The 70,845-nt window shown below is 37.3% G+C and overlaps 7 protein-coding genes and 1 pseudogene across 9 annotated transcripts in view; 5 read left to right on the forward strand and 3 right to left on the reverse strand.

Moving 5' to 3' along the window:
• Window positions 1-1,808: 1,808 nt before the first annotated feature.
• Window positions 1,809-4,744, reverse strand: LOC110728937 (annotated as a pseudogene).
• LOC110728938 (magnesium transporter MRS2-I-like) lies at window positions 4,665-8,574 on the reverse strand. Of its 2 annotated transcripts, none has more exons than XM_021908607.1 (11): window positions 8,046-8,574; window positions 7,911-7,940; window positions 7,247-7,367; window positions 6,918-7,039; window positions 6,668-6,742; window positions 6,253-6,477; window positions 6,117-6,161; window positions 5,980-6,024; window positions 5,838-5,867; window positions 5,575-5,694; window positions 4,665-4,786 (listed from the first exon to the last, which is right to left on the reverse strand). In XM_021908607.1, the coding sequence occupies exons 1-11, from the start codon at window positions 8,247-8,249 to the stop codon at window positions 4,778-4,780; spliced, it is 1,026 nt and encodes a 341-aa protein (XP_021764299.1). In that variant the 5' UTR covers window positions 8,250-8,574; the 3' UTR covers window positions 4,665-4,777. The 2 variants fall into 2 exon arrangements, with proteins under 2 accessions (XP_021764299.1, XP_021764298.1); XM_021908606.1 differs by lacking the exon at window positions 4,665-4,786 and adding an exon at window positions 4,891-5,318 and having other exon boundaries at window positions 8,046-8,573.
• Window positions 8,575-15,203: 6,629 nt separating this feature from the next.
• Window positions 15,204-22,738, forward strand: LOC110728939 (probable galacturonosyltransferase 6). Of its 2 annotated transcripts, none has more exons than XM_021908609.1 (9): window positions 15,204-16,264; window positions 16,358-16,392; window positions 16,515-16,556; window positions 16,666-16,822; window positions 16,921-16,994; window positions 18,115-18,359; window positions 18,680-19,037; window positions 20,884-21,402; window positions 22,016-22,738. In XM_021908609.1, the coding sequence occupies exons 1-9, from the start codon at window positions 16,153-16,155 to the stop codon at window positions 22,289-22,291; spliced, it is 1,818 nt and encodes a 605-aa protein (XP_021764301.1). In that variant the 5' UTR covers window positions 15,204-16,152; the 3' UTR covers window positions 22,292-22,738. The 2 variants fall into 2 exon arrangements, with proteins under 2 accessions (XP_021764301.1, XP_021764300.1); XM_021908608.1 differs by having other exon boundaries at window positions 15,847-16,264; window positions 16,509-16,556.
• An 877-nt stretch (window positions 22,739-23,615) lies between these two features.
• Window positions 23,616-24,976, forward strand: LOC110728940 (photosystem II reaction center W protein, chloroplastic-like). The gene is made up of 2 exons (XM_021908610.1): window positions 23,616-23,841; window positions 24,487-24,976. The coding sequence occupies exons 1-2, from the start codon at window positions 23,745-23,747 to the stop codon at window positions 24,804-24,806; spliced, it is 417 nt and encodes a 138-aa protein (XP_021764302.1). The 5' UTR covers window positions 23,616-23,744; the 3' UTR covers window positions 24,807-24,976.
• Window positions 24,977-34,142: 9,166 nt separating this feature from the next.
• LOC110728942 (glutathione reductase, chloroplastic-like) lies at window positions 34,143-40,703 on the forward strand. The gene is made up of 11 exons (XM_021908611.1): window positions 34,143-34,666; window positions 35,507-35,732; window positions 35,832-36,110; window positions 36,206-36,382; window positions 36,540-36,593; window positions 36,672-36,820; window positions 38,673-38,736; window positions 38,811-38,981; window positions 39,066-39,200; window positions 39,485-39,574; window positions 40,283-40,703. Exons 1-10 carry the CDS (start codon window positions 34,242-34,244, stop codon window positions 39,524-39,526), a joined length of 1,722 nt encoding a protein of 573 aa, XP_021764303.1. The 5' UTR covers window positions 34,143-34,241; the 3' UTR covers window positions 39,527-39,574; window positions 40,283-40,703.
• Window positions 40,704-40,829: 126 nt separating this feature from the next.
• On the reverse strand, window positions 40,830-44,736 carry LOC110728943 (phospholipase A1-Igamma2, chloroplastic-like). Its single transcript, XM_021908612.1, has 2 exons — window positions 43,250-44,736; window positions 40,830-41,319 (listed from the first exon to the last, which is right to left on the reverse strand). The coding sequence occupies exons 1-2, from the start codon at window positions 44,566-44,568 to the stop codon at window positions 41,082-41,084; spliced, it is 1,557 nt and encodes a 518-aa protein (XP_021764304.1). The 5' UTR covers window positions 44,569-44,736; the 3' UTR covers window positions 40,830-41,081.
• A 3,934-nt stretch (window positions 44,737-48,670) lies between these two features.
• LOC110728944 (F-box/LRR-repeat protein 17-like) lies at window positions 48,671-54,681 on the forward strand. Its single transcript, XM_021908613.1, has 11 exons — window positions 48,671-49,917; window positions 51,164-51,265; window positions 51,899-52,043; window positions 52,151-52,335; window positions 52,475-52,579; window positions 52,700-52,797; window positions 52,913-53,127; window positions 53,216-53,282; window positions 53,385-53,470; window positions 53,758-53,850; window positions 54,351-54,681. The coding sequence occupies exons 1-11, from the start codon at window positions 49,322-49,324 to the stop codon at window positions 54,420-54,422; spliced, it is 1,764 nt and encodes a 587-aa protein (XP_021764305.1). The 5' UTR covers window positions 48,671-49,321; the 3' UTR covers window positions 54,423-54,681.
• Window positions 54,682-69,302: 14,621 nt separating this feature from the next.
• Window positions 69,303-70,845, forward strand: part of LOC110728946 (putative uridine kinase C227.14) — a 12,573-nt gene continuing 11,030 nt past the window's right edge. The window contains exons 1-2 of the mRNA XM_021908615.1: window positions 69,303-69,541; window positions 70,759-70,845. The exon at window positions 70,759-70,845 is cut by the window's right edge and continues 41 nt beyond it. Of these exons, the coding sequence (XP_021764307.1) occupies window positions 69,478-69,541; window positions 70,759-70,845 (151 nt within the window). The 5' untranslated portion in view covers window positions 69,303-69,477. The remainder of the gene's footprint in view (window positions 69,542-70,758) is intronic.

Below are 70,845 nucleotides of genomic sequence, written 5' to 3' on the forward strand. Positions count from 1 at the left end.
CAATATTTTTCGTAAATCGAGAAATTTGTTATTTTTTATTGAATAATATAGATCGTAAAATAAAAAAAAAAGGTGTTATGATTAATTTTAATGACTAACAGAGCTAATGGTCATTAGTTATTAATGGGATTTGGTGAAATTTTTTTCAATAATTCGATAACATTTGATGAATTTTGAAAAACTCGATGACATTCTTGTTGTACAAATTTTATTATAGGAAGGACAAATTAACATATGGAGTAATAAAATAAAAAAATCATTAGACTCCTTTTAAAATAAGTCAGTATGATAAAATCAATACGGAGTATTATTTTTTTTGCGCATAACAATCTAAAAAACCATAATTAGTCACATCTTAACAAGTTTTTATGAACACTCATTAGAAAAACCGACTACTTGATAAACTCAACTAATTACGCCTTGACAGAAGCCATCAACTGATCAGAGAGCTTATAATCAGCTTCAACATTAAAAAGGCCAGAAAAAACGGGAGGAGGAATACTAATTCCAGACGAACTAAGCGCAGAATTACAAGAATGAAGATTCGCATATATTACGTGGCGAATCGTTGATCTAGCATCTTTAAAATCTCTATGAGCAGCTTGATCTTGTACTGTGCCACCTTGAATTATAATAGCCTGAATCCATGGGTTGATATGTTGTAAGGTCTCTCTCGTCTTCGGATCCGTGCTTATATCGTCGAGTATTTTGTTCACGTCTTCTTCGAGTTGCGTAGCATCATCATCCCCGCATCCGAGCATCCCTTGGATGACATCTGCGTCGGTTTTAGCATCTTGGCCGTCGCCCTTTATGCAGCTGATGCATACGTTTGGCGCGTATGTTGCGCCGCACATTTGGTTTATTAGTGTATCGTTGTCAGCGCCATGTGTTAAAATGTTAAGGCAAAGGAGAGGAATTAATAGTGTCAATATTACGGAGTTTTGGTTGTAAGAGACCATTGTATTTTTTTTGTTCTTGAGCTAGGATTTGGTGTTCCTTCTAAAATGTATGTTTTGTATTGAAATTTTTGTGAGAGTTTTAAATGCATTATGCCTAACTATGTATTTATATTATTATTAGATAGGAAAATTTAAATAAATAAAATCATGTAATATATTGGAAGATAAAGATACAAATCATACAATACATTAGTATAATTTAGGTTCAGTATAATTACATTAACCATTAAGTCTCCCAAAAAAAAAATGGGTGTGCAAGAATCACGCACTTGTGATTACATTGTGAGATCTCAAATCTATTTTTTTTTCTGCTCCATTTTATGATTTAGTTAATCATATCTGATTTCTCTTTAATAAGTAATTATTCTCTCAAAAAAAAAAAAACTAATTATTCTATAGATATTCTTATGATATAGGATATTTAATCGATTTATTTTTTTTCAAAAAAAGTTGTATCATCCCTATGTTCGTCAAAAATTAGTTATCATAATTCACATACATATATACTATAATTGATTCAATTCTAGATGTTCGGAAAATATTGTCACATTTACTAATTTAAGAGTTGTATATGATGCGCCTAATTAGTTGCTTATGTTGTTACTTCTTGTATTTAAGAGATAGTTAATCATCAAGTTTGCTGAAATAGTCAAAGTTTGCTTAATTTGCTGATGTTTTGTTCACTGTGATGCTCGTATGAATGTTGAGATTTTTTTAACAGAAATATCAACTGATATATAAAGAACTGTTACGGTACATTTATTGAAAAAAAAAACATAATATTAGTGTTAATCTAACAAACTTTCAGGAATTTTCGAGCCTGGATTGTGAGGCTGTTGTACTTGGACATGGCTTGATTCGAGCAATTCGTTCTTTTGCGCTACCAAATTCAATATTTATTTAGGTGAAAACATCAACATTATTATATATGTGTCTTTTTTTAAAGGCTTAGGATGCTAAAGACACATAACAGGCATTACATTCAGCTACTTATATAGAATATAGTCTGCACTATATATAACAGTACTTTCACTCAAACTCCCCCTCTCATTCAGCTACTGAAATTATCTGCAGTCTCATTGCCAGTCTCACCGATGACCCTACTCCAAAATCGATGCACCTTCCATAACAGATCAATCTTCTCAAGGGGAACATTCTTAGTCTCGGGCAAGAACAAGTGTATAAAAGCAGTCATCAACACAATCCACCCCCCGAAGAAGAAGAAAATTCCAGCCTTCAAGTGGCATAATATAGACAAAAGTGTTTGTGCAACAAGAAAAGTGAATATAAAGCTGAAAGCCACAGTTATACCTTGAGCAGCAGAACGTATCTCGAGCTGAAATATTTCGCTTGGTACCAACCATCCAAGAGGACCCCAAGAGAAACTAAAACCAGCAATGTAAATGCACAAAAGGATCAAAACTATGTAGGAATATCCTTCACTTAAACTCCCATAATCTCCTAGCTTTGCTAAGAGTATACTTCCCACAACTATAAATGGAACTAACATTGCTACACCACCCCAGAAAAATAAACTTCTTCTCCCAAATTTGTCAACTGTTATTATTGAGAAAGCATCTGCAGCAATCGCTACAACCCCAATTACCACTGATGAGAGAAGGGATGCAGACTCACCAAACCCAATGGTGCGAAAGAGTACAGGAGCATAGAATCCCACCAGATTGATTCCTGTCATTTGTTGGAAGAACGGTATTGCTATTGCCATCACGAGCTGAGGTCTGTATTTTTGTCTGAAGAGTAAATCATTGAGGGGATGTTTGATAGATTTTGAGGTTGATGCTGCTTCTATGAGTTCATTCAATTCTTCTTGGACATTAGTTGTACCTCGTATTTTTTGTAAGATAAGCTTCGCCTTCTGGTGATCCCTTTGAATCAAGCTGTTCGGGGTTTCAGGGAGGAAAAATGAGCCTACAGTCACAACAATTGCTGGTAGAGCTGTCACAGCTATTGAGACTCTCCATCCCCAGCCGCCTTTTATCTTTGCAGTCCCATAATTGACCAAGGATGCTAAGAGTATGCCAACGGAAAGACTAAAATGGAAGCCATTATTGAATGCTCCCCTGTATTTTCTTGGTGCTATCTCTACCAGATACATTGGAATTACCTGCAGGAAAATTTGGACTAGATGACTACAGTACTATCTTTATAATAACCTTAGTCTTACTATATCATGACCAACTTACTTGCCTAATTTGTAAAGCCAACACCAATTCCAAGTAAGACGCAGCCTAATATGAGCATGTAAACATTAGAAGCTCCGCCACTTAGAAAGGAACCAGCAATTACTGCTGTACCTCCAACCAGGATAGATAGCTTACGTCCAAAAGTTTTGGTCATCGACGAGGCAAACAATGAAGCAAAAAGGCCAGCAAAGTATAGAGATGAGGTGAAAAAAGTTAATAGCTCACTCTCAAATTTACAATAATTGCTGATTTTTGTGTCTTCTTTCATCTTAATGTATACATGTGGGAAGAATTTTTTCAGAAATGGATCCATTGATGTAACTCCACCTTCACATTGACATAAAATACTTCATTAGCTTAATGTAAATTCTCTACTCTGGTTACATATTTACTACTTTCTGATTTCACAAAATTGACCCATAGCCAATACCCAACCTATACTCCGTGACCCAAACCCAAGATTCAATCAAAATACATAACCCAAAAAATAATGACAGTAATATTGATTGAATCAACATTAATAAGCTAATCTCCAATAGACCACATGATCTAAATAAACCCAATCCGAACAACCCATTAGCAACCTCACCTATGACGAGGAATGATTTCATGATGGTTTATTATCTACACTTCAGGCTTTGTTCTGCATAACATTAAAACACTACTTATCAAATTAAAGTGCTGCCTGGTTTTAGATTCTTCCCTCAGTTCTGTGAATTGTGCCAGACTGATATATATGACAAGACAAAATTTTCTGCAGAATAAAACTTTACAGTCAAGGTATAAAGGCTACATAAAACTTTGAGATATTATACATATACCTGATACACCAATGTCATAGCCAAAAATGGCTCCTCCAAGAGCAGCAATTATGCAGGAAAAGATAACAAAACAGGTTATTTTTCCATTGAACTGCACATAGGATCACTTGTTATAGGTATTCCTCCTGCCATTATCAATGAAAAACAGACTGACACTAAGAGTCTTAACACCCTAAACAAAATTGTTTTCATCCACTAAATTGTTTGGGTGTGTAGTTGTGTACCAGACTTTTCTACAGTCTACAGATATTGATAGTGGGGACCAAAGCGGATTGGGAAGTCCATGCCAGAAAAGTAGTGGTGGGACTATTGGGATTCAAGGACACCAGCCATTTTGAATGGACATGACTTTTAGTTAGTAGAAGCTAATGAAAATATATCATATGATAGATTAACAGGAGTAAAAGAGATAAGTAAAACCCAAAAAATAATAATGGGGGGAGGGGGGGAATTGATATTACAGAGATAGGCTAATTTGCTGAAATAGTCAGTTTTTGCTTAATTTGCTGATGTTTTGTTTCACTGTGATGCTCGTATGAGTGTTAAGATTTTATGTACAAAAGTTTTATTTTAGCAGAAATATCAACTTATATAAAAACAACTGCAACTAATAACTATACATAAAATAACATTAACCATTACATTAGTCTAAAAAATTATTACATTTTACCTTGAATTGCGATGTAACAAACTCGGGCTCAACTGATTTCTTTTGCTTAGGCCTGTTCATTTAGGAATTTCCGAGCCTGAATTGTGAGGCTATCGTACAAGGCTTGGTTCAACTAATTAGCTTTTAGTCCTCCTGCCATTACCATACAAAGAAAAAAAGACAGGTTGACCAACACTAGCACCCTAAACAGATTTTGGCCAGATGCTTAATTAATTATATACTTCACATATTCAGCATCAATGGAAGGGGCACATATTCTTAAGCTTTGCAACAAACCATTCTACAGGGAATAAAATTGGGGAGGTATGACTATCATTGAACATGATTGCATACATACATCTGTCAAGTTCTTCGTGAGGACAATGAAAACTCATTCACAGTGGGTATGAGAAGTATCAATTAGCAGAATACAGTACGACTTAAATATTCCACTGCATGATGCCGCTATTTAGATATCTCTATAGCTAGCAAATCACTGCGTTCCTTCAATTTGATAATGTGTAAATAACTAAATACTGTAATATTGCCCCCTATGATTTTCACAGCACCTCCTTTCTTCATGTCCCTTTTTTATCATTCAAATCCCAATAAGACCTTTATGGCCAGCATAAGTCATTATCCATATGAAGACGGATCCACTTGCCATTCCAGCGAGGATGACCACCTAAGTAAGTATTTCAATGAATCAATACCTTATATGCTTTCTCCTTGATTAGAGAAGAATATTAGCTTGGAGGTACTTCACCTTGTTACAAAGTTAAATTACAAGATATATAGACTTCCAAGCTTCTATATTTGAAGAAACTTGCATAATTTAAATTATGTTATTTAGGTGTGATTTATGTGGAGTGCCAAAGTACCTGAATTCATTAAAATTAAATTACAATTTGCTTACGTAGTAGATAAGAAAGAAATCATACCCATTTGAATAAATATTCGTGATTGTCCTTCCATGAGTATGGGATGTTCATGCCAAATACTGCAGCTACCAAGGAATACACAGACAAGGATAGGGTCCCAGAGATGAGACAAATCTCTAGCTGCATCAATTTGAAGGAGAAAAATTTAACACAGAAAAGATCAAAGGGGTGGCTCAATCTCCATAAAATTTACGAAACTAAGAAACTATGAGTACAGAACATACAGTATAAGTTTAGCATCAACGAAAAACTAAGATCTGTACCTGAATCAGCTGATTTCTGTGGTTATCAAGCTGCAGTATTAGAGTGAGTGAATAATCAGGTTACTCTGCAAGGAGCCTCTAAACAGAAATACACATATACATGCTCTTTCTTGAAATAAGGTTACATCTCCCATATTCTTACCTGAATGTTAATGTAGTCCTCGGTATCATCAATATATTCACGAAGCTGAAAAGAGAATGTTTCATGTAACAGTTATATCACACATGGAATCGAAAACACTGGGAAAAAATAACTAGGACAGCATGATAGGTACTTACAGTGGTCAGTTTGTTCATTGTGCTATCAATTTGCATAAAATAAGCCTGTAATGTGCCCCCAGAGAATCTTATCTTAAACTAAGTTCATCATTGCCAACAAAGAGACAAAGGCATATAGCAAGACTAATATCCTCACCTCTAGCAGCATCTCAAGTTCCTCAACATCGTTTTCCTCATGAGCCGATATCCCACTTGCTCGGCTTGTTCTGGACATCTTCGAACGGACAGCAGGTGAGGCAGGACACCAGTTTGGGGCACAAGAAATGCTGACAGGTGAAGAATTACGCGATAATTTTCTTGACAGGTAAAGATCTCCCATATCTTCATCATCATCTAGGAGTTGTTCTAGTTCGTCCCTGACCTAGCCTCCAATTATATTACAAGACAAATAAGACAAGTGCTGCGGAAATTTCCCAACAATATGCTTAACACAAATAATCTGTTATCAATTAACTTCAAAGAACTGAAATGAAGCATCATTTATGACCAAGCAAGGATTTACAAGGAAGTGTGGATTTCACAGTTCCAAAGAGTATAGTCAAGAATTACACCTTTTGAACCCGGTTAGTCAATCTTGTCATCGCGCTCTTCAATTTACGCACTCTATCCAAATTCCGGCTACTAATCTGTCATAATTCTTACAAAAGTCATCATTCTAAAGTCAGGCAAAAGCATCCAATTCATCATAATCCTAGGAATAAGAAAGTGGCTATGGTACCTCTTAAGATTCACGACTAAATTTATCAATGCACTCAATTATAAAATGCAGCATAAAAATATGGTAGAGACTAGGGAGCTTGCCTTAGAAGTAAGCTCGTCTAAAGCTGGATAGGCATCAGTTTCCAACTCTGTGGTACGAGCATCTAGGTAGCTACAAATTGCTTCTAGCATTACTTCTAGCGCCCGAAACTCAAATGGAAAATCTACATTTATTATTTTATTACTCATTAATAATAACCAATATTAAAGTGTGCCAAAGTTAGAGTAGTTTACACCATTCATCATATCTACTGGCATTACAATTTTCGTTTTTCAATCAATACCTCAATGTGATCCACTATAAAACAATTCTAGTACGAGTATTTTTAAAAACAGTTTTCAATCATATATACATCAACTAATCAAATTACCAGCAGCCTGCTCGTCTTCCTCTCCGAGCCCTTCGAAAAATGCTCCTCGGACAGCTAACCTTCTTTGCAACTCCTCAACCACGGGAATCACATTTTCATCTAGTGGATCCCGAAGCCATACCTAACCCAATCAACAAAAATACTTCCTTATAAATAAAAAAAAAATGTAACTTTCATATCATATAAACTTTGGTGCACCTATTAGGCGCGCCAGACATTATAGTTGATGATGTCTTGTACACCCACTTTAGTTGGTTTACGTCCCAATTCAAAGGTGCTATAATGGGTGTCATATGTGATACAGGCCAATTTCCAAAAAGTAAGGGCTAATCATTTATACAATGATTGAAGTCAAACAATTGAATTTCCTTTACTAGCTCTACTACGCATATGTACACAGGTTCGAATCCTACGAATCACAACTTCACAAGAAATAATTGGACTTTTTATTTAAGGTTAATGTTATATAAGCATTTAATACACTCTTGAAAATTGTATAAAATTAGGAATTCATCACAAAAACATGCGTAAATCAGTGTAATTAGTGTTTATATTTTCATGATTTCCTAACTTTACACAGTTTTCTAGTACATTTTTAATGTGTATATTTAGCCTAAGGGCTATGTATAACATTTTCCGGTATTTTAATAATTGAAAGCGTTACCTCCTCTGCTGTGATGATTGCTTTGATATGCTGAAATCACACCAAAAATACAAACAAAAATCAGAAATTAAGATCAGAAAAACAAATAAAATGACTGAAATAAACATAATTAAATGATTAAATAAATCAATTAACCTCCAAATTGACAATGATAGCTCTTTCTCTACCCAAAATAGTTGAAGGGTAAGACAACAGAGGATCCAAAATTCTCAAATCTCTAGCATGAATCCTCAAACGCCTAAGAATTGAATATTTATCCAAGTCCAAAAATCTGCTTTCTCCTTCTGAATTGAACAAAACCCAGCTGCTTGAAACCAAAGTAATGTTCTTCAATGCCATAATTTCTTCAAATAATATTCAAATTATCAAATGGGTATTCACAATTTCTTCAAATATAGCTCAAATTATCAAATGGGTACTGAAGAATTCTTCAATTATAGTTCAAATTCGCATGATTGAAGTGAATCAAACAGGTAGATTTGAAGAGGGTAGGGTTAAGAGAGAATAAAAATGAGAGGATAGGAAGAGAGAGAAAGATGGGTTAATGGTAATGAAGCACTGATTAAGAGTGATAACTGGTAAGAGAGTGTGAGCGCGATGTTTGGTGGTTATCATCAAATTTTGCATGGCATTTAGCGGCAGGTGGTGGGGGAGGGATGTGCTTGCTGTGTGACTCACAAACTCTTGATGTGTTTAAATTCGTGGGCGGGGGCATTCCGGGTATTACAACGTAAACTAATTTTCCGTGTAGGATTAGAGGTGACCATCAGATAATTTGGATTGGTTACAAACCATATTATTTCGGGTCGAGTTAGATTAGTCAGAATTTTGAGTTTTATTCATTTCTTCATAAATAAGGTAGTTTGGGAATTCAAGTCAGGTTGGTGTTAGGTCAGCAAATACATGCCCTTTGGGTTGGTAGGTTGGGCTTATTTCGAATTGAATGATGATAAGTCTAATCAACGTTTAGGACTTGAGGTGATTAGTGATCTAATAACAAATTCAATCTAGTAGTTAAACAATTAATTTGGAGAGGAAAAATTTTGTAACCGGAATGATTATTGACAAGGTAAATGAGCATTAACATCCATTTATCAATTTCAGCATTATTAACCTTACCAAGTCATTTAGACAGTTACAATTATTACTAGCCTTTTACTTCATTTTAGTAATTTAAGACATATTGTACAAGGTACAACTAATAATAGGCCTACCTTCAAGGCTTCAAAGTTCAAAGTACCAATTTACAATTGATAGAGAATATCCATAGAATATTCTCATCCTAGGTTTAGAATATATTTTGTATAAGATTATCTTTGATATCTGTACATATCTTATAGTTACCTAATATGATAAGGTTTCTCATTGTAACCCTATAAATATTGATCAATGGAAATCACTCTAATCAAGGAGTTTTACATTATCTGACATGGTATCACAGCTTAGGTTAGATCTTGGGATTATATACAAAAATTCTCACCCTGCCGGTGGGTTAGAAAATTAAACCCACCGGCGGGATATACAAAGTTATTTATGCTTACGCAAACACACATATAGATTTTTTTTTCTTTTCTCAAAGTTTTTTTTTAGAATCTTTATATAACCTTGCGCCTCCCACCAACAGTAGCAATCGCGAAAGCCTCCTCCATCATTGTTGGCAATCGCATACACTACCGCCTTCCACTACTGGCAGTAACCACATCTGCCAACCTACTCCATGTGCCGCACTCTATTTCCACCTCCCCATGACCAACAATGATTCTTACATTGCCTCGTTGGTTTTTTTAACACATAATCACATAGATTTTGTTTTGGTGGTGGTATATCACAATAAGGTCAACTTTTGCACATCTCTTTTGTTATCAAGTTAGCTCCTTTTATTGTTGCAGCACTTGGAATCTTTGTGGAGTATTACTTCTTGCTACTTGGTTTCTCTTTTGAGAATTGATTAATTTCAAGCGATGGGATTTAATCTTTTCTTGCGCAATTTTATTTGTTTTTCTTCAACTGTGATTTCACGTAGTAGTGTAGTGTCTTGTCCCCGATGATGGTTTGATCCCTTAACTTATTCTCTGGATCTGCAACTTGGCCCAAGTATATGCGTGACTCTTCTCCTTCGGCCTAAAAGCGCATATCTCTACTATACGTAGGTCGTGGTTGTTGCTTCTCATCGTCATCACCAACACATGTCTACTACTTCTCTTTTGATCATGGGTTACTATACTATCCTTACCGTTCGATGCATGATTCAGATCCAGTCTGAGCATCCGATTTTCTCCCGCTCTGACTGCGGGGTGTGATAGAGAATATCCATAGAATATTCTCATCCTAGGTTTAGGATATATTTTGTATAAGATTATCTTTGATATCTGTACATATCTTATAGTTACCTAATATGATTAGTTTTCTCATTGTAACCCTATAAATATTGATCAATGGAAATCACTCTAATCAAGGAGTTTTACATTATCTGACAACAATGACTCGATGACCGATGATTAACTAAATGTGACATATATCATCCAACTAATACCCTCTTTTATCATTTTCTCCCTCGATAATTTTAGTTTTATTTTTGTAAGCATACTACGGAGTAATAAATAATAATGTAGTATAGTGTAACTGTATATGTTTTTTATTTTATTTTATTTTATTTTTTTTACGAAAACGAAGTACTACGTATTATTATACTTCGTATCATTTTCATAAAACGATATAGAGAATTAAGTTTGGAAGTACCCAATGCAGCAATGGTTAATGGATGTGGGCCTTAGGATTGTCCAAGCCCAGCTAGTTATGCATTGGGCCTATTCGTAAATCATTTCTGTTTTCGAATTTGTGGTTTACCCACTTTCACAGCAATTGAATGTAGGCTAATTAGCAATCTAAGATTACCAAATTCTGGTATTGAATTATTTGCCTAGTTTTATTTTTAATTTTACTATTAATTTGTTGTTGGGGCCAAATCCATTGTCCTAAGTCCTACTTTCTCTCTCTAAAAAGTATACTCGCTGACTTAAGCATCGGAGGGGTTTTCCCGGGTCACACCCCCAAGGCAGCTAACCTTATTTATTATGCATGTCTAGCTCTCGGACATACTTGTACAAGGTGGACTTCTCAGACATTCCTTTGCTAGGCGGAGCCGAAAGACATTTAGACAACAGTCGAACATTAGCTTAAGAACATCTTGATATACCTTGTAATACGCTAACACGCTTATGAGGAGTCTGTTTGACAAGTGTTCTTTAATGATATCAGCATGTTTTGTTTTAGTAATAGTTAATACGTAGTAGATTTTATAAAACGATATAGAGAATTAAGTTTGGAAGTACCCAATGCAGCAATGGTTAATGGATGTGGGCCTTAGGATTGTCCAAGCCCAGTTAGTTATGCATTGGGCCTATTTGTAAATCATTTCTGTTTTCCGGTTTGTGGTTTACCCACTTTCACGGTAATTGAATGTAGGCTAATTAGCGATCTAAGATTACCAAATTCTGGTATTGAATTATTTGCCTATTTTTATTTTTAATTTTACTACGTAGTATAAATTTGTTGTTGGGGCCAAATCCATTGTCCTAAGACCTACTTTCTCTCTATAAAGTATACTCGTTAAGTATCGGAGGGGTTTTCCCAAGTCACATCCTTAGGGCAGCTAACCTTCTTTGTTTTGCATGCCTAGCTCTCAGACATACTTGTACAAGACGGTGTTCTCAGACATACCTTTGCTAGGCGGAGCTGAAAGACATTTGGACAACAGTCGAACATTAGCTTAAGAACATCTTGATATACCTTGTAATACCTTAACACGCTTATGACTTATGAGGAGTCTGTTTTCGAAAACAAATATGTTTTTTTTAATAATATACAAATCGTAGTGCAAAAAAGTTGAATTCATCAATAATTCAAACCAAGGAACCGAAATGACAAAGTAATGACTTATAAGTTATTTATTTCAATAACTTTTTTCTTTTTTCTCAACATACTCATCATGTCATCACAAGGAATATGCACATACATGGTACATGCGCATAAACACATAAGGTCAATATTGATGACGATGATGGCACAATTTAAGTTATAATGTCCCAATCATATCATCATACTCATATAATATTTGCTACGAGTACCCATTATATTTATTGTGTACAAAATTTTATACTCCCTCCGTTTTTAAATACTTGATTCACTTTTCTTTTTCGGACGTTTTTAAATATTTGCTTCATTTTATTATTTGGAAAGTTTGTACAATATTTAACTAATTTCTCTCACATAGTGGACCCACCACATATTTTCTCTCCTCCAATCCTCTCCACTACTTTTGTTTTTTATAATTTTTTATTCTTCCACTTACCCCACCACCTCCATATATTATTATTTTCTCCAATTTCTCCTAAAACTTCGCGCATGGTCGGCATGGAGAAATGGAACAAATATTTAAAAACGGGGGGAGTAATATGAATATTGCATAAGAAACTTTATTTTATAGATTTAATGATCGTGAGTCAAACTATATACAAGTATACATATGTATGCATCCCACTGAAAGTCTAGTCTGAGTAGCATCATTTAAGGTTGTCTGCCAGGTTTTACTCATAGTAGTAGTACTCTCCATGTGGGCTATGAGTTGCCCAATGAAAAAAAATAAATTAATAAATTAAATTAATGGATTTTTATTAAAAAAAATAATAATAAAAAACTCGCATTAATTTAGCATTTCAAATGTTATATCAAAATAATATTATCAAATGAGGTGTGTTTAATCACCTGATTTTTCTTATATGAATTTATCCTTATTAAAACCAATTTTTTTTTTCTGAACTATAGTTTTAGTAACCTAAACTTTATCAAACTTATAAGGTTTTTTTTTTTTTTTTTTTTTTTTTTGGGAAAGAGAACTTATAAAACCTTAAATAAGTGAAAATAAGGTAAACCAAACAATATTAAAATTAGAACTAACCTTTTAGTTCATGGTTGTTGGTATTAAACTACGAGCATTAATTACTTAATTAGTGTTGATGAACCAATAAACGTTATAATGATTATTTCACTTTTATATAGACCTTATATTGTGTCAAAAAAAAATATAGACCTTATAAAAATCAATGTGGATATTCACTTTGCTTACAAAATACTTTCTCCGTTTTTTTAGTTGACACCGTTTGACTTTTAGTCTTTTACACTATTCACACACTACACTTTAATTCGTTGTTGTAATTACAGTAGTATTACTCCGTATTGTCAAAAAGTGTTACTCCGTATGCCATCTATTATCACCGGGTATTTGGACAGGCCATTAAAGCTTAAAACTTAAAGCTACATGTCACAAACTCACAACTTTTATACTCTAAATTTGCGTAAAAATCTTTATTCTGTGATTCTATCATGTGTCACATTAATGACAAATTGAACTTTTTTAACTGGTTCGTATAAAAATGCTGACATTTGGTCTAGAAATTGAATGGTTTAATACTTTAATGTGGCCTAAAAGAGGAAAAGGAATGAGAGACTCATAAAGCCTTTTAGCACTTTTTGGGGTAATACAGTTACAATCCTATTCTTAAAGCAAAGAACCATTTATGGACCTTCAGGTTAAAGGGTGTTTATTTGTTTAGGGAAAAAGTATGCCTTTTATACTACTATAATGGCTCACACATTCAATGCCATAACGATAACATTGTGACCATTTTGTTAACGGCTTATAAATAAACTAACAAACAAACAAGAGGTGGGTCATGTACTATGAGATAAAAGGCAAATTTTCATGCTCAAAACTAATGGAAAATGATTTCTGATTACAGAAATTTGTTTGAGATGGCTGTCGTATTTAACTTTGTTTCATTGCATTTGATACTCGTAGCATTTAATTAAGTATGATACGGAGTACTTAGACATATGTACAATAAATTGATAATAATACTGTGTATCTTAGTGTTATACACTCGGTAAAAGTTGGGGCATTATTTACATTTTCTGCTATAACACACTATATAATATATAGCGCTATATAAATCAAGTTCATCAAACATGAGTAGGGTCTGTTCACTTCAGCTTGATTTTATTTCAGTTCAGTTTAGTTTTCAATTTCCTTCTCTCATAAACAATTCAACTCAGTTCAGTTCAATTTAGCTCCAATATAAGTTCAGTTCAGTAAATCAGAATAAACCTAAATAACTGTAAAATCCATTATGTAGACAATTGATACCTTGAGAAATAAATTTGTTGTAAGAAAATAATAATAACCAAAAAGTAAGAACTTGTAATAGCTTAATGTTTGTTTGAAATAAAACTTTTTCTTATATTTACCTTGAGAAATAAATTTGTTGTAAGAAAATAATATTAACCAAAAAGTAAGAACTTGTAATAGCTTAATATTTGTTTGAAATAAAACTTTTTCTTATATTTGGCTAATTACTTTAGCATATCACTAATGTGCCAAAAAAAAAAGTTACAATTTGATCAAAAACTTCAATGATGCATTATTATAAATTCATCATGCATGTACCATGTATGTACACATCGCTATGTAAGAATTGAGATTTTATGGAAATTTCTAATTCCTACATCCAACCAAACAAGGCCTTATTATTATTCAATTCGACTCATCATTCACCAATTACCATTTAACCATCCTCTTGAAACATGAAGTGAATGCATATTAATGTTTACGCTATCTTTCATTCTTGCCTACCTAGCATCATCTCTCCAATGGACTTAAAGTGTCACCATTGCAGCATAAGATCGCACTAGCTACATGTACTTCACTAATTACCCGTCACTCCTTAATTAGTCCTTGCTATTCTACCAAACTATAATTATAAATATCATCCTTGCTATTAATAGTACTATTTGTCTGAACAACCTACTCGTACATCTCAAAATGAATTAATGATCATCTCATAATGATAAGTGCATGTAATTAGAGTCTAATGATAAGTCTATTCAATTTAAATTAGAAAAGAGAAAAAAAAAAAAAGTTCATAAATAGGTTACTCTGTAATAAGTTTATATGGCTAGTCTTTCAAAAAAAAAATGTGTATATGTTAGAAAGTAGACAATAATATTTGGGAAAAAAAATGTTGATATACCAATGTTCACCTTCGAAATTATGTTTAAATAAATCTAGTTAGAAACAAAATAAGTGGAAATTAGGTGAAAATAATGCAATTTTTTTAGTTATATAATCAAGGGTTAAGGCATTGTTTTGTACACCTATTTTTTCACTTGGCTTTGCCTAAAATTTACTCCACAAGTATTTTTTTTTTTCTTAGCAAACATAAGTTGAATTATAATTCAGGAAGGTAATACTAAAAGTTACATTTAAACTTTGACAGTGAAACATAGCTCAAGTATAAATTATTTAATTTATAAAATTGAAAATCTTGTACAATAAAGGGAGGAAGAAGGGGAAGGGGTGGTTGGTTGGTGGTTTTTTTTTTTTTTTTCTATGCATAATTAAATCTAAGTATCAAGTAATTGGGTGGGTTAGAGGTTAATAAAAAAAATAGAGGAAAATTGAAGTCTAATTAAGTTGATAATTAAGGAAATGTGTTTCATCTAGTAAAAAATGAACGTAGTGGTTTTTTTATTTGCAAAATGGTGTATTTAAAAGGTTTTTTTTTTTACAAATTTTCCTTTTTAGTTTTTTAATTATTAAGTCAGCTCAGCTCAGCTCCATAGGATCGAACCTGTAACCTGAATGTCGGCGGTGCAAACCAAACCAAGCGTAGGGCCGTAGCACCGTATATGCGGCTTCTATTCTAAACATAGTGGGTAGTCCCGGGAAACTGTTGAAAAAAGTGACAAACTAATCAGCATCACAGGGTTGTCACTCATGGCGTGTGGGTTCCACTTAATGACTAGAAAGTAAACACTTCTCCGCACTTAATTACCCATCATAATTAATTAATTAAATAATTTACTCCCTAATTAAAACCACTCGCTTTAATAATAAGATACCTTACCTTACATACATTCATTACAGCGCTAACATGGAAGAACCTCTCTCTCTCCTCCTCTTCTTTCTCTCTCTTTAACTTCTTCTACAATCAATTTCCATTTTTATTTTTTTTTTCGATTTCAAATCCCTATTTTTTCGGAAACCCTAGAAATTCAATCACAACTGTTGATCTCTCTCCTCTAAATTTGTTTATTCTTTCTACACATTTTTGTTCATTCGATTCATTTGTTTGATCGTCTTAATCGATTTATATTTTTGTTCGATTAATTTGATTTGATATTATTGATGAAGCGGTTTCGAAGATGGCAGAGGATCTTCATCCTCTTTTTTCTCTCTCTTTCTGTATTTGCTCCTCTTGTTCTAGTCTCCATTCGACTGAAAACTCTTACTTCTGAAGGTGATTTTTATGTTTATTGATCTCCATTTCTTTTTTAATTTTTAATGATAATTTTATGTTTCTGATTGAATTTGTGTGTGAATATTTTTCCAGGAAGTAGCAATTTCGTTGAAGATTTACCTAGTATTGTATGTATTTTCTCTCTTCGTTCTTATTTAATTTCTTTCCATTTTTGTATATAAATTAATGCGGAGTATATGATTAAGTCAAAGAAATTGATTATAATTTTTTTTTTTTTTTGAAGATGCAGCAGTATAAGTCAGATGCGTTACAACTAAATGCAGTTGAACAGGTATATAACCGCAATTAATGTAGTGTGTATTTTTGAATAATTATGATGATTTTAGTTGAGCTTGATTTAGTGATAATATTTTGATTTTTCAATATTTTAACTAAATTAGGAAGCAAAGGAGGGTGTGAAAGAGCCTAAACAAGAAGTTTATAGAGATCAGAATTACTCAGTAGTTAATTTTGATCAGAATCAGGGTGGGGATTCAACGGTGCAGGGTTCGAGGGCGAGTGACGGCAAGGTGGTGGAGTCTGGATCACAACGTCGGGGTTAGTATACTTGACTGTATTTTGCTCGATGATTCTTAGCTTAGCTATACGATGATGATGAGAGTATTGATAATGTTGTTATTGATTTGGCATTTTAGGAACTCAGCAACTTGTTGGGGAAGAAGTCAAGCCAATTCAACTTAGGGAAGAACTCGTAACGAAAACTAATGAGGTACTTGTTACAGGAAATAAGTTTTAATAACAAGTGATTATAGAACTTCATATGTTGATCATGAATCATCATATCAGAATGTTGTTATTGTAGTAGTTGAAGAGAAAACTTAGGATTACATTTTAGCTTTTAATGCTTGTTTGATCGCCGCAGTTATGGATTTTGAGGACAATACTCGGCTGTAGTTTTGATGGTTGTCCAAATCGTACTGTTCAATTGTCCGATGATAGAATCACTTTACCAACTATAGGCTATCACAAGTAGTTAGTAGGGCTCAGCTATCTGGGCCTGTATTGTCAAATATACAACGTTGTGACCCAGTTTTGGAGATGTTTTGTTTCTTATTCCTGTCACATCTTTCTGTTTGTCCCAGACTGAAAATGTCAATTTGACCACTTATCCACTAAATAAATTATGCTCAATAGTGATTTATAGCGTTTTATAAATAAAAATTCTGTGTGGCAATCTACACATTGTCAATTGCTGGCTGCTGACATGACACCAATGAGTGATTTGAGTTATCTTGACAACTAATGGTACGCCTTATGACTAATAAAGCTAAAGCTACCTTGTTAACGGTGATAAATCCTGTCATCAATATAGACATGGATGAGGGTGAAGCTCCATTCTATATATTGATACCATTTAGGTGTCTAGCTCACAGCAGCTGCTGATGACTTTCACTTTTGATACTAATTGACTAGCATAACTCCTTTCTTTGAACAATTTGAGCTGGTAGTAATAGGTAGATTGGGGCATGTTTGAATCGAGGTTTTCCTATCGTTTTTCTTTACCTGAAGGTTGAGATTTATCCTCTATGGGGATCAAGTATCATGACCACTTCTGTTGTGAGAATTTACAGGATACATCATGCTGAGTGCTTCATAGCTCAAAATGATAGAGGACCAAAATTTTGCTCCAACACACATTAAAATTGTTCAGTCGGCATCTGAGATAGTCATCCTTTAGTGTTCTAATTTATTATCATGCTTTCCTTTCCAAGAATACCCTTGATTCTGATGTGAAGAGCTGAGACTTGCAGAAAACATCATAGATAATGTGCAGTTGTCAACTATTGTCCTTGCATGACTCATATTTACATCTCCTCTTGGTGTATCAGGCTCACTCAAATCAAATGTCTAGTCAACATGACCATGGAGTTCGGGCCCCTCCACGTCCTGATACGCGGAGAGCTACAGATGAGAAGGTGAAGCAAATGAAAGATCAGGTGATTAGGGCCAGGGCATACTTGAGTTTTGCTACGGCTGCAAGCAATACTCATTTAGTGAAAGAGTTGAAGTTACGTATAAAAGAAGTTGAACGGGCAATGGGGGAAGCCAGAAAAGATTCAGAATTATCGAGAAGGTAATATGTCAAACTGTACAAGGATTTATGTGTCGTGACCTGTATCTTGAAAAGAATTTCTTTTCGGAGCTCTTTTACTTTGTTATCAACAGAGTAGATAGGGATGACTATATGAGTAGTGAAAACTGTGGGCAAGTGATCAACATAAATAGTTTCTTCACGGTAGCTAATTGCTATAATTTTCTTATGTCAAACGTGATATATTCTTGTTTCCTCGTGAGACTTTTAGTACTGTATCTCCCTAAATTTGGTCATCATAAAGTTATGGCCTATGGGAAGTATTCTAATTTCTGTTGTACTATTTTTTTCTGTTTTTGCAGCCGTCTGCAGAAAATTAAATCTATGGAGAACACCTTGTCAAAAGCAAATCATGTATTTCCAGATTGCTCAAACATGGTTAATAAGCTCCGTGCAATGACACACAGTGCTGAAGAGCAAGTCCAGTCGCAGAGGAAGCAGACAACATTTCTTACCGAGCTTGCGGGAAGAACAACTCCAAAAGGCCTGCATTGTCTTTCTATGCGACTCACTACAGATTACTTTATGTTGCAGTCTGAAAAACAGAAGCTTCCCAAGCAACAGAATGTTTACAACCCTGATCTTCATCATTATGTTACCTTCTCTGACAATGTCTTGGCTGCTGCAGTGGTTGTGAACTCCACAGTGTCCAATGCCATGGTAATTGCCTAACTTTCACTTAATTCTGTTGGTTAGGTTCCATCATAAGTGATTGTGAACTCCACAGTGTTCAATGCCATTTGCTCTATTTTTTCTATGGTTCTACACTCTACTTTACTTCTATTCATTTTCCTTTAATCAATATCTGAAAATCTTTATGTGTCTGGGAAAAACCCCTTCACTATGTGTTGATTATGGTGTTTACTCATGATTGTCTCTTGCATGCATGTCCCCTCTCTATCTAAATTTTATTTTCTGAGTAGACATCTGCTTTTTGAAACTTATAAACAAGGGTTTTCTACAGGAGTACCTCTTAGGTTTTCCTTTGGACGAACTCTATCAGGCCGCTTAGTTTTTACTCCGTAACTGCTTAGTGTTTTGATGGATTGTTTGTGTGACTTGGAGTGCTGATCTCTTATGGATATCAGTGAAATGCACTGCATAATTGCATATCATATCTTTTAGGACTATACATTTTGAACTGTTTAAACCATGTTAATGGATGGGACGTGCAAAATTGGGATTTGTTAACGTAGCTTTGGGAGTTTCAGATCAAAACATTAAATGCAATTTTACAACAGTCAGATGATCAGGAATTCAGGATAGAGATGTTTGCAAAGGTTGTGGTCTTTCCTTTTATGTAAAATCAGTGTATTAATTTTATCATTATATATTTATATCTTGACTAGAAGCAGAAAGTTGGCTTGGCAGATCATCTGACTGTTGTAGAAATGGTCTTTATCCGAACGTATCATTGCCTTAATCTCACTAAGTTTAGGATTATTACTCCTCCCCTTTTAATTGTCTTCTTCATTATTAGTGGCAAAAGTTTTTTTGTTTTTTGTTTTTTTTGTTTTTTGTTTTTTTTTTTTTTTTTGTTTTTTTGGTGAAAATAAGCCAAAAGAGTGTGAGGCTTTAGCAATATAGTTTCAGCAAACTAATTCCATTTAATAATGTCTTACTTCCAGGATGGACTCTAGTAGAAATCAATGTACTATTAAATATAATAGAGTATGATGGTCAGTATTGAAGGGGTTTTTTTTGTTTTTTTTTTTGTTGTTTTTTTTTTTTGTTTTTGCACGAAATAAAAGCATCTAATATTAAAGTCTTGGGCTGGTGAAAAGATCTGCTGGTTATCTTGACGGTTGACGAAGTCTGATATGTTGGGAGAAAATCATGAGTTGGTCCTATTTTGGAGAAGGTTACCAAAGTTATTGCTGTTGCAAAGTTGTACAGTACAACTTAATGAAATTTGGGTAAATTAATTTGAGAAATTGTAATAGACTAACATAAGGAGGGGCAATATTGGTAGTCTAGTAATATTAGCTAGGTTAGTAGTCTTAAGCTTAGTATAAATAGAGAGAGAGAGGGGAAGGATGAAGGTAGACAGAATTTTGGAGTGAAAGTCCTTTTGAGAGTTGTGACCTCAAGTCATTCATTAGAGTTATGACCAATATGAGCTTTGTAGGCTAAACCTACTATCTTTTGTAAGAAACCATTAATCTGTTAAATCAAATTTCCAAGCTTTCTCCTTTAAGTTTCCTCTTAATCAGTGAAGTATACAAATCAGATTACCAGTCTATAACAGAAATATAAGATTTATGTTTTTTACTGATGGGGACCTGTGAAGTACTAATGTATGATGATGCTCGTTATGGTGCTGATCAGAGAGTTAGGTTAAAGCTTAGGTTTACCTATTAGGGGCATTGAAGAACTGCCTGTTGTATTTCTGTTGAGTCTGCCATAATCTTTTGGCTATATGTTCCTACTCATTTTCGACATATATATTTATATTTACCCTCAGATTATCACTTTAAATTTGACATTACATTCGTGTTGCTTGCAGGAACCGGAGAGAGTTGTCTTTCATGTGGTGACAGATTCTCTGAATTTTCCTGCCTTCTCCATGTGGTTTTTGTTGAATCCTCCTGGAAAAGCCACTGTCCAGGTCCTAAATATGCAAGATTTTCAGTGGTGGCAGGAATATGAATCGTCACACGAGAAGCAAGGTGCCCGTGATCCAAGATATTCGTCTCTACTCAATCACCTACGCTTTTACCTTCCTGAAATTTTCCCTCAGCTAGATAAAATAGTATTTCTCGACCATGATGTGGTGGTTCAAAGAGATTTAAGTGGTCTCTGGACCATTGATATGAAGGGGAAAGTTAATGGTGCAGTAGAGACATGCCAAGAAGACAAGTCTTCGTTCAGGCGGATGGCAATGTTCATCAATTTTTCAGATCCTCTGGTGGCTAGGAAGTTTGATGCCAATGCATGTACATGGGCATTTGGGGTGAATTTGTTTGACCTCAGACAGTGGAGACACCATGATTTGACCTCAAGCTACCGTAGATTCCTTCAAGAGGTAAATTGAATTATTTGTTTCCTTATTCATTGTACCATATTGTCACTCTTGTTTTGTTCTTCTTCATTGGTCATGTTGCATCTGTTTTTTTTTTTTTTTTTTTTTATTTTTTATTTTTTTTATTTTTTAATTTTTTTATTTTATTTTATTTTTTTTTATTTTTGTGTGTGTTCATCCAACCTTTTTTCATCACCCCAACCCCCTTTCTCCTTTCCCTTCCCATTTTCCCAGTTTCCCAGTTTCTGTGTCTGTCTTTCCTTCATCTTGTTCTCAAAGATCAGGCTGTGTTCTGTACAATTCCTTGAATTACTCATGATTTTCAAAATGACTTATGCATTGATTCTTGTCGTGGTTACTAGTAAATTACGCTAGTAGAAAATGTCTCTTTGATATGAAACTGTTAAGACTAATACTTCGTTAACCCTTAGAGTTGACAACCCTCAAGAAAGATAAAATGAGTGTCATAGGTGCAGTATTTTTTTATGGCATTCCTTTGCTTGTCTCTACATCTTCCTCATGAGGGTGCCAATCCAAGGATTCTTAACATTTCTGCTATGACCTTAGTTATTATGTATCACCGTTGCATGACTTGCCTCATTGGATCTGGTTGCAGGGCAATGGAAGGCCTCTTTGGAAGGCAGGAAGTCTACCTTTAGGCTGGGTTACTTTCTATAATCAGACAGTGGCTTTGGACCAAAGATGGCATCTTTTGGGGCTAGGATTTGATTCGGTATTGAGGTTGGAAGACATTGAACAGGCAGCAGTTCTACATTATGATGGAATCATGAAACCTTGGTTGGATATTGGGATAAAGAAGTACAAAGGATACTGGAACAAGTTTGCGAATTATGATCATCCCTACATGCAACAATGTAATCTTCATGGGTAATATGATTTAGTTGAGACTGGAAATTGGCTCACACGCTCATCAAGACCCCATGAAGGAAGGCTCTTCATTCCTTGAATACAAGGATTGTCGGGGGGGCTTGCAATGACATCAAGGGTCGGGATTTCGACCAACAGCGGCAACTCACAGTATATTCTTTTGCCAATTTTGGCTTGTTAACTACTCTTCAAGTCATACAAACAGATACAAGAATAGTTCATTCTTTCATCTAATTAATTCATGTAAATTCAGCCGATTATTATTCTTTTCTTTTCCAGTACCCTGCTCAGAGTATTCTAGGGAGCTGATCTGAGCCAGCTTATAGCAATAGTGAGCAAAATGAGAAATTACTTGCAGAGTTTTTTTGTAATGACGGTTGCTTTACTTGTATATAACTCAATCAAGAGTTGTGGCAGCTTTTATGTACTGGTATATGATATTCTTTTTATTTGAATGGTATTTATTGCTTTCAGTTCGTCTCTAAGCTAAACTGCTAACGATCATTTAACATGAGTACTCAAGTCCGAGAAATATCGATGGTGTTGGCGTCTTGGTGAATCCTTAACTCTCGGTCTCTCACAGCAGGTTACTCCGTATCAAACTGTACCCGGAGATATACTAACTGCGTTGGAGCTGTAAATTAGTGATGATATCCTTGCTTTCTTAGAGCTAATTGTGTAAGGAGCTGGAGATATTTGTAATATAATCATATTCTGTTTCTTACAGCTAATTGCATGTGAGTCGGTCAATCATTGATAAATCTGCACATTTATGTTGTTTAAGCAATCCTAGAAGGAAATGTGAGCATGTGGACGTTAATTGGCAGAGAAATTGTTGTATTCATTTTAGGAGCTCAATTGACATAAATCAATACTCAATAATATGAGTATACATAATTCATTAATACCTAATCCACCCATGCTAATATTGTTCCGAAACTAACGAGAATTCCATACTCCGTATTATTTTTCACACCAACGCACATAAGGAATAAATTTAAGTTTAACATATATCATGAAAAGCTCTATCGTTTATAAAATAAGTTATGAAATTCGCTCTATTATTTGCCGTTTTGTCAATTTTGCTATCATCCCCCCTTGGCATTCTTAATTTCTTACCCCAAAATTGAAAATTATCTACTCATTTTGGACAACTTAAGGGTGAGAAAAACAACCAAATACATAGTGCCACATAGGATAAACTAAAATAGATGATACAACACGTGGAGCTGATCAATTGGTTGATAGAAGATAAAGGATATGAAATGAGGGCCGTCAATCTATCCACGCTAAGTGGTTCAATTGCCACTTATTTTTGCTCATCAAATATTAATTTGAAGTAGTTTCATTACTATCACAAACTTAGAAACTACACTTCTACACACTTTTCATCAAAAAAGTTGTGTTCTTTGCTAGCTTAGCAGTGGTCTAACACCGTAAATTAGAGAGAAAAAACAATGGCAACCATTACTGCTAGTTCTTCAGCTTCTTTGGTAGCCCGTGCTAGTCTTGTGCAGAGCAGAAGGGTTGGTGTTTCATCTTCTCCCGTTCTCGGTTCGTCTCCTTATGTTTCTTTTTTCTCTCATATTCATATTTTGATTTTCTATCTGTCATTGGTAGTTTTACAATATATCGATCCAAATTGGTTTGATTGGAGATGATTTTTTAAAATTGTTTTATAGACTTGTATTGGGGCAAAAGATCGTCTTTCAATTAAGAGGTTAAGAGTTTGATTCTCATCTCGTTATACCCTCAATTTGTTATTGATTAAATTTTATCGATCTCCCCCAATCTTAGGGGTTTTGTATGCTGTCCTAGGCATATAAATCGTTAAGTAGATCTTACTTTGTCTAGAAGGATAGGATCCTTAGGACCTAAAGCTATTACGAGTACAAACACACAACACAATGATATGATCTACATATAACTCGGCACAAACTCCAACAAGAATACATTTTAAAATGAGATCGATACATGTAATTCCCTATGTTAAATGTATGTTTTTTATTTGATATTTAGTATTTATAAACAATTCAAAAGCAACATATAACCAAACAGGAACACTTGACTTCTGAATTGTCACTAAACATGATATATAACTGAAAATTTCTTGATAGTTCATAGTGTATTATAGATCAATTTCATTAAACTTAGTCAATATCTCATGAAATAATGGTGAAAACTTTCATAATATTTCAGGATTGCCAGCAATCACAAAGAAGGGTGGCAAGGTAACATGTTCAATGGAAAACAACAAGGCATCAACCCAAGAAAGCACCACAAACAAGGGGATGATGGGTGCCTCAATGCTAGCCGCGGCTGCTGCCACCGCCATGTCGAGCCCAGCAATGGCTCTTGTTGATGAGAGAATGAGCACAGAAGGAACAGGACTTCCCTTTGGGTTGAGCAACAACCTTCTTGGGTGGATCCTATTGGGTGTGTTTGGTCTCATTTGGGCTCTTTACTTTGTCTATGTTTCAGGTCTTGAGGAGGATGAGGAGTCTGGATTGTCCCTCTAAATTAAATGACCATATTCTACTCAACCAAATGTATTTTGATGTGAATTTCATCTGATCGAATTTGGTAAACTTTTTTATATTTTGAATGTAGAAATGACAAGATATTATGGTTTATCAAGTTTGTTGTAAGATTTTACTACCTTCTAGCTTGTTGATATAATATTGTACTATTGTTGTTCTTACAAATTTACAATGAGTCAAATTTAAAAATGAGTGCACTAATAAAAAACATAGCCAAAAACGAATTAGTGTTGTGCGACAGCGGAAGCAAAGGTCGTAAACAAACAAGAAAACAATAAAGAAATTCAATGCAAACAATAAGAACAACACCAAGAATTTACGTGGTTCACTATCGATGTGATAGCTACGTCCACGGGCACCGAGATCGAATGATTTCACTATAAACTGCAAAGATTACAAAGATGATTCTTGTATTTCTCAAGAACGGCTCTCACTCTGTCTCTCTTAACCCTAATACTGATATTAGGGAGGTTTTATATTAATCCCTAATTAAAAGATACTTGGGCAAAAAAATAATAAAATAAGATAACCTAAAACCGCAAAATCCGCGTTCCGTATTTTTCCTTCTCCGCCCGGTCAGACCGGGCAAGGTCTGCCCGATCGGGCGCGAGAAGAAAACTCCATACGAATGCTTCAACGTATCCAACCCCCACCGCCCGGTCAGACCGGGCAAGGTCTGCCCGATCGGGCGAAGGCTCGCCCGGTCGGGCGAAGGCTCGCCCGGTCGGGCGCGAGAGCAGCTTCTTCAACGAATTTGCCAAGCACCTCTTCTTCTTCCGCCCGGTCAGACCGGGCAATGTCCGCCCGATCGGGCGGACAAAGCTACGAAGTACGAGTCACCTAATATACTTATCAACAATCTCCACCTTGACGAGAACTCGTAGTCAGCAAACGACCCCATCAAGACATAGTGAAAAAACATCTCAAGCCAAACCCGATGCAGGACTCATGCATAAGCCATACATCCCGATAAGTCTTCAACCAAGACCCATCACATACTCGTCTCCAAGTATAACAACTCATAATGCTCCACCTGCATCACAAGCCCCGGGCAAGCTCCACCTTAAGGCCAACACACCTACACCAGGAGCTCCCCAACTTCGCCCCTCAGGGCCTACTACATCACGTAGTAATCAATATTTAACAAGTCTAAGCAATGTTTAAACTTGCTAAACGGAACAGGCTTAGTGAAGAAATCAGCCGGGTTGTCAGCAGTCCCAATCTTCTTCACCTTAATCCTCTTGTCAGTACGTAAGAAATGATACCTGACATCAATGTGCTTCGTCCGATCATGGTGTACTTGATCTTTAGCTAAGCAAATCGCACTTAGACTATCACAATACACTGTAGCAAAATCCTGTGCAATACCCAGTTCACCTACTAGGCCTTTGAGCCAAATAGACTCCTTAGCTGCAGAAGTTAAAGCCATATACTCAGCTTCAGTAGTTGACAACGTAACTGATGACTGCAATGTAGACTTCCAACTAACCACAGAACCACCCAAAGTGAACACATAACCAGTCACAGACCTCCTGGTATCCACATCAGCTGCATAATCAGAATCACTGTACCCAGTGACCAAGCATTCCTTATCATTCCCGTACACAAGACCAATATCAGCTGTCCCTCTCAGGTAGCGAAAAATCCTTTTCACCCCTTGCCAGTGTTCCCTCCCAGGTCGAGCCATAAACCTGCTTACAACACTAACGGCATGCGCAATATCCGGCCTAGTACAGACCATAGCATACATCAAACAACCAACCGCATTTGCATATGGAACTCTAGACATATAAGACAACTCCTCCTCTGATTGAGGTGACATAGACAAAGACAACTTACAACTAACAGTAGTTGGCGTACTTATAGGCTTCGATTTTTCCATCCCAAAACGAGACAAAATCTTTTCAATGTAGCTTTTCTGAGTCAAGAAAAGCTTACCTCTAGCCCGATCCCTGTAGATCTCCATACCCAAAATCTTCCTAGCTGCACCCAAGTCTTTCATGTCAAACTCCGAGTTAAGCATCTCCTTTAATCTAGCAATATCAGATTTATTCTTTGTGGCAACCAACATGTCATCAACATATAACAAAAGATAAATCATGGAACCATTATCCAGCTTACTATGATACACACAGCAATCATATGAATTCCTGTCAAAACCTTGTGAAACCATAAAAGAATCAAACCTTTTGTACCACTGTCGGGGGGATTGCTTAAGTCCATACAATGACTTTAGCAATCTGCAGGCATAGTGTTCCTTTCCAGGAACTTCGAATCCTTCGGGCTGCTTCATCAGAATCTCCTCCTCCAAATCGCCATGAAGGAAAGCCGTTTTAACATCCAACTGCTCCAGCTCAAGATCAAAATGTGCTACAATTGACAATAACACACGGATAGAAGTATGTCGAACCACAGGTGAGAATATCTCAACAAAATCAACCCCTTCTACCTGACTGAACCCCTTAGCAACTAGCCTAGCCTTAAAACGTATTTGCTCAGTTTCCGACAACCCTTCTTTCTTCTTGTAAATCCATTTACAACCCACAAGCTTCCTCCCTTCCGGTACCTTTACCAGTTCCCACACTCTGTTCTTGTAAAGAGACTGCATCTCTTCACCCATTGCGGCAAGCCATTGCGCAGACTCACTACAACTAATTGCTTGTTTATATGTGGCAGGTTCAAATGACTCTACATCATCAGCTACACTCAATGCATAACCTGTCATCGCATCAACACAGCAATTTCTTCCCTCCATCTCTTCAATCAATCTAACAGGCTTCTTGATAACTCGTTTAGGCATCTCAAGAATGGTGTCAGGTTGACTAGATGACCCCTGATTAGATTGCTCCACCTCATCCCCAGAGTTAGAATGAGTAGGAGTAATCTCAGGTTCAGGAGTACCCGGCACTGGAACATCAGCATCATCATCAATATATTGTACCCGAGGTAAATCAGCAATGGTAGACTGATGTACCTCAAGTACCCCATCTGTCTGTAATAAATTGTCTCCTTCCCTTCTCAAATCTGAAATCTCTGCATTTTTAATTGAATACATGGTGTTTTCATCGAAAGTAACATCCCTACTAAGAATGACCCGACCCTCCGAAGGTGAAAAAATTCTAAACCCCTTCACACCATCCCCGTACCCAACAAAACACCCCTTCTTGGCTCGTGGATCCAGCTTACCCTCAATAACATGATAATAAGCAACACAACCAAAAATCTTCAAATTCGAAAAATTAGGCAACTTACCACTCCAGATCTCAAACGGAATTTTGGAATCAATTCCAGAATGAGGACCCCTATTAATGACATAACAAGCTGTTAACACAGCTTCACTCCAGTACCTCCTCCCAAGCCCTGCATTAGAGAGCATGCATCGGACTCTCTCTAGCAGTGTCTGATTAACCCGTTCTGCTACACCGTTCTGCTGTGGTGTCTTCCTGACAGTATGATGCCGACCTATACCCTCATCTGCACAGAACTGATTAAACTCGTCTTTGCAAAACTCTAGCCCATTGTCCGTTCGTAGCTTCTTGATCTTCCTTCCTTGTCGATTTTCCACCAAAGCTTTCCATTGCTTGAAAACTTTGAAGGCCTCATCCTTTGACTTAAGCAACCTAAGCCATGTGTATCGGGACTTGTCATCAACAAATGACACAAAATAGTGGTAACCTCCCATACCTTCAACTCTAGATGGACCCCAGCAATCTGAATGGATATAATCGAGCACTGCATCAGTAATGTGAGCACCCTTGCTGAACTTTGACCTGTGTTTCTTACCAAACACACAATGCTCACAAAATTCAAGGTTGGCAACCTTGACCCCGGATAGAAGACCCCTCTTGGACAATAGCTGCATCCCCTTCTCCCCCATATGACCAAGCCTCATGTGCCAAATCTTAGTCATCTCCTGGTGAGATACAGATGCGCAAACCGCAGAACTAGGCAGTGTAACACCCTCAAAAACATAGAGGGTGTTCCTTTTGATACCCTTAAGTACCAACTCAGAACCTCTGAAAATACACAACTCCCCATCTGAAAACACACCATTGTACCCCAAGTCATCCAGGGTACCCAATGAAATCAGATTCTTTCCTAAAGCAGGAACATGCCGTACATTAGTCAAAGTTAACCTCCGCCCATCAACAGTCCTCAACCTCATGGAACCAATACCTGTGACCTTACATGGAGCATTGTTACCGACTATAACCATACCCCCATTGCGAGGTTCATATGTATCAAACCAATCTCGACGTGGACACATATGGAACGAACACCCCGAATCTAGAACCCAGTTATCAGATAAATCATCAGACCTAGCAGAACTGACTAATGCTAAATCTTCCTCTGAATTATAGCTCTCATTCGGTTTCTCTTCAACTACAGCAGCCTGGGACTTGTTTTTCCTCACCGGACAATTATTCCTAAAGTGACCCGGTTCTTTACAGTAATAACATGTTTTAGTAGTAGTTTTACTAGATCCATCCTTGCCGTTTCCAGCACCCGACCCAGCATTGTTCCCCTTGTTAAACCCCTTATTCTTTTTAGACTTTCCGGACTTAACAAATAACCCACTACCATTATCCCCATTATCACTCGTAGCTTTCATTCTGAGTTCCCTAGTATGAAGTGCTGCCTTCACTTCTTCTAAGGTTATAGAATCCTTACCAACAACAAAAGACTCTACAAAATTCTCAAAGCTAGACGGTAGAGATACAAGTAAAATCAACGCAGCATCCTCATCATCAATTTTAACATCTAAATTACGTAAATCAAGCAAAATAGAGTTAAGTTTTTCTAGATGTTCCCGTAAGGAAGTACCTGACTGCATCCGGAGGCTAAACAACCGCTGTTTCAGTAATAATTTGTTGGTCAACGACTTAGTCATATACAATGACTCCAGCTTCAGCCACAATCCAGCCGCCGTTTCCTGATCAGCCACCTCCGTGATGATTTGATCATCAAGACTAAGTAATATGGTAGAGTGTGCCTTCTCTTCCATAACTTCTAACTGCGAGTCAGTCGGTCCGTCTCCTGACTCCGAAGTAGTACTCTTTGGAGCCAACGGACGCCATATCTGCTGTTGTTTTAACAGAGCCTTCATCTTAATTTGCCATAGCCCGAAACTATTTTTCCCGGTAAACTTCTCAATTCTTATTGTTGAATCTCCTGCCATTGTTATCTTCAAGAAACTCTCCAAGGATTGAACCTGAGCTCTTGATACCAATTGTTGTGCGACAGCGGAAGCAAAGGTCGTAAACAAACAAGAAAACAATAAAGAAATTCAATGCAAACAATAAGAACAACACCAAGAATTTACGTGGTTCACTATCGATGTGATAGCTACGTCCACGGGCACCGAGATCGAATGATTTCACTATAAACTGCAAAGATTACAAAGATGATTCTTGTATTTCTCAAGAACGGCTCTCACTCTGTCTCTCTTAACCCTAATACTGATATTAGGGAGGTTTTATATTAATCCCTAATTAAAAGATACTTGGGCAAAAAAATAATAAAATAAGATAACCTAAAACCGCAAAATCCGCGTTCCGTATTTTTCCTTCTCCGCCCGGTCAGACCGGGCAAGGTCTGCCCGATCGGGCGCGAGAAGAAAACTCCATACGAATGCTTCAACGTATCCAACCCCCACCGCCCGGTCAGACCGGGCAAGGTCTGCCCGATCGGGCGAAGGCTCGCCCGGTCGGGCGAAGGCTCGCCCGGTCGGGCGCGAGAGCAGCTTCTTCAACGAATTTGCCAGGCACCTCTTCTTCTTCTGCCCGGTCAGACCGGGCAATGTCCGCCCGATCGGGCGGACAAAGCTACGAAGTACGAGTCACCTAATATACTTATCAACAATTAGATTAACTCTCAAATTAAGTAGAGCTAAATAAGAAGTCTTAACTCTCACAATTAGGCTAATTTCATCCCAACAAGCTATTTAGTATAAGTAACCCCTTTAATACTGACTAAGTAATCCCTATTACACTAACGAAGTAACCCCTATAATGGTTGGTCACACCGCGTGGCCAGCCACATATAAGACTTGTGTTGCGAGTAATATTTAACGAGTTTTGGTACTTATAGTGTTATAAAGTAATAACCGATGATGAATATTAGTGACTTGAGCCTCACTAAAGGTCTGCCTCTGAATGTGAATGTAAAATGACAACTTTTGGAGAAAGGATGGAGACAATGATACTTCACTATCAAAATAAATATTGATAATATCAAACAGTTTTCAATTAAACATTTTATAACTATCACTCTAATTCATATCAACAAAGTAAAACATTTGATTAAAAATGAAATTATAATTAGTATTTAATTAAAATTATGTATATCAAGTATCAACACACTAAAGTCAACAACCAAATGATCGGCACATATCAATTTACTATGTATAAATCTTTGCACTACAAATCAAATAGAGTAAGCAAATACTCATTCTCATATATATATATATATATATATATATATATATATATATATATATATATATATATATATATATAACTTTATACTAAAGGCGAAACCAGGAATGACACTTGTCATCTCCTGGTTAAATTTTTTCCCTCCAAAAGTTTTTTCTTTTTTATTTTTTTGGCCAAAGCTTCTTAGAAAAGTTTTTAATACAAATATATGCAATAATATTTCATTTCCTATTTGATAAGTATATTCTATTTGTACACATTCAAACAAAGATATTATTTTTTTATACAATAATATGCAATAATAGTTTGCTATCTATAACTTTGTAATGTAATTCATAGTTATTTTTATTAGTCGTGCATATATTATTCTCTCTGTTTTCTTTAGTGTGATAAATTTTTTTAAAAAAATTATAATTACAGAACTTTCATCCTATTTTGCAATTAGGTATAATTTTTTATAATTAAAATAATAGTGTTAAACTAATGATAAATATTAAGTATTAAAAATTACCGTGCATGGCAAGGGACTTAACCTAGTATATATATATTGGAGCAGCTTTGTGATAATGGAACCAACCGGCAAAAAGCATTAATGCTGCAAAGACCAATGCGCCAATTGCGGTACAATAAAGTTGTAATTCACTAGTTATTCCCGATGCTCGCCAAATCTGAAAAAACCCAGAGGTGATTTGTATTCCTCGGAAACCTCCCCCTACATCACCATTCAATATTTCTTGGCCCACTATTGGCCAAATTACTTGGGCACTATCATATAACTAATATATAAAGCTAAACTACGCCAAGTGTCACGCCACGTAGGATAGAGTTATATAGAATTCAATTTGTAGGATAAAAAAGTAAATTTAGAATTATATTTTCAATCAAATTTGGATAGATTTTAGGATAAAATTATTAATTTAGATTTTTATTTTCGATAAAGTATCAATATTTCATATGTACAAATTAAAATATAATTTTATTAAAAAAAATTATAACTCTCATAAATTATCATATAAATTTATTTTTTGTATTTTTTTGGAGCAAAGGAATTAGCTCAAAATGCACCACATCCATTATTTATAATACTACCTCCGGTCCAATTTACTCGCAACAAAGGGGTATTATTTGTGAGACATAAAATATTCCTTTGTTGCAAGTAAATTGGAGCGGAGGTAGTATATTCTAATAAATTAAAACAATATACTTTACAATCTAATATAATTTTATTACTATGTGTAGACCTGTCAATCGGGTCGGGTCACGAGTCATTTCGGACAGGGTTATTAATTCAGGTTACGGGTCAAAAAATGTTTTTCACCAATGTTATTATTATTAGTCATTACATGCCTACTATATAGTTTAAATCATTACAAAAACACATCAATCCCTAACTAATTTTGTATCAATGATATGTTTTAAAATTTGACATATAGATTAAAAATTTATCTTAAAATTCAATAAACAACCCGAACATCGCACGGGTACAAAACTAGTAATAATAATAATAACAACAACAACAACATTTCCTAGGGAATGTCACCAAATATTTGTTTAGGAATCAGAACCCTTTGCCCAACCAAACAAAGTAATTGAAAGGTTATCATTCATTTCCTCTCCTCCCTCTTTGAACTTCTTGCCTTTTCCCATTCTTGAATCAAATAGCCTATTATAAGAATGGAACAATTTTTCAAAATTGCTGGTACTCAACAAGGACGAGTCATACAAAATTTTGGAGTATTAAATCATAAATATCTTCCATTCATAGATACTATCCCGATGAAAATATTATAGAGGAGAGAAAAAGAAGGCTTCCAATAAGAAAATTTAAACAAAACCCCCTCAGTTCCAAAATATGAGCACTTCAAGATAATCTATACTAATATATTAAAAGGCGTTCCTAAAAATGTCGATGTGCCACGTAGTTTCTATTTTGTCGTGCCATGTCATCTTCCCACCATTTCCTCATGCCACATCATCACTCAAATAATCCCACATCACTCAAGCAACTAACATTAGTCCATATAAAAACATAAGGATAAGGAGGTTCACCATCTAAGCCAATATCAACTATTTTGTTTGTATGGAAAATAATTCATATAACTACAAACCATAAGGTTTAATAAATTTTTTTTTAAAAAAAACTACATTGAAAGAATAACTCAATTTTGGTTTGACAGTGACAATTGCAGTTTTAAAAAACCTTTAAAAAAAATTACCTATTGTACATCTACAATAATAGCAGTCCGGGGCAACGCCCGGAGTCACTCACTAGTATATATATATATATATATATATATATATATATATATATATATATATATATATATATATATATATATATATATATATATATATATATATATATATATATTGGGTGTGGAAAATGAAAAGAGCCACAAAGGCAAGTGTTGTAAGGTCGCAATTTTGATCTAACTCTTGAATATCGTCCTTTAAAACTTTAATCAATTAAACTCGTTTATCATCTACAATCTCCTTTCAATTTCGGACAATCCTCCCTAATTTAAAACTATCATTATTATAGAGTAGAAAATCTATTCCAAGATTTCCAGCTTATGACGTAGTGAAGTGGTGAATTTTTTGATTGTCGGATACTCGAATGTATTCAAATTATGCACAATTACGTCTCTTAAAAAATCCAATTTTTTTCCATCTATTTGTTATTTCTTTTTAATTGATTTTTTTTTTTTATTTATAGTATGAAATTGAAAACAACACACCACAAAAGCTCATCAAATTTTTTGTTCCATCTATTTTTTGATTCCTCATCCTTCTAAGTTCTTAATTGATTAACTTTTGTCCTTTTATATATATTTTTTTTCATCCTGTTGAGTTAATTAATTTCTTCCATTTTTTTTTTCTAATATTTTTTTTTAAAAAAATAGTTTAATTGAGAAGAGATAGTTAAATAAAATCCCAAAACATATAAAAACCCAGAAACACTATACTCCACATAAAAATGGCGACATGTTTGAGCAACACCACCCCAAAACTCACCACCACCTTCTCTTCATCTTCTTCCTCTAAAACCCTCCAATCTCTCTGCAAACGCTTTCCTCGCCCTAATTTCCTTTCTCTCTCCTCCTTCTCTTCCTCTCATTCTCTCTCTTCATCTTCTCGCGTTTCTCCCAAAACCCTACACTTTCTCTCTCCTCAACGCCACCTTCTTCTCCGCCGCAATTTCTCCGTTCGAGCTGAATCATCGTCAACTTCTTCTTCTTCCGATAATGACGCGCAATACGATTTTGACCTCTTTACCATTGGTGCTGGTAGCGGCGGCGTGAGAGCTTCGCGTTTTGCTTCGCAATTTGGTGCTTCGGTTGCTGTTTGTGAGCTTCCTTTTAGTACTATTTCGTCTGAGACTGCTGGTGGTGTTGGTGGAACGTAATTTCTTTATCTCTTGTTGATTAATTGAGGTTTAATTAATTAATTTATGATTTGATTTGTTATTGCTTTGTTTGTTCTGTTATAATATATATGATGATGATGATGATGATGTTGAATTCAGAATGCAGGAGAAAATATGCGTTAAAGTTTTTACTTTTAGCTCATATGATTGTGTTTTTACTATGGTGATTATTTTGGTGATTGTTGTCTTTTGTTTTTTCGGTTATGATATATGATAATGATATTTATTTCGGAATGCATGATAAAATCACGTGTCAAAGTTTCTAATTTTAGCTCTTGTAGGTAGATTGTTTGATGGATTTTAGTAGAATTTGTTATATACATCCGGATGCACAGTACACCCAACTAACTCAAAGTTAGTTTTTTGCTCCTTATTTGATGATTAAATGAAAGACAATAAAAATGAGTACAAAATATGTGTACAGTACACTCGGGTATATATAACTATCTAGCTGTGTTAGGTTTTAGTTGATGGCTATGTAGAAAGGAAGTGATGGTCTGGAGCCATTGAGAAGGATCATTATGCTAGGTTAGGCTCTCAAAAGGCTCAAAGAAAGAGGTGTGGCTGTGTGTTCGTGTGGGTAAGCATGACTTGAATTAGAAAAGCTCTAATCTGAGCTCGACTTTATCATAAGGGACCCTGAAACTTGAAATTCCAAATGAACTTGCAACTCTCAACTAGAATCATAGCTTCGGTTGAGTTTGAATTACTCAAATTGCTATATTGCTTTAGTTTGTAGCTAGGCTTGGAAACCATGCTTTTGTGGTTGTTTCAGAAACTTTTGTCTGATGTTTGTCTTTTGTAACTTTATGCAGCTGTGTACTTCGAGGATGTGTGCCAAAGAAGCTCCTTGTTTATTCTTCTAAATATTCTCATGAATTCGAGGAGAGTCATGGGTTCGGATGGAGTTATGATGCTGAACCCAAGCATGATTGGGCCACCTTGATTGCTAATAAGAATGCTGAACTTCAACGCCTCACAGGCATCTACAAGAATATCCTGAATAATTCAGGTGTCACGCTAATTGAAGGTCGTGGAAAGGTTTGATGATTATGCTATGACGGTAGTTTAAACTTACTTAGGTGCTTCTTTATATTGACGTCTCACTGCCATAACATCATGTTTTATCATTGAAAACAGATTGTTGATCCTCACACAGTTGATGTGGATGGAAAACGTTATTCAGCGAGACACATTTTGATTTCTGTTGGGGGCCGCCCATTTATTCCTGATATTCCTGGCAGCGAGTATGCTATTGATTCTGATACTGCTCTTGATCTCCCGGAAAAGCCCAAGAAAATCGCAATTATTGGAGGTGGATACATTAGTTTGGAGTTTGCTGGCATCTTTAATGGTTTGGGAAGCGATGTTCATGTTTTCATTCGTCAAAAGAAGATTCTGAGAGGCTTTGATGAGGAGGTGGTGTTACGCCTATGATGCACACGTTTTTTAGCTCTTGGCTACTTTCATATCAGATATGGGATTGTGTTTTAATTACGTATGTTGCTTTGCAGATCAGAGATTTTCTTGCTGACCAGATGGCCTTGAGAGAAATTGAGTTCCACACAGAAGAGTCTCCCCAAGCTATCACAAAGTCTGCAGATGGAACTTTGTCATTGAAAACCAACAAGGAAACTGTTGATGGTTTCTCCCACGTCATGTTTGCAACAGGGAGAAGACCAAATACTAAGGTCATCCTTTCTTCTCTTGTTGCATACAGTGCCTTTTACCCATTATATTAGTTTTTAATGTATGTTAGTCAAAGATTCACCAATTATTTTTAACTTTGTAATTGCCTGTGGAATGTGGATACTGCATTACTCATGTGAGCTCTTATGTAAACTGCAGAACTTGGGGTTGGAAGCTTTGGGGGTAAAGATGGATAAGAATGGTGCCATAGAGGTAACATCTTGAATGTCAATGGTGTTTCTAACCCTTAAACAATACTCTTGCGTGTTTCTAATTGTAGTGTTGCTGCAGGTCAACGAGTATTCTCAGTCATCAGTTCCTTCTATATGGGCAGTGGGTGATGTCACTGATAGAGTGAATTTGACTCCTGTTGCTTTGATGGAGGGAGGAGCATTAGCAAAGACTCTGTTTGCTAATGAGCCAACAAAACCTGATTACCGGTAATTTGTTATTCTGTAAACAGATGGTAGTAATGCAATTTTTATTCATATTGTGAACTCCTTTTTGCTGTTATTTATATGTATTCTATTGGTCTTAATTGTTATGTAATGGACTCAAAGAACATCAGTTTTTACTCAACAATTGCACAAAGAAAATAAGAGAAAGAGTCAAACTTTGATTAATATTGCTGAAAGGTTTCGTACGAAATCGGTAGTTTAGCCTATTACCACTCTCCACTAGTGACTACAGGTCACTACTCTCCTAGTAACTTGAGGTCACTATTCTCCTAAAAGTTCACTCACAAATCTGCTCTTCCTTTCCCCTTCCCCTCTATTTATAATCAAACTAAAGATTATTAACATAGTAATACTATACTATCCATTATACCCCTCCTTAGGTTAGTTTATTACATAATTATCTGCCTTCCAGCAAAAAGGAGATACTGTGAGGAAAAATCTTAGAAATAAGTTGGTCAGAGACAATGGGAAACCTCCTTTAATCATAGGATGCATTTTAAGCTGGTGACACTTGACCCATTTTATCTCCATATAAAGACTTTTCAACTATTCATATGCAATAGCTGACTTGTGAGGCTACTGTAGCTGACTGTGGTGAAGGAAAGATGGGAACCTCAACCAAATTCCGTACTAACTTAGGCCATTCTCATGTTCCCAAGCTCTTCCATGTTGCTGGAGCCTAGTTGGGCCATTATAAAATGCATAAAAAAGGATCACTCTCACCTTTGGAAGTACAACTTAAATTATGAATACTTTGCAAGACCTAGACCACTAAAATTCAGATAGAAGCCCCTTACACTTAACTACTTAAGGTTGTGAAATGGCCTGTGCTACTTTTGGAAGACTATTAGAGTTGATCACGTCTGGAAGACCTCTGTAGATACTTTTGAATAAGAAACGAGGCTATAGATGCAAACAAGCAGTCATATGAAAATTGTATGATATATCCTTTTGATAGGGCAATTTTAGTGGGAGAGCTGGCACTGTAGTTTTGGCCTACCAAAATGGATGTTGTCCATGCCAATGAGTCCACTCTAGTTGCTGAAATCTAGATAATAAGTAGCAGTACTAGGAAAGCTCACACCCGCCAATTCATTATCAATTAGTGGCAAACTTTTTACAATTGGAAGGAGATTTGTATTATACGTAATTGATTTTGTACCATACTGCCATGTATTTGTCTCGTCTAGTTTTATAAGCAATCCCATTCGTAAAGCACTGGCTCTGCCACGTAGATCATAAGGGTCTTACATGGCATAGCCAGTGCTTTATGAATAAGCTTGCTTACAAAAATTTGTAGACCATCTGTGACTTTAGCCCTTGATTGATTTATAGGCTACATCTTATATCCACTTTTGCATGAGAAAGCCCTCTCCAAGTCCTACCTGGTGAACTCTTTGGCAAATCTTGTCATAAATTAGATCATGATTCAAGCTGTCTCATGTTTTCTTGATCATAAATTATTTTATGTTTCCAATTGACACTTCAAGCTGTCAAATTTTTTTGGCCAATTTAGGAAAGTTAATTAATTGGTTGATGGCTTTAAGCATACAATAGATATCTAGTTGGCGAATGACAGTTAATGACCCTGAGTAAATCCTCTCATTTTTTAGATCGCTAATGACCCTGAGGAAAACCTCTCAACGTATCTGATATTATGACTGATCCTAAAAATCGAATTATGATTACTGATTTTCTTTCCTCTCCTTTTTCTATGTCTTTGAGCTGAGTGGTAGAGTAACTAATTATTATCTTCAATTTGTGGTTTTCACTTGTCACAAATTGTGAAATTTATAGCAACTTGTGACAGATGTTTCTGTTTACCTTTGTGCAGAGCTATACCATCTGCTGTGTTTTCTCAGCCACCCCTCGGCCAAGTTGGCCTCACAGAGGAGCAAGTGAGGACTTTACTTACCTCTAGACTGTTGGTAATTGTTGATTAGTTTACTTAAAAAAATGTTGGGTTTTACAGGCCATAGAAACATACGGTGATGTGGATGTGTACTCTGCAAATTTTAGGCCTTTAAAGGCCACATTATCTGGTCTTCCAGATCGTGTTTACATGAAACTTATAGTCTGCGCAAAGACTGACAAAGTCGTTGGGTTGCACATGTGTGGAGATGATGCACCAGAGATAGTTCAGGTTTATGCACAACTTGTCTTGAGGCTATGTTGTGATACAATTATGTAAGCAGCTGTTATTTGACTGAAATTTGTGAAATCTCAGGGGTTTGCAGTTGCAGTGAAAGCTGGCTTGACAAAGGCAGACTTTGATTCAACAATTGGAATTCATCCCACAGCAGCAGAAGAGTTTGTCACAATGAGGACGCCTACACGCCAAATTCGCAGTGAGCTGCCAAAGGTTAGAAACTTGATTTGCAATTATGGTAATTATTTACTGATAGAAGTCATAACATTGTATTATGCTATGAATATTCTGTTATACCATCAGGAGACTATTATCTTAAGACTCTTAGTTTGTTTTTTTTTTTTTTTGTTTTTTTTTTTCCAATACCATACCATGCGAGAATAATTAGTGCGATACTGTAAACCATGTGTATTGTACCGTTGTACGTAGTATATCTTGATTATAGATTAATTCTCTTTTCAAATAGAGCTCTGATACCCTCCCTGTTCAATGTTCAGGGTAAAAAGGATTCCGAGTCTAAAGCTGCTGCAGGAGTTTAGGCTTGTGCACAGGCTGCATTGGGAATCAGAATTAAAACACTTACCAAGGTACACCATACACAAACATCCATGTATTTTTTCATGCTTATTTCGTATACCCATGTTGCTTTGTGAAGAATGGAAATATAGAAATTAAGTATTCTAGTCCAACTCTATTGCAATATGATACCTCTTGTTATCTAGGCACGTCAGTTAATGCCTCCAATTTTCCAAATCAGAAACATTTTTTGCTTCCTTCAAAATAACATTTTTCTTCCAGTGATTTTGTTTAATGAACATTCAGTATTTTGGATTGTTTTATTTATACAGCTGAGTGAAAGAAGTTTTGTAACCTTAGCTAATGATCTGCATGTAAGTTTACCAAATTCTATGCATAGCATGCTTTGTGAGAAGCTATACATGCTAGCTGTTTTTGTTGTAAAGAAAATGCTGATTCTTTTGAAACATCTTGTTTGGACACTACGACCCCATTGCCAATGTGAACTTTAACAAAGTTGAAACTTGAAGAAGAATATATAATGTTATTTGTGTAATGGCTACTTTGCTTTGAATTTTTCTCTTTTGAGAAAAGATAACCTTTGAATGGAAGAACTTTAGACAATAATCCTGAACAAATGGACAAGAATTTTGTACCTGGGATAGAATGAACATATTGATGCATCTTCTTGTCATCTTCTTGCACCAACATTTTCTTTAAGTTTAACATTTGGTGTTCCCGTCGTTATAGTCCTGTAACATTTCATATCTTTGCAACAGTAACTAGATGCTTGCTGTGATGAATCTTCCATGTCAATTTTGCCTCCAGAGGGTGATTCATCCTCTTGATCATGAACAATGGAGCTTTTATGCTTACAAAAGCCGAAGACTTCAACCAGAACTTGAAAATCTTCATGGTACTGGAGTTTATTTTGTTGTAATTATGAATAATGTGCATATAACTGCAATTGTGCTTACTGAAGGCTGATTGTTCTGTTGTATACCTCAGTTGTCCCTTGTCCTTTACCGATTTGATACTGTACATTGTGATTTGTTGGGATCTTGATTGATTTTTGTTTTTGCACCATTTTCCTTGTTCTGTTATTTCGAAGTAGGACTGCATTTGTATTTCTTCATTCGGAAATATGTTACCAGATTTTGACAAAGCAATAATTCATGAGTTGTTTAGATTGTTTAGTGAGTTTCTTTCAGCCTTAATTGTCTTAATACAGTATTTTATCTTTCTGTCCCATTTTAGTTGTCAATTTCTTCTTTTTTGGATGTTTCAAATAAGTACTTGTTTGTCGATTATTTCCAATAAAAGGGATTATGACCAATACGTAGTACTCCATATTACAAGTATAAACTAACTACAACTACAAACATTATATATTGTACACACTTTGTACTTGGTTTACAAATAGAGATATAATGATTTTGAGATTTACAATGTGGAAATGGAGCTTTGGCTTATGCACACCTAGTACACGAGAGTATCTTTTGGAAGGGGTCTATGAAGTGTTATAGGGTTTGTGATGTAGACAAGATTCGATCCCAAATCAAGGTTATAGGAAGAATATTAGTGTGAAAGTCCGAGCTGTCTAAGGTGATGATGAGTATAATCAGGATGATCGTCTAGAACTGGACGCTCTTCCTGGATCCAACGGCCATCCTTACTCCTAACCATCCCTCGATTTTGATCCTGTCTCCAGCAAGGAGGGATCTGATAGTGATCCTTCAAAAAATCACATGATTTATTCACTAATGCTATGTCTCTTCCCATTGTTAGATGGAATCTTTTCCCTTTTCCATGATACCTGCGTTACAATATAGAATCATACAAAATCAAAATAGATTCAACATGGCAGTATTGTTTTATGGCATATATTGATTGACAGACTAAATTACTGATACTGAATATTTAATTCATGAAAATATTCTTCTTTTCCATATCCTTTCTTCCATTGCATTAAATAATATCCTTGAGAAAATGCTTCCCTGTTATTATATTTTTCTTTCCTTTAAATAAAAAATAAATTAATCATGATACACTTTGAAAATATATAGTTTATTTATGACGTAAGGAACTAGTATTATACATTTATACATTTATATGATTATTCATCCATGCATTGTAGGGGAATAATATACAAATAACACTACCTCCGTTAACTTATAGTTACAACTTTGTGGTATTATTTGTGAAATCTAATATATATATATATATATATATATATATAAATGGAGTTTTTCCCCGAATTTTTAGAGAGTCACATACAATTTAATTTTCTTAGCGCGCCATGTAGGATTATAAATTTAAGTTGTAGCCAATTAAATAAGAGATTATTAATTTCTTTTACAATTAAATAATTCAAATGCTACGTAAGCAAAATTGACGAATGAGATTTTAAAGTTTAAGTTAATTAAATACAAAATATATCTTTTGAGATAGGAATTTTATCTAATATTTTAAAACTAATACTCCCTCCGTTTTAAGTTACTCGCAACAAAGGAGGGGATTGCGGACTCCCAGGCAAAAAATCTTAAGCTTGATTATTGAAAAATTAGGGATACACTTAAGTACTAATCCAACCCAAAACCAACACCTAGCACCACCACCAACAGTCCACCTAAGCTACCACCAACAACTAGCACCACCACCAACAATCCACCTACCACCAACAGCTAGCACCACCACCAACACCTACCACCACCAGTCCACCACCAACACCTACCACCACCAGTCCACCACCGAGCACACCCGAAACCACCCAACACCACCATTTAGCACCACGAAACCACCCACCACCAAGAAACCAGCAAACACCAAACCCACTACAATCCACCACCACCCACAACCCTGAACTCAATCCACGAATCCGCCACCACCCACAAATCCATCGAACATCGAACACACTACAACTCACCACCACCCATTACAACCGACGAACCCTAGCTAAACTCATAATCCAAAATCCGCCACCACGAATCCACAACCCATCATCTTCACGAATCCACAACCCATCACGACCCACGAATTCGCCACCAACAACGAATCCATAACCCATCACCACCCACGAACTCAAATTTTCGAACCCCACCCACGAACTTAAATTTCGAACCCACCACCACCCCACGTACCTAGATTTTGAACCCAAAACCCAGATTTCGAACCCAAAACCCACAAGCGAGGGCAACCGACAGCGGCGTGATTTCCGGTGAGTTGTTGCGGTCGAATCGAGGGTAGATCGGTGAAGAAAGAGAGAGAATTTCTGGGTGTGGTGGTGGTGATGGTGGTAGTAGTGGTGATGGTAGTGGTGGTGGTTGGCAATTGAAAGTGATGATGAATTTAGTTGGGGGGGGGGGAAATGATTTTGGTGGAAATGATTAAATGTAGAGTTTAACCTAATGAGATAAAAACAATAGTTTAATTAAGGTGTTTAAAAATAAAAGTAAGGGTAATTTTGTAAAATCACCCTTAAAAACTTACTAAAAAAGGAAAAAAAATAACTTGTTGCGAGTAATGTGAAACAGTCATATTTAGTAATTGTTGCGTGTAATATGAAACGGATGAAGTATAATAACAATTTAATAATATGAAAAATATTTTTTTTAAAAAATTCTAATAAACCGTGCATCGCACGAGCTTCATCTAATATAAAATATTTCAAAGTTACAACTAAAAGTTAATGGAGAGAGTAAAAGAATATAAATGAAAAAAATCGAGAATATAATAAGATTACTAACCCGTCAAGTAGATGTAAGTGGGCCTCCAAATTGTGGGCACAAGCTGGGTCGTTGGTGTCCTTAAGAAATAGAGAATTCTTGTGATTCAAAGCAAGCTCAACCCCTACATGACAATAACTCCAAGGTGACCATTGCGCAAATTTTAAACACTCCGGATGTAAACTTTCATTGATTACTAATCCTGGTGCCTTAGGAACCATATCATGCACGTTCACCACCCTAAGTACTTTCACCCCTAGCCCCTCCAACCTCTGCTTAAACCTCAGGTTCCCGACACGTGGACCCGAGAATGAGAACACGGATATGGGTCTAGCCTGGTTGTTTGATCCAATGTGGATGCCTGTCTCGGCTATGTCGTATGCACTCAAAATAGCTAGGGCACTCCCTAAGCTATGACCTGTTATTGTTATACTCACTTCTTCATTGTGGTACAACTCTAATAGACGTTTCACCTCGGTTAATATTTGTTCACGGGCCGAGAACTTGCAATACTTGCAATCCGGGACCTTATCAGTGTATAGGTCCAAGAACCCGGACTCGGCCTTGACATTATGGTCTAGACATGGGATCTTCTCGTCGGAGACTGGCCTAAGGAAGTCCATTAGATCATGGACCCACTCACGCCGGGTCACGGTGCCCCTCCAATTAATACTGATATCCCTACGGCCCAATTTCTTGGACATCTCATCGTTGGATACCGCGATATACCCGATCCAATTAGCGTTCTTGGACCAAACCTTGGGCCATCTTGAGTGCCTAAATAAGTTTGGTAGGTTAATATTGGATGTAGCATACAAGTATCTTGTTACATCATACCCATAATCTTCCATTTCAAGACCCTTGAAGAACAAGTGTCTTGGATACCTACAACTTCCACAATACTTTGAGAATGGATCAAAATCAAAGCCATCATAGCAGGCTTGGGCCATCTCACCATATCGGATAAGCTCGGCCCGTAATAGAGAATCCATTGGATCAAGTAGCCCAACCCAATCATCCTCCCCATGGATCTCCTTCCAACGATCCACTAACTCATTTTCGGCCCTTTCCTTCATTGTAGGCCCATACTCATTCCATCCATACTCTACTCCTGTTTCTCTCCAAGGCTCTTCAATCACTCTAGATGATGTCAATGCATCACTTGATAAAACTTGTACTTCTGATGAGGTCGGTTTAATGGTAAGAGCTCCCACCTTCGAATTTTCAAAAAGGTGATTTCGCGTTGTAAATGTTATAGGAAATGGATTTTCGGATCTAAGGGAAAGATTATGGTTTGTGTTGAAGGGGAGAGCTTGCATATTTGAGAGAGAAATGGCCATTTTATTTTGATTTTTTAGAGGGAAGCTAAGAAATAGTCTAAGGAAGATGATATTGGTGATGATGCTACATATATAGGGATAATAAAGATGCTAGTGGGATACGTGAAGTCTTTACAATAATACAAAGCATGGGTCAACCCTACCCAATTATTAAAATAAAATACATCAAAGCATAGACTAATTAATTAACCATTCTAGCTAGCATATCTTCTCTGGACTTCCAATGATATGATATGATTTTTTGTTCACATTGCTATGAAAATATATCTACTTGCATATATACTATGTGCATTGTGCATCTCATTGTTTTTTGTTTTTGAAACAAATGTGCATCTCATTATAGTTATCCATGGATCGATCAATAATACAATAATCTAGTTTGACGTTTCAATGTACAATAAAAAAATGCGACTTTTTTATTACAGGAAAATGCGACTTTATTTAGAGCATCATGATGGTATACTGTCAATACTATATAGATTTTTGATAGTGTATAAGTATTTCATATGATTGTGATGTAATCATATTCGTTCTCATCGTGAAGAGAGTTTCCTAATATTTAATTTTTCTTACCTTTTTAATAATAAAAAAAAATAAAATAATAATATAGTCATACTCGTGGTGAATATTGAGATAGAAGTGATTAGACTTAAGGGACTCAAAATGATTAAGTTTAACAAATTTAGCCAATTTATCAAGTATCGTGATTCATGCAACTGGAACTTTACATTAAACTATATGCTATTGGAGTTTGAGTATAATATATTCTTGGGGGTGGGGCATATAATCATATACTAGTTGTTTGTATATTTCAAAGGACTAATTAATTAAAGTAGTTCTTTAATCTCCACTGTCCGTTAGTAGACAAGGCCACGTTAGCTAAATGAATTTAATTAAATAAAGGGTGTTTGGCTGTAATAGTACAAATGCACCATTTTCTTTTGTCCATATCTCATCTTAAATCCAATACTTTAACAAGGAAAAAATATCAATATTGTTCTACGTTTTTATAGATAAGATTAGAAAGTGTTATGTAATATGTAGTTGATGAATAAAAGAAATATACTACGTAATTGTTATTCTTAGCTAAGCTAAAAAGGATATGTTAAATTGCATATAAGATAGGGGTTAGAACTTAGAAGTACGGATGTGTGACATTGTTTAATTGATAGACTAAGTTAGCGTGAGATTGAACTTAGATGGACTATTAATGTGGACCGAGTTTAATATTTATGTATGTACGACGACTAGTGATGTACACCTTTGATTTTGTTGTGCTAGTTTTTCTCCTGTGATCTTGTTTCATTAATGGTATATATCAGTGTTGATCAACCAACGTAACACTCCTTTTGTGTTCGTGTGTGATGGACATAGCCACGAAAGTGACAACAATCTTTGTTTGCCTAGGTCTATGAATACAAATAGTAGAATTTATTTATGAGGATTAATGGCTATATATAAGGACATTCTAGAGATTTTCGTGGAATTGTGGATTAGTCCAAAGATGAATTGAAGATCAAGAAATTAGGTGATGAATCCAATTGATGTTGATATGCATGTTAAGGGAACTGAAAGTTAATTATTAAAAGAGAGAATAGTGGAGTAAGTACCTGGAGACAGTACGTATGTATAAATGCATGGAAATCGAAAAATACTCCCATGATTCATGCAAGTGGGAAATCGATTCACGTAAAATGTACAGCTTCAAAGTACAATAATTACCTTTATTTTTATTTTTTCTTTTAGTGTTTATTACAGAATATCAATTCGAGATAATAATGTAGCAATTGAAAATTTGAGGTACAATAGTATATGTGTGATGAGTTGGCTAGTAGCTAGCTAATTAGCTAAAATATTAAAATAAAGTTATATGTAACTAAATGACAAAACAAGATCATATATATTTTGTCCCAATACTTGATCTTGCAATATTGTTAAGATCTAAATGACAGATAATTGGATAATTAATGATAATTGTTTGCTGGTCTTTTGAGCAGCTACCAAATTTTGTTCTTCTTAAATCTTAATTTTGGTTTAAGAGATTTAATACTCCGTATTTAATTATTAAATACGAGCATATCGCATATAATTTTGAGCTTACAGATTTCTGTTTACGTGAAGGTATAATTATATAGTACGTGAGTATCAAATTTTTACAGCCCAAATCTATTTTATTTATTATTGTAATACTCATGTTGTAGTCATATTTTCGATTTGAATATATGTAATATAATTAAAAAATACGTGGAATGAAATAGGTGATGAATGACGTAAGCAAAATGTATATAAAGTACTTCATAAAGTGAAATGAAGTTTTTTTTTGTTTTTTTTTTCTTTGCACACAAAAATGAAGTAATTTTAAAAGGTAGATGAGTGTTTTTCAAAAAAAAAAAAAAAAGTAGATGAGTGTAGGATCACGTATTTATAAAAAAATAAGTTTTGTAAAAATTCAGATAATTTAGTTAAGTTAAAGATTAAAAAGGGTTTCACAATAAAGTTTATTTAATTTAATGAGCCTATATACTTCTATTATGATGTTCAAATTAATTGATTAATTAATATAAATCCAACTGAGTGAAATTTAATTAGGTGAACATATAATGAGTAAATAATGACCTTAGCCCTGGTATGCGTAGAACTCTCACCCAATTTTGTAGACAAAATTAATGTGAACAAGTGAAGTGACTATAATCGATCACTTTATATAAAGTAAATTATTATTATTTAATACCCCCGAGATGGAGTCTGACTTTGGTTTTTCACTAGTTTAAAATTTATGCATCATAAAAATTGTAGTATATATGTTGTCATCTAATGTTGAGGTCATCTTAACTTTGATCTTTAATTTATGACTTTGATAAAGTCTTTGAGATTCTTGAATTGGACGGTTGACAACTCAATTTGACTGGAAAATTGGTTGCCATTTTAGGCTTTCTGGTTATGTATGGTTTTTAAAATGTCTTTTCTAAAGACCTTTACCATTTCCACACACATTTACGGAGTAATTTCATTAGTAAAAAATTTACAACTGTCAATTTGTCAATTCATTAGGTACTACGTCTATTGTGGATTACTCCCACACAAATAATGATTTATAATGTGAGGATTGAACTAACTTTGGTCATGTTTGATCAACAGCCTATCAACTACATACGAGCTGAGTACTAAACATTATGGAGTGGAGTATAAAGTCATTTGACGAGTGTAAGTAATTTGGTATCGAGGAATAACATAATAATAAGTACGAGTGCTTCGACTGTCTTCGACTTGGAAAGAAAAAAGGTCATGATACATTCCATAAAGACAAATTTTGTTTACATTATCTACTTCCTCTTTTTTTTTTTTTTTTATTAAATGTATCACTTTTAATAAATGGAAGTTTCAATTTAAACGTATCACTTCCCTTTTCAATCATTAAATTCTTTCATTCTCTCATATAACATGAAACTTTTTTTTTAATCTCTCATACCAAATAAAGTACACATTAGCCCAATAACAATTAATTATTGAATCAAGTAGCCCAGCCCATATCTTCTCCACAAATCTCACACACAATTCCAGAAGCATCATTAGAAATTTGGACCGTAGAATAGAAACTCCTGGACCACAAAGCCCAATCCACTCTTCCTCTCCATGTATCTCTCCAACGTTGGCCCAAATACTTTTCTACCCCTTTTTACACTGATTCTGAGTTTCTCTCTCCAATGTTCAGTCACTTTACATGTCAACGCATAATTTGTTGTTCATGATGTTGTCTCATTGCGTTAGTGTTTAAGCAAGGTCAAGTCAAGGCAATCAATAATGTGTTTGTGTGGATTGGGAATTGATTTGTAATTAATTTTACCTTGAAAATTTCCCTAGTAAATCGTATATGTAGCTCAAATATAAAATCATTTTGATTTTAGTCACTGATATACATTGTGTAGTTATTGTTAAGTGTTGCAGAAAGACTAGATATATTGCACTAGAGTCATGTAGAACATTTTTGTCATCCAAACAATTTTATCATTCCATTGCCGTAAAAAAAATTCTAATGAATACTCGCATATCAGGTAGAAGATTACTATATGTAACACATTGCATAACTTTTCAAATTTTAAAGCTATGCATATGTACAACAACATATAGGGTAACATTTACAAGAAATAAATACGTAGTACAATTATTGATTAATTACCTAATCTCATTTAGTCTTTTTATTTTATTTTTTTTATAATAATTTCCACTTGAAATATCACCATCAAGACATCTAGCCAAATAATGTACACTCATCCTTCAATACCAATATACCATACCCAATGTGGCAATGTCCAAATTCCATGATCCATCTCTCCCCACCAAAAAACCCTATCAACACAAATTGGAATAAAATAACACAAATTAAAAAAACTCAATATTCCCATGATTCTCTCTCTTTCAAAACAAAAAACCAAACTTCAAACCAAATCCCACCCTCAAAATCCCCAAACTACCCTTCAACCTAAACCCACCTCCCTTCAAACAACACCCCCATTTTTCGTAATTTCACACACCCCAAACTTTCAAAAAAAAAAAAAAAGAATCTGCTCTTTAAAAACGCTGATTTTAATTTTCAATTTAAAAAATCTTGAAAAATAGGGCGCCAAAACCCTGTTTTTCCCTCCCGCGCCACCTTCATTTTCTATTAAAACCTCTCTTTTGTTCTCTCAAAAAAGCCCACCAAAATCCTCCATTTTTGTTTCTCTCTTTACTTTCTACTTTCTCTCTCTTCAAAATGCGCCACCACATCGCCGCCGCTTCCTCCGCCCCAACAACCCCAGTTACCCCTTACTTAGATCCCACCAAACGCGCCAAAAAACGCGGGAGTTACAACTGTGGTCGATGTGGCCTTCCCAAAAAAGGCCACGTGTGCGACGGCACCACCACTACCACCACCTCCTCCGCCGCCGTCTTTGATTCTCCGGCGACCCCCCGACCGCCGCCACCTCGTACCCAACGAGCGTTATCCTTTGACGATGTCGATGTTGATGTCGGGGATTCGTCCGATACCGAGGCGGCGGCTGTCGGATTAGGTCCGATTGATGAGGGGATAGACGACGACGATGCTGATGATTACTTTGATGTTGATGAGATTGTTTCAGGTGGGTTGCCGGCTGGTTGTGTGTGGGAGGTGATGAAGAGGTTGCCGCCTTCATCGGTGATGTTGGCTTCTGGGGTTTGTAAAGGGTGGAGAGATATAGCGGGTCGGGTTTGGAAATCGACGGAGGAGTTGCGGGTTCGGGTACCCGCTAATGGGTCTGTTGGGTTTGTCGGGTCGGTGTTGAAGAAGTGTTGTTCGTCTCTTATTAGGATCTCTCTTCGGATGGAGAGGTTTGTTTTTGTTTTTGATTTTTTGATTTTGTTGGGGTGGATTAGATCTAGGGTTTTGTGGGTTTGATCTGGATGAAATGGGGTGGTTTTATAAGATGATGATGTTTATGATTTTAATCGGTGTTAGATTATGAAATTAAATTAGGTATTTAAGAGTAAGTAAGAATCAAGGGTTTTATGGATGATAATTGGACTTACAATATTAGAATATGATTGGATTTTGGGTTAATTTAATTTGTTCAAGGGATTTATATGGTTGGATTTTGATGTTTATGTTATTTTTAGTATGTGTTGTTGATTGGAGTAAGATTTAGGGTTTTAAGTGATTTGATTTGAACTCAATCAAGAGAAGTTATGAGATCGTTGTTGTAGTTGTAAATCGGATTGGTTTGTGTTAAATGAGGGGAGTTTAATTTAAAATGGATTGTTGATTGTTGTAATGACATTAAATTGAGCTTCAATGACTTTACTAAAGTGTAAACAGAGGATAAAGAGTGAAGTTGAGCTAGCAAGGATTTCTTATGGATAGTAAGACCATGGTTTTGATTGAATTTATCTAAAATGGCATTGATTTGAATTAAAAAAAGACAAGTTCTTTTGGGTGATTAGATCTAGGGTTTTGACAAATGATTATAAAAAGGTATTGATGAACCATATAGGAACATCACTCCAATGCATGAGCCTTTTACACTCAGTAGTGTAAGGAGGATCGGATCACTCAGATGTACAACAATCTACCATTGTAACAATGGAGGTTATTGTTAAGTAATCCCTAATCCCATAAGTCATGATTTATGGTACTCAACCATTAATGGGATAGTTAGATTAACCAAGCGATTAAAATGTAGCTTGGAAGAATCTTAAATTTGTGTTTTGAGATATTCCATTGAACTTAAAATGGACAAGGTTATTATTACATTGTTATTGTGAGGATGGAATCTACATTGTTGTGATCATATATTTGGTACGGTAGATTGATGTGCTCTGAAATTGTTTTTCATCTGATGAAGCAGAAAAATGTAAAGCTATTTCAATACTGCTAAAGCTTAAATCAGTTCAATTATGTGCTTGTTGCTGTACCTGATCTGAAACTCAGGTGTCATAGAAGCAGCATTCCTGCGATTGTGAATTTCTGATGAAAAAGAAATGCTTGGTTTATTTTTGTGTTTTCTTTAGAATGTAATGTGTTTAATTTACTAATTATTTGTGTTGCGTTGTATTCATCAACTTTTGTGTTTTATTGCAGTGATATGGATGCAACAATGCTGGCTTGTATTGCGTTCTCTTGCCCCAATCTGGAAACCATGGAGATCTCTATGTCAGAGTCATCAATTAACCGTATATCTGGGTATATAAACTAAGCTCCTGTTTGATTTAGTCCAATTTGGTCTAAAAAAATTCTTGTATAGGAAACCATATTAGTTTAAATTTTAAGTTTGTGGCTCTGGTATGACTTGTTTGTGAAATGAGCTCCACATTTTGCTCTCTATATCTTTGTGGAGTTGTATGATTGAACATTAGAAGATGATTTTGAACACTTGACATCTTAATTTAGGGAAATTGTGCAAATATGTTTTTAAAAGGATAGATGGGTTCAGACTCTTCTAGTAGACAAGAAACTTATGTAATGCAGTGAGCTCTTTATGTGGCTCTCTATTTGAAATGACTTTGCAAGGTTGATTTTTGTTTGTGGTGGTCTGAGCTACGTAACTGGTTGCTGATAGCTTACTCTCAGGCAGACAAATAGCTGCTAACTCATTGTTTCAAGTGATGATCAGCATGTCAATTGCCAAATGAAAAACCTTATGACGAACTTTGGGGAGAGGAGGGTTTCATTTGCTTATATCTGAACATATGGGTTCATTGTTTTAGCGTTATCACTATATTGTATGTCCTGAAATTATTGAATGTAATTATTCCTAGCTATTTTTACCCTTCATGGTAATCACAAGCCATTAACATTGCTGTTTTTGAACTGTAGAGATGAGCTGGGTCGTTTTGTTGCTGATAGACGGTGTCTTACTAGTCTTAAGATGGAAGGATGCTCTAATCTAGGATCGGTCATTATTTCTTCTAGTAGTCTTTCTACACTCTGGCTTTCTGATCTTCATTCTCTATCAAAGACGGTGATTACTTCCTCCTTTTTATTCCTAATCTCAAATATCTAAGTTTTGCAATTATAAATCTATTTGCTGTCCCTTTTTTTGTGCTTACTTGGGTCTCATCACTGCAGATTATCAACTGCCCTAATTTGAGGGAGATTTCTTTGAATTTTTCTCGTCAAGATAATGATAGTACTGATGTCACAACCATGATGGACAACTTGGGAAAATTCTGCCCAAGGTTGCAGAACATTCATGTTGCATCGCCTAGATTATCTCATGATACTGTTCTTGCTCTCTCGGCAGCAAATTTGAGGTTGGTACAAATATACATACAAGTATTTATTTACTTGTTATTTATAAAGAGGAAGGCCTGTACACCTTCTGTTTTAGCATAAAAGTGAATATTATGCTGAGGCTTGACATTCTTTTGGTTGCTGTTTCTTTTTGTTCAGGGGACTGAAAATGCTCTCACTAGTGTTGGGATCTGGCATCACTGATGCTTCTGTTGCCGCTATTGCTTACAGCTTTTCAAAGCTAGAGCTGCTTGACTTGAGTGGGTAATGCCTCATCTCGTATTTCATTGCTTAGTCAAATTTGTCATTCACTAACAGGATTAAGCTTTGTTTCTAGCTTATTTGGTTTACCTTCAAGAATCTTAGATTGTTTTGTTGATGTAGGTCTAGCATCACTGATAGTGGCATCGGAATGATATGTAACGTGTTCTCCCAAACTTTAACAAGATTATTGCTGGCGCTTTGCCCTAATATTACTTCAAGTAAATTTTTATTCCTTGTTTGAATTTAATTATGCTACCTTGATTTTTTTTGTTGGTTTCAGTTGCACATTATCTGTTTGATTCTAAAACCACACTACTTTCTGCCTATGAACAGGTGGTATTCAATTTGCCACGGCTCAATTACCTCTTCTGGAGCTAATGGACTGTGGTATGTCAATCTGTGATCCTGACATGGATGATGTATCCGTTGATGAAAGCAATGGTAATAAACCACAGAAAAGTAGCAAGTTGCATCATATATACCAGAAGCTTATCATCAAGCATAATCGGATGAAGAAACTTAGCTTGTGGGGTTGTTCTGGCTTAGATGTGAGTCCCTGTGGCTGTATACCGACTGGTTACTTGTAATTTTTGCATCTGGTTTCATTTCTGATTTAGTGAATTAAACACAATGCAGGCTCTATACTTAAACTGTCCAGAGCTCAGTGACCTGAATCTTACCTCTTGTAGAAATTTGCATCCAGGTTAGTAATTTAGATGTTTAATTTTTGATGGATGGTTTTTGGTAAAAGCTGTTAATCTAAACAATTTTTAAGGTTTCTGATGATGTTTCTTGCTTTATTCAGAGAGGCTACTTCTTCAGTGTCCCAATTTAGAAAGCGTTCATGCAACTGATTGTGTAAAATCGCTGCATGAAGTTATTGAAACACAGGTATATCTTCTGACCATTCCTGTCTCTTGTCTCACTGTTATTTCATCTTGCTAGTTATGAAGCATGAAAAATTTCTTTAATTGGGTTCCTTTGAAATAATGTCCATTTAAAGTTTGCCTTAAGTTCAAGCTGCATGGTCAAGTGCTCTAGTAGCATTAGTATAGGGCTTTAGTGGACTTAACCGTATGAAGTTGAGACCATTTTTTGTAGCTCAACAATCCTAGGTGCTAGGATTGCATGAACTTTATTTAGTTATGGAGCTGACATCCATGCTGAAATTCTTGCAGATTGAAAATGCTCCATCAGAAAGCCATCTACTAAGCAAACGAATGGCTGATGGATCCAAGAGAGTTAGAGTTCCTCACATTCTCAGCCAGCAGGTAATTATTACACTATATAACTTACAGAAAATACAAAATTATTCATGGTTTTAATGCTTCTATTACTGGTGCTTAATTCTTTTCAAACCCAGTTAGGTCACTAAACTTTGAAGTGAGACCAAAACTTGCATATTTCCCTTGTCAGCCTGTCATGAACTTGAAATGTTCTCCAATTTAAATCTAGTCTTTGTTTTATGAACTATTCGCTTCTATCCAATAATCCATGTTTGATCTTCAACTGCCATAACTATGTTCCACCCCCCCCCCCCCCTCTTCCAAAAAAAAAGTCTGGTGCTGAGCATATGATCTTCCTCTTTTTATGATCCTTGCGAACTTTCCCCTGTGCTTTAAGCTATTGTTTGCTGTTGTGAGCTATCAATCCTGTTCCTGATGTTTAATTTAATGTATTAGCATGGCACATTGAACTATACCAGGGCCTTCTGTTACTATTTCCCTTCTCTTTCCCTGAAAGTATGCTAAATGTATCTTTCTTTTCTCAGTTTATGCAGCCTTCTGATGATATCAAGCAAGGCCAAGCTCGAAAGCGAAGATGTATTGTATTTATGGGATGACCCTCCCTGTGACTTGTGTACATCAATGTATTTTATTCTGGGGGTTGCAGTGAGTGTTAAACTAGGGAGTAATTGGCTCCATCCTTCGGTAATTTGGTTACATAACCCCATTTGTCTTTCTTTCGTTTAGATAACAGTGTAAAACTGTAAACAGAATATTGGATAAACAAAGTTGTTGAAGTTGCTTTGTAATTCATCAAAAATAAAATAGAAACTGTATTTTATAAACTGCTAAAGAAATTAAGTGTGTTCTTTCCCACATCTTGTATTTCGACTTTCTAAACTTCGATTTCTTCAAGACTCTTTGTCAATTACGAACTGTATATCCAAAGCTGCAGTGCTTTGCATATAGAAAAAGCTTTCTTTGCCTCTTCCCCTGTCAAAAATAAGTGATAAAATTGTCAAAAGAGTAGAGAAATGAAAGATTATAAGATGAAATGTTAATGTATTCACATGATTTGACAAAATTGATGTCTTGATGTTTGTGTGAAATAATGTGTGACGTCCCATTTGCCTTTGATTTGCTTCAAAGTTAATGTATTGTTTTAATTGATCCAGTTTACAAATATGATAAACATGAGTTAGACAGAAATGCACTTTATAGTCTTAATAACAAATTTACAGGGTTTTTTTATAAAGAGTTTGACAAATAAGTGAAAATTAGGTAATTATGATCTAATCGTACTAGTTGTATTTCTAATAACGGATACAATGTACCCAATACTGAGATCTTGTTACAAGTAAAACTATCAACTTGACTTTACTAATCTAAACTAACATAATTTATTAGTTGTGAGTCGACAATAATTCTTGGGTGGACCTGGTCCACAATAAACTTTATTGTGGACCAAAGGTCTCACGTGCCAAAGCAAGTTATATAAATTTGACCCCATTTACCTAGAGGTCACTATATACAAAAATAAGGTGATTATATCAAATTATATAAATTTTGACGACATTTACACAGAGGTCACTATATATAAAAATAAGATAACAATATCAATTTTGACGACGCTTGCACGTAGGTCACTATATATAAGAATAAGGTAACTTTATCAATTTTGATGACATTTACACAAAGGTCACTATATATAAAAATAAGGTAACAATATCAATTTTGACGACGCTTGCACTTAGGTCACTATATATAAAAATAAGGTAACTTTATCAATTTTGACGACTTTTACACAAAGGTCACTATATATAAAAATAAGGAAACTATATCATTGATAACTATATACAAATAGAGGTAACCATATCATTGATAACATGGTTGAACCTTGAATCTGCACATCCAATTCCTTCTGAATCAAGTCTTTCACCTCAGAGAAACCAAGGCACCAATGCTCCATACGGATCAATCTTCTGGCAAGTAATGTTCTGCATGACCATATTTTTTTTTTTTTTACTAAAATTAGAAAATCCAACTTATGCAAGATTAAACATCAACCTATATAGCAGTAATTTCAACTAAACCTTCACTGTTACTTCTCTGCTGCTTATACTCTATTTAAATATATAAAAAGAGAACTAAGAGGGATTTCATTAGAAAAGAACTCGAGATCGAGATTAAGAGAACAAATGAAGTGGCAAAAGGAGAAGCTAGATGTAATCCTGGTACCAGCAGGGCTATTCATGATGTTTGGTTACTGATTAGGGGATTTTTATCCACCAATCACCGTCTGACAAGTGGACCAACCATGTTCCGCCACGGGTCCTTCACGAAGGCTAATAGGAGCCTGCCACGTGTCAATCACAGATACGTCCTCTACGGACCAATCAAGGCACGCCACGTGTCCACCCATGCCAAATGGGAAAACCGGCCATCAAGGCCCAATCCAGTCTAGAGGCCCGATCAGCCCTAGGTTTACCTTAAACCTATAGAGTGGCACGCTTCTCAAGGCTATAAATACTTAATTAATCCTCATTAGTTAGGGAATCGAGAAATCAAGAAATCAAGCAGAGAAGAACAGAAATATTACGGAACACCAACAACCAGCTAATCTCGCTAACGACGCAGATTACCAACATTAAGCACTCTCACCTAGAGAGATCTTAGTACTTTAATTTCCGTATTAATAACTCCTTAATCAGGTACTAACTTGACCGTTGGAGGCGGAGCTCTCAGGAGTCTCCGTTATTTTGCAGGTACAGGCGTCCGGTTCCAGTCTCGAAATTGTAACTCTCCCGCAGGACATCAGAAAACCCCGAAACATTTGGCGCCGTCTGTGGGGAGAGTACTTCAGAGATGGCATCCAAGTCTGTACCGACTCCTGAAGAGAGGCGTCCCCTAGACGATCCTCAAGTTCAGTCGGACCATGATACCGAAAGTGAATTTGAAGTTGAAACTCATACAGCTCCAGACGGGACCCTAAGGGCCCAACGTACCCGTCATACCGAAAGGAGGGAACGGGAGCATCTTCAAACAGGAAGCGAGCCAGCAGGCGCACCGCCTGCTCGGCAACAGCCGACTGATGGGTCTGCTCCCATCACAAGGAACGAACTCATGACCTTCATGAGGGACTTCAAGGGAGAGATTCAAGAGTTGATCAACAAAAAACCGCCTGCTTCAGTCAAAGAGCAGTCGGCCAAGAAACCTTCCACTTCACTGAAGAGGAAGCCAGTTCAAGGGCGAGAGGCGACTCCTCATCCTAAATCCAAGAAGCGGGAGCCACCTGCTCTTGATTTCACAAAACTCCGTTATCCTACGGGAAATAGGAAACCGGTTCGTCATATTCAGGCGGACGGGTCAAAGCAAACGTTCACAGATGCTCGGCTCCTGCTAGAGCAGAAGAAGAGTGACCGATTATCAGAGTCGGCTTCTACTTCAAATTTTCAAGACAGTTTGCGAAATGCCTCGATGAGGCATACTCAGTCGTACCATGAGAGTCAGTCAGGCGGCACCTCCCGTCAGTCCGGCTTTCATAGTGCCCAGGCGGTACCGAACTTACCATTTGTGCCGCAACAACAGTATTTTATGCAGCCACCTCCATTTGGTGGACCTGCAGCAAAAAACGTCCAACCTATGGACTGACAGCTACGGCTGCTTAGACTTGGTGAACAGCCGTCGGCCTTCTCCAAGGAAATTACTGAAGCCGCTCAGCCGGCCAAAGTAAAAAATGTTCTAGTAGGCGCCTATGACGGCACTACTAACCCAGAAGACCATCTGATGGCATTCACCAACCTGATGTACCTTCAAGGGTTGGATGATCCCACTTGGTGCAAGTGTTTCCCAGCGACTCTCAAGGGAATTGCACAGCAATGGTTCGGCAACCTGCCGACTGGTTGTGTAAACAGCTTCAGGACGCTTGCTTACTTATTTGCCTCCAACTTCGCTATGAACATCCCTGCGAAGAAAACGACCCTTGATTTGGGAACAATTCAGCAGGGCGAGAAGGAGGGGCTTCGTTCTTACATCAGGCGGTTCAACCTGATGAGAATACAGATTCAAGGGTTACCGGATGAGGTAGCTTATACTGACTTTTTTAGAGGTCTCAAAGACGGGTCTACCTTCAAATTTGATTTAGTTCGAAAATGGGTGGCGACTCTTCAAGAGGCCTTGATTGAAGCAGAAGCCTATATACAGGCGACTGATCTGTGTACGATAAAACAGTCGGACGGGAAAAGGTTCGACAAAAGAGAGGGACGACAGAAACAGTCGTCCAACAAAGATGAGAAAAGAAAAGAGGTCTGGGCGGCTGATTCCTCTAAACAGCCGGCCCAGAAAAAGAAAAAAGAATTCAAACCATACTCCCCAAAGTATGTGTTTAACAAGGATAACCAGTTTATCCTAAAAGAAATAAAGGGACGGTTCTCAATTGAGAAGCCGCTCCCCATGAAGGGTTCTGCAAACAACCGGAACCAAGATAAAATTTGTGCTTATCATGATGACGTTGGTCATCACACCAATGACTGCATCAGTCTCATGCGGTACCTAGACCGCTTGGCTGAGCAAGGTGATCTTGACACTTATGTCAAGAAATCTACGGGGAACACTCCCTCAAAAAAGCAGTCGGCCAAAAAGAATCAACAGGCCGACAGTTCTGATACAGATGATGCAGTCGTCTACACCATTGCAGGCGGCTTCTCAGGAGGCGGCCCCACTATTAGGGGCAACAAAGATAATATAAGGCGGTTAGATGTAAATTCCGTTCACCAAGAACGGCCGCCCAAATATATATTTCCTGAGATTGTCATCACTGAAGAGGATCTAGGAGGGGTAAGGGGGCCGCATGACGACCCTCTCGTTATTGAATGTAAAGTGGCCAACCAGAGAGTTGGCCGAATCCTCATAGATACCGGGAGCTCCTCAGATCTCATCAGCAGCAAATGTCTGTCAAAACTGAAATATCAGACGGACTGCATACATCCGGCCTCCCACCCTTTAATAGGGTTTGGAGGAGGAGTCGTCCACCCACTGGGACGAGTAGATTTACCCATTCGCCTGGGCGAAAAAGGGGAAGGACGACACATGGTAGTCCGGTTCCTAGTAGTAGAGGAACTCTCGGCCTACAACATGATTCTGGGTCGACCAACCCTGAATAATTCCAAGGCTGTTATAATCCCGTCTCTTATGCTGCTTAAGTTTGAAAGGGATAATGGAACAGTCGGCTCCCTAAGGGGAGATCAGAGGATGGCCCGAGAGTGCTATCTCTCGGATGTCAAGCCCACTGTTGTGGCCACTGGGTCAAGTGGAGAAAAAACAGACCTTGACAATGTCAAGGAGAGTGCGCCTGTTCAAGAAGCAGGCGGCAAAAAGAGAAAGGCGTCCCAGACAGAGTCCGCGAAAAAAGCGAGAAAATAGCAATCATTGGCAGAGGAGCGGCCGGATGAGCTCCGCCCTCAGCCGACTGGTGAGCATGCGGACCTGATATTAGACGACTCACGTCCTGACCGAACAGTCAAAGTTGGGACGACTGCTCTGAGAAACCTTGGTGACGACTTTCACAACCTGTTGAAAGAATACAAGGACATCTTTGCATTTGAAGTCCATGAAATGCCAGGCATTAGTCCTGATCTGGCGGTACATAAACTCGCTGTGGATCCGAAAAAGAAGCCGGTACGGCAAAAGAAGCGGAACCATGGCGAAGAAAGAAGTCAGGCGGCAGCCGCCGAAGTTAAAAAATTACTTGATACAGGGTACATTCGGCAATGTTACTTCCCAGACTGGGTTGCAAATGTGGTGCTTGTTAAAAAGCCGAATGGCACCTGGCGAATGTGTGTAGACTACACAGACTTAAACAAGGCGTGCCCCAAAGACAGTTACCCTCTGCCTAAAATTGATAACCTGGTCGACTCAACAGCCGGCCATGCCTTGATGAGTTTCATGGACGCCTATTCTGGTTTCCATCAAATTCCCTTATGGAAGAAAGATCAGGAGAAGACGGCCTTCGTCACTGATCAGGGGTTATACTGTTACACGGTCATGCCGTTTGGTCTTAAGAATGCCCCGGCTACCTTCCAACGAATGATAAACACAGTGTTCTTTGATCAGATTGGGAGAAACGTCGAGGCATATATTGATGATATGATTGTCAAGACTAAACTTCAGAAAGATCATCTGACGGACCTCCGAGAAACTTTCGCCACACTCAGGCGGCACCATGTCATGCTCAATCCCAAGAAATGTGTATTTGGAGTTGAGTCTGGGAAATTTCTCGGATTCCTTATCAATCAGAGAGGAATAGAGGCGAACCCTGAGAAGGTACAGGCGGTCATTGACATGCAGTCGCCTCGTACCGTCCGAGAGGTTCAGAAGTTAACAGGTTGTCTGGCGGCCTTGGGGAGATTCCTAAGCCGATCAGGCGACAAATGCCTATACTTTTTCCAGGCAATTAAGAAAAAGGCAAGGTTTGAATGGGGGCCGGATGCTGAGGCCGCCTTCCAGAAATTAAAGGTTCACTTGCATTCCTTGCCGAGGCTAGTCAGCCCTTTGCCCAAAGAAGATCTCTACATGTACCTGGCCGTCTCTGATCATGCGTTAAGCGCTGTGCTCCTTGCTGAAAGGGACGGCTGTCAGCTCCCGGTCTACTTTGTCAGTCACGTACTGAAAAATGCCGAGTTGAGGTATCCCCTAGTGGAGAAATTTGGTCTTGCACTCTTCATGGCTGTTAAAAAATTGAAGCCCTACTTTTTGGCACATGCAGTCGTCGTGTATACCGACCAACCAATCAAGCGGCCCCTTACCATCATGGAGTCGTCAGGACGAATGATCAAATGGGCCATAGAAATACAGAGCCTCGAAGTTACTTTCGAGCCTAGAAAATCAGTGAAGGGGCAAGGCTTTGCTGACTTTATTGTAGAGATGACTCGTCCTCATGACTCTCAAGTTCCAGACCAAGTCTGGAAGGTATATGTGGACGGAAGCTCTACTTCAAATGGTTGTGGAGCAGGCGTCGTATGTCAATCTCCAGAGGGCGACAGGTTCGAGTATGCTCTACGCTTCAGTTTTCAGGCTTCAAACAATGAGGCAGAATATGAAGCTTTACTAGCCGGGATCCGCATGTGCAAGGCGGCAGGGGCAAGAAAAATAGACGCCTGTTCTGATTCACAATTGATAGTGAGTCAGTACAATGGCGAATACGAAGCAACCCATCCGGCCATGATCAAGTATTTACAGGCGGTCCGACAAGCAGTCGGCTCCCTGGAGGATTTCCATCTGATCCAAGTGCCGAGATCAGAAAACAACCAGGCAGATGCACTGTCAAAATTAGCATCATCCGCCTCCTCCGATACTCCTCGAACTGTTTTTTGGGAAGTAATGGAGAAGAGAAGCATCGAGGAAAACCCTATTGGAATCCTAGATAGAAGCTCAACCTGGATGGATTCAATCAGGGCATATCTGACAAACGGTAAACTGCCGGATGATCCTCAACAAGCGGCAACACTGAAAAAACGAGCCTCTTGTTTTGAGATGATACAGGGAGAACTTCACAAGAGGGGGTACCTTCAACCCTTCTTAAAGTGTGTTACTCCTGAAAAGGGACGAGAGATACTAGATGATCTTCACTCTGGTTTCTGTGCTTCCCATATAGGTGGTAGGATGCTTGCTCAAAGGGCAAGGCGGCAGGGCTACTTTTGGCCTACTTTGGAAGCAGATGCAATGGAGATGGTGAAAAAATGTAACAAGTGCCAAAGGTTTGGCAAATTAATTCACCGTCCGGCTACTGACCTCACTACCATTCACAGCCCACTACCGTTTGCTAAGTGAGGCATGGACATTCTGGGTCCATATACGCCTGCTACAGGCGGCAGAAGGTATATACTTGTTGCCGTTGACTACTTCACTAAATGGGTAGAGGCGGAGGCTGTAAAGGGAATCAAGACGAAAGATGTAATTTCATTCATTTGGAAAAACGTCATCACTCGGTTCGGGGTTCCCATGTCTATGGTTTTTGATAATGGTCCCCAATTTGAGACGCCTGTTCTCAAGAGCTGGTTGGGAGACCAAGGAATTTCACATTACTTTGCATCTGTCGGTCGTCCACAAGCAAACGGCCAGGTAGAAGCCTTTAATAAAATCATCTCAGACGGTCTCAAGAAAAAGATTGAACGAGCAGGCGGCCTATGGGCGGATGAACTACCACATGTTCTCTGGGCCATTAGGACGACTGAAAAAGGGGCGACTGGAGAAACTTCATTCCTCCTAACTTATGGTGCAGAAGCTGTTCTTCCAATAGAACACTACGAGCCGACTCTTCGAGTAATGCTGTATAACGAAGAGGCAAACTGGGAAGCCATGCGCCTGGCATTAGACTCACTTCCTGAAAAGAGGGGCAATGCTGTTTTGCGCCATGAGATCTATCGCCTGAGAATGACTAGATCATACAACAAAAAAGTACACAGGCGTCCACTCAAAGTAGGGGACTTTGTACTTAGAAAAATGGAAGGAGTTGGTAGGGCTAATGAGTCTGGCAAACTAACTCCCAACTGGGAAGGACCCTACCGAATCTATGAGGAAGTCAGGGACGGTACCTACCGTCTGGAAACACCAGACGGACAACCGTTGCCTCGAACTTGGAATGTAGATAACCTTAAAAAATATTTCTTCTGAATGATGTAAAGTAAAGAGCTACTTAATAAAGGTCGCACTTACTATTCAATTTTGTAGTACGAGGGGCATGCCGTCTGTACCTTTACAGTCGGCTACTCTCCATTGAGTTTTTCACTCTATCTTCAGAGGGGCATGCCGTCTGTACCTTTACAGTCGGCTACTCTCCATTGAGTATTTTACTCACAATACTTAGCTAAAAAGATTAGGGCCTGGCCGACCCTGTGTCTAACAGGCGGCTACCCTTCTTTTACTTAGCACCTACGTTCACCAAGAACTTACCAAGGCCACCGGCCGAATGATCAGACCAGGCGCCAAGCCACCTGATCAAATCTACAGAACTAATACGACCTGTCCCAACATCATAGCAGGCGTCCGACGGCATCCCTCCGGATGAAATTCGTCGCAGAGAGCAGCTCCCTTTTGGGTGGAACATTGTTCTATAAACTAATTACACGGCACCTATACGACTGTCCCCAAGGGCAACCACGTAGCCGTTTTTGAGACAAGGATAACTCTATCACTAACCAAACCAGTGGTAGCAGTTGACATCTGAGTCAGATGACCGCCTGTATTACTTGGGATAAATGCAGGGGGTACCTATTGAGTTAATAGCCAACAAACATTGGCGAATCAAGGGGTCTAGCCGGCCTCCGCCGCCTGGTACCTCTACTATTCAATCTAGAGTGTGACGAAGATTAAGTAACTCCTATGTTAACTTAATAGTCACTCAAACTTAGTATGGAGCCTAAAAGGTATGAGTCGTCCGCCTGTTTTTAACAAACAGGGACTCTCAACCACTACTCTTGCTAGGTTAAACAAATTACGAGTTAAAAGCCAACATTGGCAATAAAGGGAAACAACCGGTACCCGCCGCTTGTTATCCTACTTAATTCCTTGACGACTAGGTAATACTATTTACTTGGTCAGACCGATTGAATAAATAGTTCGAATACCGATTGAATAAATGGCCGACTGATCGTCTATCCTGGAAACAGACAACCAGTCGTCCAGGGGCATAGGCGGCGTACTTACTATTTGTACCTGTCTGCAACGTTCGGCCATACACAACAGTCGGTCTAGTGAACAAAGGGATATTAGATATGGAATACTTAGACAAATTTGAACCAAAACAAAAATTTGATTAAAAATAAGCCGGTCATTAAAGACCAGCAGAATATTCAAAACCCCGGCCCCCTGGCCGGGTAATTACAAAGCAAACGGCACGCAGGCCGTGGAAAAAATACTTAAAGCTTAAGAAGGGGGCAGTTCAGAATCAGCAGCTGCCGCCTGGTCAGCACTCTTCTTGCTGGACTCGGCTTTAGCTGCACCCTCTTTTGATGCCTTACCCCCAAGTGGCACAAGCGCCACAACCGGCTCTTCCTCCTCCAACGCACCTTCCAACGCCTCTTCTTCAGCAGCCGCCAGGATCTGTTGATTATATGTTTCCGAACACTGGCGGTACGTTCTTTCCCATGAGGCAAAGTCGGCACTGGGGAACAGTCGTTCCCAGGTCATGCGCTGGATTTGAGCGGAGTCTTCCACCATCTCCCGGACGAGCTCTTTCTTCTCTTGCTCGGCCTTTTCCGAGAGCTCTTGGGTAAGACTCTTCTCTTGGCTCACCAGGCGTTCTTTTACTTTGGCCAAAGATTTCTCCATGGCTTCGTAAGAGTGCATTTTTTGGCGAAGAGGTTTCAGCTCGGCCTTAAGGTTTGTGACGGTCGCCTCCAGCTCGTCAACCTTCTTTTGGGCCGCCTCTAACTGAGCCCGAACAGCGGCGGTAGCCTGCGCCTGATAATAAAGAAGATCAATGGTCAGTACTTCATTTTGGGCAATTTGAAACATTGCCTTATCACAGCTGGAGGCGGCCATAGCTTTTGCGGCCTTTACCTCTTTGTTTTTCCGATCAATCGGCTTGCGAAGGCTGTTGACTCGGAGCAGGGCCTAAGTACAAAGAAAAACAGGCGTCAGTTTCCAAACAAAAAAGATAACAGGCGTCCTGGAACTCAAAAGCTCAAAAATATGCTAAGTATACCTCAGCAAGGACCCCTGAAATCCCATCAAGGTCAAGGGTGCCGGCACCCCTGACCGCCTCCCTGTCAGATGGAGGAACTACTTTAACCATGGACTTGGCTACCTCAACCAAGTCAAGCCCCTGAGGGCCGGCTGCATTAAGCGAAAGGAAAAAACAAGTTAGACCTAGTCAAGAAGGAAGCAAGTGTGAGTTTTTACAAGTGATTGTCCATACTTCTAGGCGGCCCCGCCGGGGTTTTAGAAGAAGTGGCCGGCTGCTTCTCAGCCGCCACTGTTTTCCTGGAAGACCCAGGAGAGCTTGCAACAGTCGTCCTCCGGGCCTTGGGGTCCGGCTGTTGCGAGGAAGAAGCCCTTGGAGTGCCAGACTGAAAACAAAAAGAGTTAGTATATGCATAAGACAACTAAAAGAGGAAGAGTTTTCGAAGCTTACCAAGGGTGCCCCCTTGTTGGGGGAGTCGGCATAAGACTGTTGCATGAGCGAGGCCCGCAACATGGCCGCCGCAGTCTTGGATGCTGTTATTTTACTCATGGCGTCAGCTGCAAGAAATAAACAGCAAAGTTAGTAAAAATCCTAAGTAAACAAGGCGTGAAAAAACAGAGTATTTGTCAGGCCGGCTACCTCTAGAGCACCGACTGCTGAGGCCACAGGCGGCCAAAAAGTACTCGTCATAGAGCCACTTGAAGCTCGGGACGCAGTTTAGGGGTACTTGCTCTCGTACCCCTGACGTAGGGTTCACCCTAGTCTCTACTTTGAAGAGTCCTTTGTCTAGGATCTCTCTTTTAGCCTTTAGGGGAACAGGCGGCATGCTTCGGCCGCCTGCGAGAAGAGGCGGATCCCTATTCCACTTGTTAAAACGTTGGTTCAGCTCCGTGTCTGAACCCTCAATGATAAGGAAGGTGTTCCGCCAATCCTTCCATTTGTTCGCCTTACCTCTCGTCATGAGGTAACCCCTATGGCTTGTTAATTGGTACCAGCCGGTACCTCCCGACTTAGGGGTCCGGCTGAGATAGTTCATGTGGGCGAAAGCCTCAAAGCTTGGCTCCACCCCGTACATTTCGCACCCGGCCACATAGCCGAGTACGTTTACCCAAGAGTTGGGGGCTAACTGCCATAACCCCAGATCATACCCATCTAAAATCCGCTGAACAGCCGGATGTAATGGGAAGCGCAGTCCAGCTTTGATGGCCGCCACATAGCAGCCAAAGCAGCCGTCACCATAGCTGGTACCAGCCGGCCAGACAACAGTGTCTTCTGGATCCGGCACGAACAGTAAAAATTCCGGGCCCATTCTGTGGTTGGCAATAAAGCTCGCCACGTTGTCTTGCATGGTTGCGATCCGGCCCCGGGGTACCATGCAGTAGTAGGGGGCGTTTTCCTCTCTGTAAGAGGCGGACGGCTCCGCCCAATTGTCCCCCTTCTCAACTGCATGAGAAAGTCTCGCCTCTTGTAGGCGGCTATGTCTTTCTTCTGAGCCTGGAGAACTGTGGCCAGAAGAGCTGGACTCGGACTCGTCCTCTGACGAGTCCGAAGAGGACGACTCCTCCCCTCTCCCAGAGGGGCCCGCCTCCTCTCCCTTAGAAGGAGCAGGAGGAAAATTAGACATGTCAACGGTAAGATGGGAAGGGACCACCTTGGCCCCTCTCTCAGAACTGTCGGCTTGGCAGTCGCCTCGTTTCAATTCTACATCTGGCGCCTGGTCAGATGTTTCACTAAGGAGCACCCTTTGGGAGGAGCCGTCTGAGTTTGATATCATAGCAGTCTGTTTCGTTCTGGCCATCACGTTCTGCATAGACACAGATACAGTCGGACTTTGTATAAAGGGCAAAGATGGGTCCAGAAAAGGGCAGGCGGCACTCCTAGTCCTAGATTCAGCCGTCCCCGGTGACCGGCTGATCACTAACTTAGGTCGTGTCGTGTGCTTCCGTGGTGCCATTTCAAAAAATAAAAAGAAAATTAAGAGTAAGAGAACTGAGTTACCTGAACGAGTGACGGTTGATGAAGTCCTGGAAGTCCGGTGCAGTCGGCTTGTCAGAACAGGCGGTAGGCAGAAAAGGTCCGAAATGTCAGAGCAAGTTCAGGGGTCCGAATGTTCTCGCAAAGTTCTCAAATGTGAAAATGACCGAAGTCAGCACTTCCTTTTATAGGCAAAGTGAGAAGGCGAAAGGTCGCTTCCAAATTCAAAATTTGGGCGGGAAAATCTCTCGGCCGTTTGCAAGGTGACACCTGTAGCAGGCCGTCGCCTGTCACCGTGCGACACCTGTCACAGGCGACACGTGACCAGTCACGTGCCACCTGTGAGGGGCAAATGATTAGGGGATTTTTATCCACCAATCACCGTCTGACAAGTGGACCAACCATGTTCCGCCACGGGTCCTTCACGAAGGCCAATAGGAGCCTGCCACGTGTCAATCACAGATACGTCCTCTACGGACCAATCAAGGCACGCCACGTGTCCACCCATGCCAAATGGGAAAACCGGCCATCAAGGCCCAATCCAGTCTAGAGGCCCGATCAGCCCTAGGTTTACCTTAAACCTAGAGAGTGGCACGCTTCTCAAGGCTATAAATACTTAATTAATCCTCATTAGTTAGGGAATCGAGAAATCAAGAAATCAAGCAGAGAAGAACAGAAATATTACGGAACACCAACAACCGGCTAATCTCGCTAACGACGCAGATTACCAACATTAAGCACTCTCACCTAGAGAGATCTTAGTACTTTAATTTCCGTATTAATAACTCCTTAATCAGGTACTAACTTGACCATTGGAGGCGGAGCTCTCAGGAGTCTCCGTTATTTTGCAGGTACAGGCGTCCGGTTCCAGTCTCGGAATTGTAACTCTCCCGCAGGACATCAGAAAACCCCGAAACAGTTACCATATCTTCTTGCTATATAGATACCTCGGGAATTCAAAGTATACCGTACTCGGCTTTCATAACCACTGCCAAAAAGAATGGGTCAAGAAGCTTATGCAGGTTAGACTACCAAACTAACAGACTCCATCACTAATAATCACAAATTAACAATGCTTTTGCCTAGAAAAGGATCTTGCTCTCTCGGAACAAAGAGTAATAGAGCTCAAAAGATATGACACAAATGATCAAACAAAATCTACAAAGAGTTCTCATAGCACCTCAAACTATACTAGAGCAATCACCAATTAATTGGCCAAATTCATCAACAAGAAGTTACACCCAGCGAAACATGAATTGACACAAACACATATACTTTGTGGTGCTTGAAGTTACTTAACTAAATAATTATTAGCAATGCATATATAAACATCATTGGAAAAAGGCAAAATCCAGATTTCAGAAAATCATCATTTTTGACTAAATTGTAGTATATGTATGAAATTGTGCGATTAAATAACTATACAGAAAGCTGAAAACAAGCCCTCAAGCAAACCACCACTTCCAGAATACGTCAATATGAATCCCGCCTTCTCTATTCAAATCATTACTATACATAAAATTGAGTTGAGCAAAGAGCTACACACATTGAATTAACATTATTCAACAGCTCTCTTTTATGTCAAACTAAAAGAAAGGGAAAAAAAGAAAAAAAAAAAAAAGAAAAAAACCTGATGTTACACTGCCTTTGACATGATGCTCCATTTGATCACTAAATTAATTAACCCTTTTTTTGTATGTACCATAATATAAACACAATATCTGAAGCATTACCTTCGAAAAATAAAAAAAAAGTACAAATCATGAAAAAAAAAATCGAAAAACCCTAGATCTTCAATAATCTTCAACAAAATTCAAACAAAAATCATGCAAATAGTTTAAATTAAAGAAAAACAACAATGAATAACCTCAAAATTGCAGAAATACAGTGCAAATCATGAAAAAAAATCGAAAAACCCTAGATCTTCAATAATCTTCAATACGAACCAAAATTCAAACAAAAATCATGCAAATAGTTTAAATTAAAGAAAAACAACAATGAATAACCTCAAAATTGCAGAAATACAGTACAAATCATGAAAAAAATCAAAAAACCCTAGATCTTCAATAATCTTCAATACGAAACAAAAATCACACAAACAGTATAAATTAAAGAAAAACAACAATGAATAACCTCAAAATTGCAGAAATCAAATGGTAAACAACAATTATACCAGAAAGTGATCGAGTATCTGAAGAACGAAGGCCTCTTCTCGGTTGAACTGTACCACCACCTCTAGTTCTTGCCATTGAAGAATAATTTGAGCAATTTTACAGAAAAATCGGTGTTGATTTTGTAGAGAGAGAAAATGGGAGAACGGAGGTCGGAAGAGAGAGAAAGTGGGAAAAGAAATCAAAAACATGTGTTTTGGGTGGGAATAGAGGAAGGCAGGAAGCAGTAGTAAGATGTTGGAGAGAAAGTTAGAGTCACGTGATAATACCGAGTCCACAATAATTTATTGTGGACCAGGTTTATTTAAGTTTTTATAGTGAGTCGATAGTCTTAAAATGTTCAACTTTGTGAATCCATGTTATCTTAATCATGTTCAACTTATTTTGTACCATTTATATGTCTTAAAAAATATTAATCAAAAAATAACAAGATTGTCAAAATTGACTAATTTTATACACCACGAATACATTTTTTTTTTTTAAATGGAATACATTTTTCTTTAAAAAACAATTATATACTACAAGTTTTAATACAATCATTAAAAAAGCTCAAATAAGATAATATCATAAAGTATATCAGTTTTCTTCCTTAAGTAGGATTGAAAAAATCTTTATCTAAACTTTTTGTCTCTTATTGAAAAATTAATTATATTCAATAAAATAATCAAAACAATAGCACATAAGATCCTTTAAGCGAGGGGAGATTAACTTAACATACAACAACTTTCTGACTAAGTACTTTTTCTAATTTGGGTTTGTAGCATACGTGTGACATCTTCGCAAGAAAAACAAACAACAAACAAAGATAGTTTGATTTTAAAAAAAAAACATAAAAACACACAAGTAATGGAGGTTTCATGTTTTCCGGCAACATCAAGTGGAACTCACACCCTATTTCCTTCATCTCGAGGTGAGTCTTTCTTTCTCTCACCTCCCTCATTTTTTAATTTTATTTTGGTATATATTAATGCGTATTTTAGTTTTTGTTAAATAGATTAAAAAAATTTGGGTATGTTAACAATTGATTTACTAGTATATATTTTGCTGTTGTTCTACATTAATTTTCAGATTGTGTTGTTGCTTTTCGTTGGTCTGTAAACTGCGATCATAATTTGTTTTATATTTGTATGAAAGTTGGGAGCTTTTTCTTGAATTTACTTTGAATTGAATTAATGGTTTATAAAAATTGAAGCTTTGAAAAAGTTGATGGGTTTTAATAATTATATAGGATTGTTAAGCATTTTGTTTATGTTGGTGTTTTCTTAGTGTAATACTGATAGTGGGTTACACTTTAATTTGTTTGAATGTTTTAAGAATTTGATTAAATAATGCTGTGGTGACAATGGAATTGCACTGTTTATTCAATCAAAGGTCTAAAATTGGTTCAGTATGAAGTAAGGTGAGAGTAAGACCATGATGTTGCTGTGGTTATGCTGTACACCCGGAGGGCGGGGCGCGTGGGGATAGGTTTATTTGAGGCATTGACGGTACCTGTGTTGAGTGTGTTCACAAGATTTCAGTTAGTGAGCTTATGAAAGAAGATATCCTTGAATACACATTGAATCAAGGATTTTTCTCCATGAAATTTGCTTGTTAGTGAGTCTTTTCTTGTTGATACTGAAGTCTTTAAATCTTCGATAACTTGGGTGTAAATGTAGATAAGAACATGGCTCTACCCGTTTCAAAGAAAATTAACTGTGATTCTGTTTCACACTTAGTAACTAGTAGATTGGATTATCAGGTTTGATTTGTAGATGGTGGATTGCAAAAGTTTGTTTGTTGAGTAATTAGCATCCTGGAATGCTAAGCGTTTGGTCAAAGTGGTGTTTTGCTAACTTTGTAATTTTAAAAACTACTTCTCATGGTGATTTGCTAATTAGCATTCTAATTCAAGATACTTAAAAATCCTCAACATGCTAAATGTTAGGAAAAAAAAATACTGTTTTTATGAACAAGGCCTAATTTGGCAAATTGAATAGTTCATCTCTTGTGATATGCTCCTATATATTTTCTACTGAACGTTCTTTATGTATAATGGCTTGGGTTTTGGTTATGCTTAACTTGTGCTCAATTTGTGGGCACACTGAATTGTGTCAATAATAACAATTTTTTTGCCTGTTCATTTAGATGTGCTTAAGGGAGCAGGTATTCTTCCATGGCATCAATCTTCTGTATCCATAAGGCTGACTGGTAATAGAACTCAGCCTTTTCTGT

The sequence above is a fragment of the Chenopodium quinoa genome, unplaced genomic scaffold, assembly GCF_001683475.1.
Source record: "Chenopodium quinoa cultivar QQ74 unplaced genomic scaffold, ASM168347v1, whole genome shotgun sequence".
Lineage (NCBI taxonomy): Eukaryota > Viridiplantae > Streptophyta > Magnoliopsida > Caryophyllales > Amaranthaceae > Chenopodium > Chenopodium quinoa.

Coding starts and splice junctions, on each gene's coding strand:
- LOC110728940 (XM_021908610.1), top strand. CDS start 23,745: ATGGCAACCATTACTGCTAGTTCTTCAGCTTCTTTGGTAGCCCGTGCT. Junction 23,842..24,486: donor TTCATCTTCTCCCGTTCTCG/GTTCGTCTCCTT, acceptor ATAATATTTCAG/GATTGCCAGCAATCACAAAG.
- LOC110728939 (XM_021908608.1), top strand. CDS start 16,153: ATGAAGCGGTTTCGAAGATGGCAGAGGATCTTCATCCTCTTTTTTCTC. Junction 16,823..16,920: donor GTCTGGATCACAACGTCGGG/GTTAGTATACTT, acceptor TTGGCATTTTAG/GAACTCAGCAACTTGTTGGG. Junction 21,403..22,015: donor ACCGTAGATTCCTTCAAGAG/GTAAATTGAATT, acceptor ATCTGGTTGCAG/GGCAATGGAAGGCCTCTTTG.
- LOC110728942 (XM_021908611.1), top strand. CDS start 34,242: ATGGCGACATGTTTGAGCAACACCACCCCAAAACTCACCACCACCTTC. Junction 36,821..38,672: donor CCAACAAAACCTGATTACCG/GTAATTTGTTAT, acceptor ACCTTTGTGCAG/AGCTATACCATCTGCTGTGT. Junction 38,737..38,810: donor TTGGCCTCACAGAGGAGCAA/GTGAGGACTTTA, acceptor TGGGTTTTACAG/GCCATAGAAACATACGGTGA.
- LOC110728944 (XM_021908613.1), top strand. CDS start 49,322: ATGCGCCACCACATCGCCGCCGCTTCCTCCGCCCCAACAACCCCAGTT. Junction 52,336..52,474: donor CTCTCGGCAGCAAATTTGAG/GTTGGTACAAAT, acceptor CTTTTTGTTCAG/GGGACTGAAAATGCTCTCAC. Junction 53,851..54,350: donor CTCACATTCTCAGCCAGCAG/GTAATTATTACA, acceptor TTCTTTTCTCAG/TTTATGCAGCCTTCTGATGA.
- LOC110728943 (XM_021908612.1), bottom strand. CDS start 44,568: ATGGCCATTTCTCTCTCAAATATGCAAGCTCTCCCCTTCAACACAAAC. Junction 41,320..43,249: donor CACTTACATCTACTTGACGG/GTTAGTAATCTT, acceptor ATTGTAACGCAG/GTATCATGGAAAAGGGAAAA.
- LOC110728938 (XM_021908606.1), bottom strand. CDS start 8,249: ATGGCATTGAAGAACATTACTTTGGTTTCAAGCAGCTGGGTTTTGTTC. Junction 7,368..7,910: donor CAATCATCACAGCAGAGGAG/GTAACGCTTTCA, acceptor TGATTGGGTTAG/GTATGGCTTCGGGATCCACT. Junction 6,743..6,917: donor TAGACGAGCTTACTTCTAAG/GCAAGCTCCCTA, acceptor GAATTATGACAG/ATTAGTAGCCGGAATTTGGA.